At 36.8% G+C, this 72,089-nt stretch overlaps 5 protein-coding genes across 7 annotated transcripts; 3 read left to right on the top strand and 2 right to left on the bottom strand.

The window, feature by feature from the left end:
- Positions 1 to 10,048: 10,048 nt before the first annotated feature.
- Positions 10,049 to 17,530, top strand: LOC107831276 (auxin response factor 19). Its single transcript, XM_016659030.2, has 13 exons — positions 10,049 to 10,850; positions 11,960 to 12,072; positions 12,161 to 12,256; positions 12,516 to 12,572; positions 12,684 to 12,839; positions 12,917 to 13,001; positions 13,282 to 13,372; positions 13,448 to 13,612; positions 13,713 to 13,908; positions 14,344 to 14,482; positions 14,663 to 16,422; positions 16,562 to 16,752; positions 16,838 to 17,530. The coding sequence occupies exons 1-13, from the start codon at positions 10,808 to 10,810 to the stop codon at positions 17,016 to 17,018; spliced, it is 3,273 nt and encodes a 1,090-aa protein (XP_016514516.2). The 5' UTR covers positions 10,049 to 10,807; the 3' UTR covers positions 17,019 to 17,530.
- LOC107831277 (20 kDa chaperonin, chloroplastic-like) lies at positions 17,494 to 20,237 on the bottom strand. Of its 3 annotated transcripts, none has more exons than XM_016659032.2 (6): positions 20,045 to 20,237; positions 19,759 to 19,935; positions 18,527 to 18,706; positions 18,288 to 18,443; positions 18,058 to 18,135; positions 17,494 to 17,926 (listed from the first exon to the last, which is right to left on the bottom strand). In XM_016659032.2, exons 2-6 carry the CDS (start codon positions 19,927 to 19,929, stop codon positions 17,753 to 17,755), a joined length of 759 nt encoding a protein of 252 aa, XP_016514518.1. In that variant the 5' UTR covers positions 19,930 to 19,935; positions 20,045 to 20,237; the 3' UTR covers positions 17,494 to 17,752. The 3 variants fall into 3 exon arrangements, with proteins under 3 accessions (XP_016514518.1, XP_016514519.1, NP_001313184.1); XM_016659033.2 differs by having other exon boundaries at positions 19,759 to 19,940; positions 20,045 to 20,222; NM_001326255.1 differs by lacking the exon at positions 20,045 to 20,237 and having other exon boundaries at positions 17,753 to 17,926; positions 19,759 to 19,929.
- Positions 20,238 to 25,318: 5,081 nt separating this feature from the next.
- LOC107831275 (uncharacterized) lies at positions 25,319 to 30,644 on the top strand. The gene is made up of 9 exons (XM_016659029.2): positions 25,319 to 25,505; positions 25,596 to 25,705; positions 26,880 to 26,998; positions 27,099 to 27,196; positions 28,941 to 29,028; positions 29,139 to 29,273; positions 29,522 to 29,630; positions 30,081 to 30,238; positions 30,340 to 30,644. Exons 1-9 carry the CDS (start codon positions 25,444 to 25,446, stop codon positions 30,382 to 30,384), a joined length of 924 nt encoding a protein of 307 aa, XP_016514515.1. The 5' UTR covers positions 25,319 to 25,443; the 3' UTR covers positions 30,385 to 30,644.
- Positions 30,645 to 32,679: 2,035 nt separating this feature from the next.
- On the top strand, positions 32,680 to 33,195 carry LOC107831280 (ethylene-responsive transcription factor ERF016-like). Its single transcript, XM_016659037.2, has one exon. The coding sequence runs from the start codon at positions 32,680 to 32,682 to the stop codon at positions 33,193 to 33,195; it is 516 nt and encodes a 171-aa protein (XP_016514523.1).
- Positions 33,196 to 44,495: 11,300 nt separating this feature from the next.
- Positions 44,496 to 49,872, bottom strand: LOC107806241 (beta-galactosidase 15-like). The gene is made up of 15 exons (XM_016630367.2): positions 49,684 to 49,872; positions 48,920 to 49,128; positions 48,756 to 48,822; positions 48,419 to 48,655; positions 47,703 to 47,791; positions 47,503 to 47,608; positions 47,287 to 47,374; positions 47,050 to 47,168; positions 46,786 to 46,947; positions 46,262 to 46,443; positions 46,055 to 46,158; positions 45,838 to 45,947; positions 45,505 to 45,735; positions 45,008 to 45,222; positions 44,496 to 44,915 (listed from the first exon to the last, which is right to left on the bottom strand). Exons 1-15 carry the CDS (start codon positions 49,843 to 49,845, stop codon positions 44,531 to 44,533), a joined length of 2,466 nt encoding a protein of 821 aa, XP_016485853.1. The 5' UTR covers positions 49,846 to 49,872; the 3' UTR covers positions 44,496 to 44,530.
- Between the last annotated feature and the right edge of the window lie 22,217 nt (positions 49,873 to 72,089).

Raw genomic sequence — 72,089 nt, forward strand, 5'->3', positions numbered from 1 at the left:
TACATAAAGTAACTTCTGTTTTCTTACATTAACAAAGTTAATATAGTACGTTACACTACTTGTCCCATCACAAGTAGTACTTCAAAAAAAATGAAAAGAAATTACCCTCGTGCAATGTCTCTCAGAGCAGAAACTCAGTGGAATAGTGATTAAACAAAAGGTAGTAAAAAGAACTATTAGTCCGTACCGGCAATGACTCATAACAATCATACTTCGAAATCTGAGAGAGTTTTCATTTAAAATATACTTTCTAGCTAGCTTTTACTGGTCTTCTTTTGCTCTCTTGTGGGGCCGTCGCCAACCAACATATCAATATAGGAAAAACCCCATCAAATTAATTTTCCTGAGAAATAATAAAATGACAGCCACACGATTATATATATATATACACACACTTCATTACTTCCACATTCAGGGATAGAGTTACAAGGCGACCCGTAGATTTGGCCGAACTTAATAGCTTTAGTTTAAATTTTATGTTTATATTAATAAGTTCACTAAATACATACAGAAATTAAATTAAGAAATCAGTTTGTTTATCCTTAAAATCGGATAAAGTTAAACTTATAAATGATTTTAAGGATATATAATTTCACCTAGCACCAGTTGATAAATATGATGATTAATAGTAAAAATTAATAGCAAAATAAAGCAAACCAGTATTGAAATGCAATTCAACCCTCGAGCTAGGTCGCCCTCGACCCGAGTGAGTGAGAATAGAATTACCAAATAAACTGATGAACATGAGAGTATAAGAGAAAAAGAGTATTATATTACTTTGATATGCTAGAATGAGATGGTTACAAATGATTAGAACCCCCTTTATATAGTAGATGAATTCCACTTATGGTACAATTCTAATTACATAAGGAAATTCTATGATTGCTAAACAATCGTACTTGATTTGATCCGTTCCGGAATTTCCGCCATGATTCTCGATTAGTCACGGATATCTCGTCTTTCCGTTATTATGCTATCTTCAGTCTTGCTAGATGTCTATCCCGTTGGGTCTCGATCATTTTCGGTCTCGATCTTGACAGGTACTTCGAATCCGAAGTTAGTACCTTATTCTCATGTCTCTGTCTGATATACTACGGGGCCGATCCTTAATCCATCCCCCTGGTATCGATTAATCAGTCAAATTGGGTGGGCTCGGTTTTAACCGTATACACAGTTAGTATTACTTTATGCTTGCTATTCTAGAATTTAAAACCCTTAAGGTTGGAGTCAGCATTTGAAGCTTATAGATTTAAAATTTTAATTATTTTGTTGGTTCTAAATTAATATTTTATATATTTTTTATTTTATACTAAAGCTACTGCACGTAACCTAAACTCTAGCTCCTCCGCCGTTCATAATTAAATTAAAAAAGAGCAATAGAAAAATGTTTTGTATATAGGGAGTATAAGGAAAAAACTTCCCCACATTCTGGTCGGAGTTAGGAAGTTGTTGAACAGACAAAAGCTGCAGTTCTTCACATGGGTTTTCCTCAAAGATACAAGAACATGAAGTAAGCTGAACCAATCCTTAGCAGTTTTCAGATCTTTCAATATTCTTTATTGTCATTTCTTTTGAATTTTATTCTCCTTATAAATTTGCATAGAAAGAAGAAGGAGGAGGAGAAAAATATTCATGGCTCAATATTCACTTGTGAATAGAAATATATATATATATATCACTTTTCAATAAAATTTCCTTTGTGATACATGAATATATCCCCGTAAAACTTGAAAAAGACATGCACATTTTAAGGGTTTTTTGTTAGTGGGGTGAGCTGTCTTGATAATTTTATAACTAAGTAGTTCAAAAGTTGTTCCAGGTATCTAGCATAAGAATGTGACTCTCATATTATCAACAAACCTAAGTTATTCCACGCTTCATCCGAGGTGGACCAAGGATTTAAAAGTGGCGAAGATACTATCGAATAAAAATTTAAACAAATGTTGGATGTGAGTCGAATCCAGATAGTGCACTAAAAATTAAGTTGTGCCCCAATCCCCCCAACTCACTTTTCATCCACCCCAAATCGACCAATATTGTTATATAAACTTTGAGTCTTAGTCGGGATGTATAGGTGAGTCAACCTACGAGCACGGAAGAGCATGGTACCGTTACACCTCTCTAAGTAAAGATAAGATTCTTAGCCCTGTAGATGACTCCATCTAAAATACAATATCCAATCAAAATATATATTTGTACAAATATATTTCAAAATTACCGAAAGCTAGTAACCCCATTTTAAGGATGGGTCCGCCTCTGCTCTTCACACTCCCCTCAAAACAACCCGCATTGTAAAAAAAAACAAGACAAATATATCTATAAGGAAGACGGATTGTTGGCTTAAGCACACCGACGCTTGGAACTGGACATTTTGAGCAGCTTAATTACTTAATATATAAAAAGAACATTAACTCAAATAGCTTCTCATCAAATCGCTTAAATTAAAAATATATAAATAATTAATGTATAATCTATATATATAGTTAAATAAAATAAAAGTAAATTTAAAGGGCTATTTACTTAAAGATCCCAAAGGTCACAAGGTAGAAGATTGTAGCATATTAGTACGACAACCAATTTTCTCGACGAATTGATACACTAAACAATACCTACGGCAAGCAATTAATTAAGGAGATAACGACGACCCACATATTACTATGAAAACTTATATAACTACAAAGAATAGGACAACTTGCTTGAGGACCGTACGATTTGGATATAATGATAGAGAAGAAATTTTATATACACTCAAACCTCTCTATAACAGTCTCGCTTGTTCCGAATATTTTTTAATGTTATAGTGAAATGTTGTTATAGAGAACATATATTAGTATAACATAACATGAAAGTTGGTTTCGAAAAAACTTGACTTTTATAATAAAGTATTGTTATATAGGAATGTTGTAGAGATGTCTAACTGCATTTATGTTATATTTTTCCGAAGAATAACGATTAAGTGTCCAAAACCTTAAGTTTTCTTCAAACACTAAAAGAAAGTTACGTTTTCTTCAGTATTAAAATACAAGTTGGTGACCTAATATGGTATTCCGTAAGTATGACTATAAAGTCTCTTAATTTTATATAGTTATTGCCATGTGAAAAAAAATTAAATTCCGGTTTTTGCGGCTTAGTAGATTAATTAACTTAAGCTAATCTGCCTGATTTCTTACTCTTACCAATTTCTGAATTGTAGACATCAAATACATTGTATTTGACCTAATTAAAAATTTGCTTCGAACGTACAATAAAATAATCTTTTGTTCTTTCTTGCCTTAGTATTGACCAAAAAAATCTTTTGTTCTTTCTTATCACAATTTTGACAAAATGTTGCTCATTTTTCAACAAATTTGTCCAAAAATTCATTTTCGGTCAATTGTTCTATTATTTTGAAATTGAATTAGGGAGATAAATAAGAATACTATTTTGTTATAAAGGAAATATACGTCGAGAGAGAAGTGATCATGAGTCGCAATGTTGTTAATATGATATTAATGTGAAAAGAGGCAAGAGAAAATAGAATGGAGCAGCTTGGTGCACAAGGTATCTCGCGATCACGCAGGGTTCGGGGAAGGACAACACCTCAAAGGGTGTGATATAGACAACATTACCCTAATGCAAGTATTAGCGGCTGCTTCCACGGTTCGAACTCGTGATCTATAGGTCATACGAAGACAACTTAACAGTTGCTCTGTCACGACCCTAAACCCAACCCGGTCGTGATGGCACCTCTCGTGAAGACAAGGCCAGCCGACTCACTTCCAATTCTCTTTAAGCGATTAAAATAATAACTACTAAGTCTTTAATTAGAAATAAAATCCCAAAATAATCATTTAACAGTATAATTTACGGAAATAAAAGCCAACACAGCCCGACATCGGGGTGTCACCAGTCATGGGCATCTAAAATAATACTACTAGTCTGAAAGCCTACTCCACTACTAAATAACTGAATCAGAAAAGAAATAAGATAGAGGGAGGTTGCACTGGGCTGCGAATCGCCAAGCAGCTACCTAGTAAACCTCCGAAGATCTGCCGGAACTGTCAACCCTCAGTAGCAGGACCTGTAGCGCCGAATCTGCACACAGAGGTGCAGGGAGTAAAGTGAATACTTCCAACTCAGTGAGTAATAAGAATAAATGAAGACTGAACGATATAGAATCACGTTAAACACAACATTTAGCTATCAGAGGCATAACAAAATCAGTAACACAATTTAATAATGAAATCTCATAAAAACACCTTTTTAAGCAGTCAACAATAGATAGGAAAAACAACTAGGAGTGGTAAACACATAAGAACTGCCCCTCGGGTTCAACAACATCAAATCAGCCCCTCGGGCAATATCACAGAACAATACCAGCCCCTCGGGCTATATCTTATGTCACAATGGGTACCCGCGCTCGCTGGGGGTGTGCGGACTCCTGGAGGGGCCCCTTACGGCCCAAGTGCAATATCAAGCCATCTCGTGGCATCATAAACAGGCTCTCAGCCTCATATCAATATGAAGTCACCTCGTGGCGTACAATCTCAGGCCCTCGAGCTCATTATCATAATTAGTGTATCACTGTTGCGGCGTGCAGCCCGACCCAAAAGTATCTTCACAATACAAGCTCTCGGCCTTACTTAGTCAGAATCTCATAAGCTCTTCGGGCAATAGTAAAAATATGCAGCTTAGCTCAAAATATCTTTAAAACATCATTTAAGGTTTCTAAAACAGATTAACATAGCTGAGTATTGAGAACATTGAAAGATCTGGCATGACTGAGCACAAGTATGAAATCAAACAGTGAGGAAAATATCATTAACGATCCCCTAAGGGTTCAAACATTTGGCACGAAGCCCAAATATGGATTTAGCCCAAAGTATAATAATATCAAACAATTAGCTACCAAATATACAGAAAAATAGTCATTTGGGATGGACTAAGTCACAATCCCCAACGGTGCACGACCCCACACTCGTCATCTAGCGTGTGCGTCACCTCAACACAGTCGAACGTTGTATAATCCGGGGTTTTATATCCTCAGAACAACATTTAAAATCATTACTCACCTCGAATTAGCCCGAAAAGCTACTTTGCAACACGCTTTCCTCTCGAACCAACTTTTAAGTGCTCAAAATCTACCAAGTTTAGATTTTTATCATCAAATTATGCTAAACGAATGAATTCCAATTGAAAAATATCGATTTTAAGCACAAAACCCAAAATCAGTCAAAAACCGAACCCCCCGTCCCGTGTCCTGGAACTGGAAAAACTTTATACCAAAATGTTCTTCATCATCTCACGAGTCCGTACATATAAAGAACTCGAAAATCGGAGTTCGTTTGACCCCTCAAATCATCCTTAGAAGGTCTCATAATCTCAAGCCCTAACTCCACCTTTTTCTACTGATTTTCATGAATTAAACACTGATATTTTGTTCCTTAATCACAAATAATCGAGTTTTAGAGTCCAAAATCCTTACCTCAATGAAGAACAAGGATTTCCTTTCTTCAAAATCGCCTCAAAGCTATTTTCCCGTTCAAAAATGGTGTAAAAGGGTTTAATGGTCGCGGAGGGTATATTTAAATATTGTTCACGCATTTTACTGTTCACACGAGTTACTGTTCACCAGAGTATTGTTCACCCGAGTTACTGTTCATGCTGCTGTGAAAAAATGCAGCAGCTTTTCTTCTAGTCTAAATTGATCTGTTAACCTTTCGAGATGCACCCGAGGCCCTCAGAAATCTCAACAAATATACCAACACGTCCCATAACATCATTCGAACTTAGTCGAGCCTTTGAAACACCAAAAACAACATCAAAACATCAAAATCACATCAAATTCAAGCCTATGAACTTTGAAATTCCTAAATTCCACCAACGACGCCGAAACTATCCAAAATAACCCCGATTGACCTGAAATTTTGCAGACATATCCAAAATGATATTACGAACCTGTTCCAACTGTCGGAATTCCATTCCGACCCCGATAGCCTATTTTCCATTGCCGACCGGAAATTGCCAAAAACTAATTTTCGCCAATTCAAGCCTAATTCTACACCGGACATCACAAAAATATTCCGGACACACTCCTAAGTTACAAATCACCTAACGAAGCTATCCGAGCCATAAAATCCGCATTCCGAGGTCGTTTACCAATAAGTCAACTCTCTGTCGATTTTTCTAACTTTAAAGCTACTTTTAGAGACTAAGTGTCTCAAACCTTACCAAAACCATTCCGGATTCGATCCGACCAACCCGATACCACATAACACGGATAAACAAAACATAAAGAAGCACAAATGGGGGAAAACGAAATGGTAACTCATGAGACGACTGGCCGGGTCGTCACATGCTCAAAGGCTCCCTTCCTAGAAAAGAGAATATAAAGAAGAGAAAAATGTGATTTTTTTATAATTATTTATACATACATATTTATGAAAATTTTTGACGAAGCGCACTACTAAAAAATCGTGGAAAACCGAGCGCAACTAGGGTCTGTACTGTGCAGGATATTATTCTACCACTAGACCATTGATGTATTTTATTTTAAGACTGTCTTTTTTTATACTCTTTAATTGTATTTTCGCACGAAAATAACCGACCGATGTCGGTCGGTTTTATTAAAAAATAAAATTACCGACCGAATTCGGTCGTTTTTTTAATTGACAGGCCGAATTAACCAACCGATTCTGGTCGGTTTTTTCAATATTAATTTTAATTTATTTTAAATGCAAAACCAACCAAAATTGGTCGATTTTTTTTAAAATAAATTTCGCGAGACTCAAAAATAGTTTCTCGCATTTTTGCGTCTTTGGTCGGGTTCGTAAAAAAATATCTTGAAAAAATCGACGCGGTCGGTTTTTACCGAATTTTTAGTCGTGGCGGTGTCACGTGACACCGCTTGAGAGAAGGTGCCTACATTGCGCTCTTGAGTGTAATCTCACGAGTCGAGTTTAGGGAAAATACAATGTATGTAAATTTTACCCCTATCTTATACAGGTATATCAATTGTTTCTGATAGATCTTCTTCAGCTGAAGAGAAGCAAAACGAGAGCATTTCTAAGAGAAAAGAGAACATAGAAAAGCAAAAAATTGTGATGAGGGGCATCATTACGAGAGAACATCGACCTAAAATGCACATGAGTACACAAAATTCTCTTGGAAGTAGGACCAAATTATTAGTATATCACGAATACCAGATCCAAAACTATCGTTATAAGTGCATTAAATATTAAAAAGCAACATTTACCCGTATACTTTTGAAATAATATTCTCCAAACATTAGGAAAATTGCACCATATTGTTTAGGTATTACTTACAATATTAATTAGTTTGGCATAGCCATTAGGGTTTATCTACGAAAATAGTAAGTGAAAAAGCGTCATTGTCATTTTATTTATTGATAATAGGAAATAAAACTTGATTTTCGAAACCTTAGAGATAAAAATTCGCCGTTTCTGTAATATAGAAATAAATTTATCCATTTTCGTCATCTTAAAAAGACGTAAAACATATAATATATTTTGATTAATTTATTTCATCAATATTTTGGATGTTACTAATTGTGCCTTTTACTAACCCTGTATTGAGAGAACATTAATTTATCAATTGTTAATCACTAATTTACATTTTAGGAACATGAGATGGAAAATTATCGAGTTTTAGTCCAATAACTACTAAGGGAAAACTATCCCAAATAGTTTAACATTTCTAATGATCATTAATGGATCTTAGACAAATATCATCACAGTAAAATGGACGTCATTATACCAATTGATTCCTATTCACATGAATCAATGAATCTAAGACAATGATCACAACTAAATAAAGTAACTAATGACCAATAATTACTCGTATAATCCAAGAAAAAGGCTTGGTATATACCAAAAATATTTACCTAACTTCTTATCCATTGTTAACCTTTGATTAGGAACAGTAGAGCTTTTATTGCTTGGTATATTGAAGAAAAGAACAAACATCAATAATTGAGTTTTGAGGTTACGATAATTGGATCTAAGTTAAACTTTGCACTAGTCACAAATAGCAATAAACTTCGATAGTACTTATGTCAATACACGAATATTAGATAAATATTTTCGCACTTTGAATTTTTTTGACTTCTAATTAATATTCTAAATTCATCGAATCACACTTGATATAAACAGAGGAAAAAAATGTGCCCAGGAAAAAGGAAATGCAAAAGTGTGATCTGAAAATTAATGAAGTGGATAAAAATTAATAAAAGATCAACCGAGATAAAATAAAAATGAGAGAATACTTATATATTTTTAACCGTTTCAAAAATAATAGTCGATAATATATATATATATGTGTGTGTGTTTGTGTGTGACATGTTCGAACCGTAGAAGCAGCTGCTAATGCTTGCATTAAGGTATGTTGTATACATTATACTCCTTGGGGGTGCGGCCCGTTGGGATAAAACGACCCAAATATACTCTTAAGATGTAAAAATTGTACGGGGCGTCCTATTATTTAATCTATACCCATTTTTTAAAAAAGTTTTAACTTATACCCACTTTTAAACAACTTCATCCCCCTTTCTCCTCCTCCTTCTTCTCCTTCGTTTTCTTCTTCTTCTTTCTTCTTCTGTCGTTGGTGTTGCTATGAAACTTCAGTTCATGGGATGTTACGTAAGTTAGTAGACAATAATTTGTGAATATTTCCACGTACGGGAAGTTTAAGGTCACACTTAGTGATTCTTTTCATGATAATTCTGTTCTTTTCACGTTTATTGTTTCCAAAATTTATGATTTAGATACTGTTGGCAATCTGATTATTTTATAATAGTAATACTCTATAAAAGAATAAGGTGATTTATTTATCTAGTATGTTAGAAAGCTTTTTCAAAAACTTTAGCTTATATAGGGCTGAAGTTTTTACAAATGAACTAAATAACTTCAGCATCTTCTGCTGAAGTTTTTGAAAAAGCTTAATGGCAAAACTAATGAATCCAGGACAAAAAAACTTCAGCTTATTTAGTGCTGAAATTTTTACAAATGAACTAAATAACTTTAGCATCTTCTGCTGAAGTTTTTGAAAAAGTTTTATACAAAACTAATGAATCCAGGACAAAAAAACTTCAGCTTATTTAGTACTGAAGTTTTTACAAATGAACTAAATAACTTCAGTATCTTCTGCTGAAGTTTTTGAAAAAGCTTAATGACAAAACTAATGAATCCAGGACAAAAACACTTCAGCTTATTTAGTGCTAAATTTTTTAGAAATGAATTAAATAACTTCAGCATCACAAAACTTCAGCTACTAGAATGCTTAAGTTCAGTAATTACAAATAAAAATTTCAGCAAATAGAGAACAAAATTCAGCACTAGAATGCTTAAGTTCAGCAATTACAAACAAAAACTTCAGCATACTTGGTTCAGCAATTTTTGCTACTTCAGGCTCGTTTACTAGAATGTTGAAGTTTGTGTGATTGTCTTTGCTACTTCAGACCCGTATGCTGAAATTACGCGAAAAAGTGGGTATGCTTGTATTTTTTTTTGCAAAGCGGGTACAAGTTAAAACGTGACCCAAAAGCGGATATAGATGCAAATGCCCCTCTTAAGATGGTGTGATATTCTACTTTCGGCCAAGCCCACATGATTTTTCTCAAAAGCTCTCGTACCATTAAAAAGTAAATTATTTTTCTTTTCTAGTTTACATGTGGAATTTTGTTCACACACTTCAAACACGGCTCTTCCACGAACTCTGCACGGAATAGTTTGTATATCAAATTGTCCTTTATATATTATATACAAATTAATAATATGCATATTTTAAATACTTTTTGACTTGCAAATGTAATTAGTATCAACCAACCGACCAATCCTATATTTTACCCAAAAATTTAAGTACACTTATGACTCAACATGGCCAAACAATTTTATTTATTTTTTGTTTACAAGAAAAGAGAGATTATATAGGAATCTAAGAGGATGTAGTGTAGTAATTCAGAATATAATGAAAATAATGTCATGTAAGAGCAAAACATGGCTTGTAATTTCACACATTATTTAACCTTTGTCCAGTTCATCTATGTCGGCTTGTTCTCTACTACTACTACTCCTTTCAACGTAAACTCTATTTTTTGACACTAACATACGTATCATATAACAGACGCATTACGCTATAACTTTATTCCATATTTTTTTTCATTATCAATACTTAATTATATTATAATCTTGCATATAGAATAGTATAAAGATGTTATTGTAGTACATATACAGTAGCAATATAAAGCAGCTCCGTTATTATTGGCGTCTGATTTTCCGGCGAGTTCTATGATTCTTGGGGTAGCGTATAACTTATTGACCACACCTATTGTCTCCACTTTATTCTCTCTTCCTTCCCATTTTTGGAAATATTTTTTTGCATTCTTGATTTTCCGGCGAGTTTTAGCTTGGTGGTTCTAGTTTTAGTTACTTCCTCTACCGGCTGAAGTGGTAATCAGTAATCACTGAATTCAGAGATATAATTCATCTTTGTGGGGTGCAGTGTTAGTTGAAAAGAGGCAGTTGTTTTTGTGGGGTGTAGTTTGATTCCGGCAACCGGAAAATGCTGACGTATTCATGATAATGGAAATTGAAGAATATTTGCATTTTAGGGAATTCTGCTGGTTTTGGATATTATAAAATATTGTATTGCAATTATGGAGCTAGCATAATGGTGGAATTATAAGTTCTTTGCAGCTGGAATTTTGTGTTAGGGGAATTATTTATTTTTTTTGTTTTTTTTTTGAGAGAGAGAGAGAGTAGTGGGAAAGATAAATAAATTGTGAAGAAATTCAAGTGGAAATTTTGCTGAAATGAAGGCACCATCAAACGGATATATTGCAAATTCAGGAGAAGGTGTTTTTACTATAGCCTAACTGATTCTTTTGCATTTCTATCTTTTGCCTTGTTATTTATTTTCTTCAATCTGTGTCTTAATAAGTGAAATTTTCTGTTATAGTTGAGTTTTGATTCGAAGGGGAGCCTTGGACCAACGTTAAAGTTGTTTCCGTGTGACCTGTAGGCACGGGTTTGAGCCGTGGAAGTAGCCACAAATGCTTGCATTAGGGTAGGCTGCCTCCATCAAACACCCCTTGGGTGCGGCCCTTCCCCACACCCTGCGTGAACGCAAGATGCCTTGTGCACCGGGTTGCTCTTTAGTTGAGCTTTGATTTGTTAGGTTTGACAAGTCCTAGCATGGGCATTCGCATGAGCAAGTTAATTGGTTCTAGCTCAATTTAGAAATGCCTAAACTACTCCTGGAATCTTTGTGTTTACTCCATTTTGGAGGAGAAAGAATACATTTTGATTTTTGTGCACCATTCTCTGTCAATTAAGATTTGAGTAGGTTCTGCTTTTGCTAACAAGCCAGTATAAGGAAGGGAAAGCACAGAGTTGAAAATATGGGTACCACTGAGAATAGGAATGAAATTAATACTGCAAAGTTTGTTTGATATTCTGTGTTCATGATGCTTTAATTGGATACACTTGCCATAAGTTCATATTGTCACATGGTTTTCTTTGAGAAAGGAAATTGAAAAAGTTGTTCTATTCATGGATTACCAGATCAAGAAACTACCGCTTCTTTTTAATCATTGATCCTTGCATGTCATTGACATGCCTAAACTCACCAGTGTTGGTTAGTTTTTGATTGCCATTTGGTATACAAACATTAGAGGGTCACACGATGTTCGCTTCGTTTCCTGGTATTGCTGAATTTTTATAATTATTTGGCTTGCGGAACTCCTAATCTTCATAATTATTTCACTATAATAATCCTTCAGTTGGGGGTAAAAGGAGAAACAGAAGAACATTTCCTCTTTTTGGTTGCATGAATGACTGCATAATTTCACGCATAAAGGAGCTTAGTTTCTAGCATATCGAAGCTTCATATGTATGTTTTGTATAAAGTTTAACTTGAATTTAGTAAAAATGCATACCTGAAATTTTTTATCATAATGCAACAGGAGATAGAAAGGTCATGAATTCAGAGTTATGGCACGCTTGTGCTGGCCCATTGGTTTCGTTGCCTCCCATTGGAAGCCTTGTGGTATATTTTCCTCAAGGTCATAGTGAGCAAGTATGTTTCTTTTGAAGTTGAATCGGAGTATTATTTCCCTAGATATTGTCCGATGATGAAACCTTACTTCGATATCAAAACCTTACAGGTGGCAGCGTCAATGCAAAAGGAGACAGATGGAATACCAAGTTATCCTAATCTTCCTTCCAAGTTGATCTGCATGTTACACAATGTCACTTTACATGTACGACATCTTCCTCTATCCACACGTTGGCTGGGAATTGTCTTTCCATTTCCACATATGTTTCTTACAATTAATGATTTAATATGGATGTCTTCCCATACCATCCTTTCGTGAGTTTCATCAGTGTTTGTTTGGATCCACAATCTCAAATTGATGTTGCATGTGAATTAAGTAGAAAAACATAGTTCTATTAAGGAAAATCAAAGAGTAGTGGAGTTTCCCTTATTCTAACGTGGTATACTTGTGACGTTTTTGTTAGGCTGACCCTGAAACTGATGAGGTTTATGCTCAGATGACTCTTCAACCTGTAAACAAAGTGAGTCCTTTATGCTGTTTGCAATTTCAGCTGTCATCTTTTGGTGAACGTATTTTTTACCTCCTCAGCAGGAAGTTGTATGATACGAAATTTTGCTTTTTGTTCCTGCAGTATGACCAGGAGGCTTTAATTTTATCGGATATGGGCCTTAAGCAGAACAGGCAACCTGCTGAGTTCTTCTGTAAAACTCTCACAGCTAGTGATACAAGTACACATGGTGGATTTTCTGTTCCTCGTCGAGCGGCTGAGAAGATATTTCCTCCACTGGTTTGTTTATCTTCACAAAGTATCTTCAAGAAAAAGAGATCCGCTTTTATGCATCTGACGGGAAGTTTCTTTTATAGGATTTTTCAATGCAACCTCCTGCTCAGGAGTTAATGGCTAGAGATTTGCATGACCAAGCTTGGACTTTTAGGCATATATATCGAGGTACATTTTAAGATCTTTTACTCTCTTATGTTGGAAGTTGAATTTGAATATTCTATGTAGAATTACTAATGGGGTATAACACTTTGAGTTGCTATACTAGTAGTTGACATTTAAGGTTTTTCTCAAAGGATACAGTTCCATTTTGGAGTGCTAAATTAAGTGTTTCGAATAATTATCCTTTTTCTTTATAGATTAGCGATATTTGTCTTTAAATCCAACTTAACTTGAGAAAAATGCGATTCCAATAAGTGCTCACTGAAATTAATTTGCATGATTTCAGGTCAACCAAAAAGACACCTTTTGACAACTGGTTGGAGTGTCTTTATCTCCTCTAAAAGGCTATGTGCCGGTGATTCTGTCCTTTTCATAAGGTAATGGTGAAAATTAGTTGGTAATTTTTATATATGATAGTCATCTTGTTGCTAAACTGGGAAAATTTGATGTAGAGATGAAAAGTCACAGCTTCTCTTGGGTATAAAACGAGCGAATAGACAGCAGCCTGCTCTCTCCTCATCTGTTATATCTAGTGACAGCATGCACATTGGGATCCTTGCTGCTGCAGCTCATGCTGCTGCAAACAACAGCCCGTTTAGTATCTTTTACAATCCGAGGTACTATTTCAACCCTTCTGTAATAGAAAATATTACGTGTTTGGACTTAAATGTTGAATAATACACAAATTGTTTTTCTTGCTCCTTTTGTTCTTGACAGGGCAAGCCCTTCTGAATTTGTGATTCCTCTGGCCAAGTATAATAAAGCTATGTACGCACAAGTTTCACTAGGCATGCGATTTCGGATGATGTTTGAGACGGAGGAGTCTGGAGTCCGTAGGTATATGGGTACAATAACTGGTGTTTGTGATCTGGACCCCATACGATGGAAGAGCTCTCAGTGGCGTAATCTTCAGGTACTCAGTCATCTAGGCTTTGTCCCCAAGAATTTGCCTATAATCTTGATATATAGAACTTAGTGGTCATAGTAGAGCTCTTCCCACTGCATGAAAGTATATTTCTCAGTCATACCAAATACAACTACATATATTAGGCAATGTCATTCATTATCGGTTGCTCCTTCTGATTAGGAGTGCTTACTTGCACTTTGGTTCATGACTTTATGGTGGTAATGTCTTTAGAAGCATTGTGTTTTCCTTTTTCTTGTGTGAGTGTGTATGGTTTTCTTGTTAAAAAATCATTTTAACCATTTACAGATGTTTCCTTGGTCATTAGATATCCTGCTAGCTCTTTCATTGAACTTTACTTATAGTTCCGAAGGATTTCTTGATGGTATGTGATCAACTTCATTTGCATGGATCCAATCCTTATTTCTTTATTTAATTTGTTAGGTGGGATGGGATGAATCAACTGCCGGGGAACGTCCAAGCAGAGTTTCAATTTGGGATATTGAGCCTGTCGTAACTCCTTTTTATATCTGTCCACCTCCATTTTTCAGGCCCAAGTTTCCTAAACAGCCAAGTTTTCCTGGTAAGCTACTTGACATTTAGCTTTCTCTTTTAATGTTTCAAAGGTTAAAAAGAACTAAAACAAAGAGCCTATTTGAAGGTTCACTGTAGTCCATCTCCCTCATCTCAACCTGCACAAGAAGGAAATTAGCTAACTGTTAACTTCCTTGCTATAATCCTCAACGGGCTAGTGCTTTTGCAGGTGATGAGTCTGATATTGAAAATGCATTAAAGAGGGGGATGCCTTGGATCAGCGATGAGTTCGGTCTAAAAGATGCTCCAAGTTCAATATTCCCTGGACTAAGCTTGGTACAATGGATGAGTATGCAACAGAACAATCATAATCCTGTTGCCCAATCCAGACTTCCCAATGTCTTACACAGTAATATTGGCACGGATGACCATTCTAAGTTGTTGAGCTTTCAGTCACCTACACCAGGTCTCCAGTTCAACAAACCAAATCAACTAAATCAGCAATTTGGTCAAATCCAGCAGCCACCATTAGCATGGCCCCAACAACAGCAGCAATCGTTACAGTCTCCCGCGAGTGTACAGCAGCAGCACACGCCGCAGCAGCACACGCTGCAGCAACAGCAACACTCGCTGCAGCAGCAGCCACAGCAACACTCGCGGCAGCAGCTGCCACATCAACACATGTTGCAGCAGCAGCAGCTACAACCACAGCCACAGCTTCACCAGCAAGCGCAGCAGCAGCAACGTGGACCCCAGCAGCAACAATTGACCGTGAATACACCACCAGTAAATAATTGTGTATCCCCTAACCAGATACCAAACCAAAGTTTTCCACAAGCTTCGATATATGCTCAGCAGCAACAGTTGTTATCAGCCAGTAACCAATCACAGCAAAATGTTCCTGTCAATAAAAATCCATTTCTTTCAACATCCTCGGCACAAGACTTCCCATTTCAGCAACAAGCGGAACAGCAGTCTAACCTCTTGCAAAAGTCCCAGCAGCAGCAGCAGATAATACCGCAGCAGGCTCCACTACAATTGTTGCAACAAAGTTTGATGCAGAGGCCACAAGTACAGACATCGTCACAGCAGAGCCTTACTGAGCAGCAGCTGCAACTACAGCTTCTTAATAAACTGCAGCAGCAACAGCAGCAACAAGCACAGCAATTATCTCATGTAAGCTCTACTCTGGAGCCACGTATGCCCCAGCAACAACAGAACCGGCAACCACAAGAGCTCCAGTTTGGTCATCAGCAATTGAGTTCCAACATCATGACCACAGCCACACATCTACAGTCACCTCAACATGCTTTCAACCAACTCGAAGGCCAGAACAAATCTCCGATAACAATCAGAGCACTTTCTGGTGCTACAGATGGTGATGCTCCTTCATGTTCAACCTCTCCTTCTACAAATAATTTCCAAGTTTCACCACAAAACTTCTTGACTAGGAACCAAGGGCAAGCCATACTAGTGGATGAGTCGGTAGTTGATCCATCTCAAGAGCAAAACAAATCCGAATTTCGAATGAAACATGAGCTACCCTTCTCAAAAAGTTCGGAGCAGTCTAAATACAAAGGTAATGGTACTGAGAACTTAGAGGCAGCATCATCGACAACATCATATGGGTTGGATTCTAGTGGCTTCAACTTTTCATTGCCTGCATTATGTGCGGAAGGCGATGTTCAATCACATTCTAGGAACAATCTTCCTTCTGCAGCAAATATAGATGGATTGACCCCCGATGCTTTGCTGTCAAGGGATTATGATTCCGGAAAGGATATGCAAAACCTATTCTCTCCTTTTGGAAATACCCCTAGGGACATAGAAACAGAGTTGTCTGCTGCTGGGATCAATTCTCAACAATTTGGGGTTCCAAACATGTCATACCAGCCAAGATGTTCCAACGATCTCGCTGTTAATGATAATGGTGTTCTAAATAATAATTCGTGGACGAATCAGACTCAGCGCATGAGAACGTATACAAAGGTCTGCCGCACACATGCTTTGCTCTCTTTTTATCACTCTTTATGTGTCTTCTCTTATTTCAAGTTTCATATGATGGCGTAGTACTGTTATATCTCATTCCCGTTATGTATGTTTTTAATATTGTTTTGCGATCATGAAGGTTCAAAAACGTGGCTCTGTGGGAAGAACTATAGATGTGACTCGTTACAAAGGCTACGATGAACTAAGACATGATCTAGCACGTATGTTCGGGATTGAAGGACAGCTGGAAGACCCTCAAAGAACTGAATGGAAGCTTGTGTATGTAGACAATGAGAATGATATACTGCTTGTTGGTGACGATCCTTGGGAGTAAGTGTTGACTTCTAGAAAGTTGTATTATGATTCTTGAAGTATTACTTTTCCAAGATATTCATGTTTTGCTCATTTTTCTCAGGGAATTCGTGAGCTGTGTTCAGAGCGTCAAAATCTTGTCTTCTGCTGAAGTGCAGCAAATGAGTTTGGATGGTGATTTAGGTAATGTGCCAGTACCAAACCAAGCTAGCAGTGGCACTGACAGTGGTAATGCATGGAGGGGACACTATGATGACAACTCAGCTGCATCATTTAATCGATGAAGGCGTTCCCGTTTCATGACCTAACTTTGCAATGCATTTTCAACACAATTCCCTTGAAGCTGCTAGCAATTCAGATCACCAGAATGCAGCTGGTAGGAGCAACTCATGTCAAGTTTTTTATTCGTGACGTGAATACACATACCCCTTCGAGATATGGCAGTCCGTGCATGTCTTCGTGGCACAGTTGATGTTAGATTAGTACCATTACTACTTTGTGGAGTGTTTTAATCAGATTTACTGAGATCAGGATCCGTTTCTTAATTCTTATTCGAAGGTCCGAAAATCTGTTAGTGAATTTAGGAGAGCAGGTTTCCAATGTTGAATTATTTGTTTCTAGATCAGGTTGATGTAAATTAGCCTAGTAATTTAGGCTTGAAAAACTACAGGAAGAAAAATTCCTGTTGTACTAAATGTAACAGAAAGTGTATAGCTTTGACGGATGTGGGAAACAATGTCTAATGATGGCTCCAAGAACTTATAAAGAAAATCCATCACGAAAAATTCAGTTCCAATCTTCATAATCTGCAGCTTTCAATCACTTTTTAACGTACAAAACATACAAAATACCCAAAAGGGTAAAAATTCCTCAAATCAAGAAAAGATGTGCGTTCAGAAAATTGATTCTACACTTGACATTAATCATTAATTTGCAGTGTTTGCCGAAATGTGAATGCAGCTTCCTCTTCCTAAACCTTAGTGAAATTTTGGCACGGAATAATTGACTCGATATCCAACTAAGATAGCACGGCCATTACATCAGATGCCCTGAGTGTAATGTAATCGGATCCATCAGCACCTTTGAATTCACTACCTGCATATTTGGAGTAGAGAACTGTATTTCCAGGGGATACTGAAAGTGGTTTCCTGTTCCCTTCCTCGTCCAAAGGACCAGGCCCAACAGCTATAATCTGTAATTTCAAACACATAGTATAAGGTTTAGAACATCTCAACCAATATAGGGGGAATAGACTAGGGATGCAAATTAGAGGCAATATTGATTCTTGACAGCCAGAGTACTAGTCAATCTTCTATCTCTTACCGCGCCAATTGAAGGCTTCTCCTTTGCTGCCTCAGTCAACAGTAAGCCTCCTGCGGTTTTTTCTTCAGCCTCGGCAACCTGACAGCAAATGCAACCACCAGTTAACGCTCGTTCAGTCAATTATACTCGGGTAAATCAAAGGAAAATTAAAGAAGAAATAGGCAACCAGCTGACTGTGAAACATCAGATATCTTGCAGACAAGGAATGAATGAAGGATAAGAGTGCAAACCTTGATTAGGACTCTGTCATTTAATGGCTGCAAATCCTTGATATCATCTGTCTCAAGAACACCAACAATATCATCCTCTTTCAGAATGAGGTGCTTTGATCCATCGAACTCCACCTCTGTTCCAGCGTACTTTGAGTAGACGACTTGGGCACCCGTCTATACACAATAGATCTTTTCAGTCGAACTTGATTTTCATGGATTTATCCTAGCTTGATTATATTATCTGAATATAATATTACCTTCACGCTAATGTCCACTTTAGTCTTGCCAGCTGAACGACCCTCCCCAACAGCAACCACCTCACCTCCTTGAGGTTTTGACTGCGCTGTTACTGGAAGTAGGATACCACCTACAGTCTTCTCCTCCGCGGTCTTAATCTTTACCAATACTCTATCGCCCAACGGCTTAAGCGTTGTGTACTGCAAGAATAACAGCAAGAAAATAAATATCATGAAATTTTTCCTGCTAAAATTGGAATAATTTTATTGCATGACCAGTTAGTTAGCAGAGAGTAGAGACAAATCACCACATTTACAAACCAAACATCATAACTCAACAAATAGTCCTAAATAAGAAAACAAGTAAATATCCTTCACATAATGTCTCTTTAACATATATAAGAGCAGAATATGAGTGTAAGGTTACCCACAAAGGAAGCGGAACTTTGAAGCCACGGTAAAGTTCGCTCTACATGACCTATAGGCCACGAGTTCGAGCCGTGGAATCAGCTGTTGATGCTTCCGGGTAGGCTTCCTACATCACACCGCTTGGGGTGCGGCCCTTCCCCAGACCTTGGGTGAACGCAGGATGCTTCATGCACCGAGATGCCTCTTTAAGGTTACTCACAAGCTAACCTCATTAGGCCTCAATATCTAGGTCTGGCATCAGCATTGACATAAAAATATCTGAAGCCAGGATGTACCAGCTGATAAAACTTAATTCTCAGTGAAGTCATATTTGGATTCCAAAATTATACTTGACTGAAGTCTAACAGTTATAAATCAAGAAACATCAAAACCAAAACTAGCAACTATAACACTATTGTTTCCTCAATTCTGCCAAGGAAACCATATTTTCCCAGCAAGCCCAAGTCACAAACTTACAACACAATTGAAGCCACAAAACAGAATGAAAAGGTCAATTTACCCAATCCAACAAAAAGACAATACTTATCCAATCCATTTCTAGTTGAAGTTATTTGTTTCAGCTAACTCTTGCAAAATACTGAACGAAGACTTGATCTTTCTTTTAAAGAAACAAAAAACTAACTAACCAACACCTGATAATTGCACTAAATTAATCATAAACAAGAAAACCAATGTTCATACTGCAAGCGAAAACGTTCATCAACACAATACGGGAAGCAGCGTAAATACATAAGAAACCAAATCTCCCTAGTCATTCAGCTATCCCAGATAAAAAAAATGATGGAACTGAAAAAAAGTAAAAAAATAAAAAAGAAATAATGTACCTTAGGAGCTACAGTAGTGGCAGCCTTAACAACAAGACTACGAAAAGACCTGCTATTCTGCTTCAATGGGGCAAAAGATGCAACCTTTACACTACCAGTTGACCTAAGCCCTTCAAAGGATACAAAACCCTTTGCACAAATGGATGATGCCGTTAGCTGAGTGGTCGCCATTTCTTCCTACACTTAATCAAATTAAACCCCAAAAAATTAAAATGGTTATTATCCTCAAAAAGAGGAAAGTTAACGTCAAAAAGAATATATTTGGAACAATGATAACAAACAATACCTGAATTAGGAGTCAAAAAGAAGGCTTCTTTTTCTTCTCAACTGGGGTAGTGAGAGTAAGTAAGTTAGGTTGTTCAAAAAATATAGTGTGTGTTTGGTAAGAAGAGGATAACAAAACCCTAGAAGGTTCAAGAGAAAGGGGTTTTCTGCCAAAGATAAGATGTTTCTAGAATTTTTCTTTTGTTTGTTTGTTTGTTCGTTGGAACATATTACCCTCTTCGATTGGGCTCGGGTTAGACCCTTTCATATGGACCAGTCTGACAATTTTTCCAGCCTCTCAAATATGAATGAAGCCCAATTAGTTCTTCGCCCCTAGCCAAGATTTATTGGAAACAACCTCATTACCTTCGGATAGAGTAAGGTATCTTCTACAGACTCTATTTGTAAGATTTTACTGAATTTTTATTGTTGTTATGGTTGTTGTTGTTGCCTTTCAAGGTTCAAATACTACAAATGACGTCGAATTAACCTTTTCAAAACCGTTGTTTATATTTTGATCACATTAAAAAAAAAAGTTGAAAAAATAGCTTCACATTGCAATTTTAAAGCACGCTCGCCAGAATTTTGAAGCTCTAGAAATTCTGACGATCACCAAAATTTTCAACGCCAGAATTTTAGAGCACTAGAAATTTTGTTTGTCCTATTTCCAGCTAGATTTTAAAAAAAATCTGGTGATCCATCAAAATTTATAGCAAAATCCTGAAGATCAGCATAATTGTTGAAAATTTTTGCCTAACGTGTTTTAGAGTTCTGGTGACCAGGGAAACTCTTGTCCGACGTATCTTAAAATTTTGGAAAAAAACTATAGGTGTTAATTGGGCCGGGCTGACCCATTTTCAACCTGGTTCAGCCCGTTATTGTTGCTTATTGTGCGGGCTGAGACGGGTTGGTCAAGGGGCGGGTTTTGGACGAACAAGTTTTGAATAATGGTGTACCGTACCCGCTAAGTCCGCGACCCGTTAACGAGTTGTTAACGGGTTGCAACCCGTTATCAGCCCGGATACCGTTGAGATTTTTTTATTATTATTATTTGGACCGTTGCCAACGGTCAAATTGAGAAATGACCGTTGGGGAATGGCCAGATTTTGCAGAAATGGCCATTTCGACCTCCCCCATTAAAAATATAGCTCTCTCATCCCTAATAATTGAAAATTTACATTTTTAACCTTTTAAAACCTATAAATAGCCCCCCTTCTTCTTCATTTTTTCTCACAATTCACCCTCTTACTACTCTAATTCTCTCTTGATATTATTGTTCTTAAATTCTCAAATCTCAAATTCTCAATTATTTATTATTTCAAGTTTCATCAATTATTTAGTTTAGACATTACAAAATTATTATTATCAAATATCAAGTATTCAAGTGAAGTGTGGTATCAAGTACTATCAAGTATCAACTATCAAGTTTTGGTCTATCAATTGAAGTTTAATTTTTGATATCAAAATTAGTGCGGCACTCGGAATCCCGATACACTCGTTCCATCTCTTTCTCTTATTTGGTGTACACTTATTTTATTATTTAGAATTATTAATTTAATTTCTTTATTTAATTTACATAATGGATTTACTTAAAGCAGCCAAAAAAGCGTGCACTAGTAGAGATGGTAGTAAGAAAACTTCCAAAAGATCAAGAGGTGGTAGGGCTGTGCACGGATCGGATCGGATTTAGCATATTTCGGATTTGAATTTCGGATTTTGGATTCTAGAAAATGCAATCCAAATCCGATCCGAATTATATCGGATCGGATCGGATTTTAAAGTTTGGATCAGATCGGATATCGGATTGTATTATTATGCCTCAAAGTTAAACTAATATGTATATTTTCTTTGTAAAAGAGACAATACATTAAGAAAAATTCATGTTTATGCAATTATGAGAGTACTATGGTGCCAATATAGCTAAATCTAACAATTATAAAGGTAATAACTTGGAGGTTGTTGTAAATTAAAGTGTAGTATTTATACATGTCCTAATAATTTCAGATTTCGGATTGGATTGGATTAAAATATACCAATCCGAAATTTTAATAAACACAATCCGAAATCCGAAATCCAAAATTGAATGGATCGGTTCGGATTTCGAATATCCGATCCGAATGAACAGTCCTAAGAGGTGGTGTTGGTTCTTATAGTAGATTTACACATATTTATGGAAGTTCACCTGAAAATTTAAATGTAGATTATGAGAATGCAAGTAAAATTTGGTATAGATGATATTTTAGATGATATTTAATCACCCGATAATCTTGAAACACCACCACCTACACCCAGTAATGCTAGTCAAACTCAAAATATTAGGGGTGGAACAAGTAGGCCTCCTCTCCCTATTAAGAAGAATCGACGATTAAGAAGTAAGTGTTGAATGTTTTTTGAAAGACTAGAAGATCAAAAAAAATTATGTAAAATGTAAAATTTGTAATGAACATTATAAATATGAGCCCGGTAAGGGAGGGGGAACGAGTCAACTTCGTAGGCATATAGAAGAGAAAACCCTCTTGATTGGGGAGTAGATGAGGAATCTGAGCAATAAAAACTTAACCCGAGTATTGGGGGGTTATTTGGTAAATACGATATTAAGAAAGATCGAGAAGAATTAGCTAAAATGATTGTTTTAGGTTGTTTACCTTTTAGTTTTACTTCTTCACCGTGTCTTGTTACTTATATTCAAAGAATTTATAACCCTATGTTTAAAGGTATTCCTAGAAGTACTTGTAGAGCTGATATCTTTAGGCTTTTTGGACAATATCTGACATATATATGTTATTTGTTCGCAAGTCTTCCTTGTAGAGTTTCTCTTACTTCTGATATTGGTCGTGTTATAAACGGAAATGATTATTTGACTGTTACATGTCATTGGATAAATGATAATTTTTTTATGCAAAAACATATTATTGCTTTTAAATACGATGAAGATCAAAGTCATACTAGTGCATTTATAAGTAATACTATCCATGAAATTTGCAGAAAAAGTTTTGTGTGTGTCATTTGCTAATACTTCTAACAACAATGCTGCTATTACAATATTAAAATTGCATCTACACCCACCACTTTCTGAAATATTTCATGTTAGATGTGCATGTCAGATTTATAACTTGATTGTGAAGAGTGGCCTTGAATTATTTAAAGATGAATTTACTTTAGTTAGGAGAGTTGTTGGTGTAATTCAAGGAAATAATAGAAGTGTTAGATTAAATGCATTCAAGGAAAAATGTGTACACTATGGACTAAAACCAAGACTCATGCCTGAAGAAATAGTTACTAGGTGAAATTATACTTATTTATTCTTAAGATGTTGTTATAAATATAGAATGTCTATAACTGAAGTTGCTAGTTCTCATTGTACCGATCCTAGTTGTTTGTTAACATCTAGAACTTGGGATGTCATTCATGATGTTGTATAATTTTTACAAAAAATTCACGTGCCTACACTTTAGTTTTCTGGAGCTTATTATCATACTATTGCAAATGGTTTAGTTCATATTGCTGAAATTTCTCTTTTACTACATAATTTGAAGAAGAAAGAAGGATATGCTTCTGTTGTTAAATCTATGCTAGATAAGTTTAAAAAATATTTCTACCCAATTCCCCATATTTACTTAATTGGTACTATTTTAAACCCTACTATCAAAATGATAAAGTGTCGCCAATTAATTAGAGCTTTATATACTTATATGGATATTGAACCAATTGAAACTCTTGATATTGACACTTGTATTTCTGATCTACACACACATTTACAAACTTTATATAATTATTATGCTAACGTTGTTGATGCTTCTTCGGTTGTAGATGCAAATATTCCTTCAAGTAATCCTTCAACATCTGGAACAACTATGGATGATGATGATGGTGTTCAAGATTATCTGATTTGGTCTACACTAGGAGAGCATCACCAAACCAGTAGCAAGAATATTGATGAACTAAATTTCTACTTGCAAAAGTCACCAGAGCCCCTCACACTACCGCTGGATTGGTGGAAAAGCAACTCAAATCAATTTCCTGTTCTTTCGGTCATGACTTGAGACGTGCTAAATGTGTCGATTTCAATAGTCGCATTAGAGAGCGCATTTAGCCAAGCAAGACAGCAGCTAGGAGATACCCGTCATTCATTGGACAACAACGCTTTGGAGATTCTAGTGTGCTTCAGAGATTGGATAAGATCAGAACGGCGAAATCAAGGGCGTGCCGAGGTAGACGAAGAGGAGGACCAAGAAATTGGAGATATAATGGTTTATGGTTCCGATTCAACCAATGCCGAAAAAGAACCTTGTGTTGACATGGAAGAACTTATAAAAATGATGCAAAATATGTGATGTACTATTTCTTATTTTTTTATAGTTATTGTAAACTTTTAATTTGCAAGTTCAAAAATCAAAAAATCAGAAAAAGAACTTGCAAATTAATTTGAAGTATTAAAAATATAAAATGAAAGCCTTCGGAGTTTGTTCCTTACATATTGCCTATTGATCTTGTTAAATAATATTTTTTGTAGCCACTTACTTTGTAATTTCAATTTTATAATTTTAAAATACAAATTTCAAATTTAAAACTTTAAACTTCAAAGTTTAATTCTAAGCCTTAAGCAAATACTTAAGTATCAATAACATTGAAAAAGAAAAATAAAATTTAATCTTTAAAAAAATATAGTAGCCCGGCCCGCCCGAACCTTGACGGGCCCTAAATAACCCGAAAAAGTTAAACCCGTCCCCAACCCGATACGAAAATGGACGATTTGGTTTTTTTCCCGTTCAATCCGTCCCAACCCACCCGATAAACAGGTATAAAAAAAACTATATGGCTTTGATCTAGTGGTGAGAGAACAACACGTGATGGTTGGGTTAGAAACACGTCATGGTATCGAACTCTCCCCTATACAAGTATATGGTATTAAGTGAAAATGATAAAAGGGTGAGTTCATTATTCATCAATTTTTTAATTTTGCGACACTTGCCTCAGGAAGTTATTAGTTTATAAAAATGAGATATAAAAAAACTTGCTTTATGATGTATGGATCAATTAAATGTGACAATAAAGAATAACTAATTTAAAGAATTTGAGTTAAAATTAGAAAGTAAGATAGTGAGAAATTGAAAAAAAAAATTATAGAAAGAAATAAAACTGATAAAAAGGTAAATATTTATCTAATTTAATGAAAGAAAAAAATTATCATATTAACTCACCTAATCATAATTTATCATAATTTTACCAAATTAAAAGAATATTAAATCTTTTATTAATAATTACATAAATATAAATTATATCATAATATAGTAGCACTTCATATTTTGGGGCTAAGGCAAGAGCTTCCCCACCTTACCCTAGAAGCCGCCATTGTTTTAAGTTACTTTCTGCAGTTAAGTTGTAAAGAGGCGCCCAAATTAGGTTAAGGAGTGAGAAAAGATGCAGCATGATGAGGTCATATGGCAAGTTATCAGACACAAGCATTGCAGTTTCATGGCTAAGTCAGATTTTTTTCTTAATTTGATTCTCACCATTTGTTTAACATATGGTCTTTATTTGATTTATTTTTTCTTCTTTTGCAATATTGACAGAATTGAGACAGGGATATTTTGCCGAAATCCATATAATGTAACTGGGATTTGCAACCGCAGCTCATGTCCTCTGGCTAATAGTCGGTACGCCACCATTCGGGATCATGATGGTATTTATGCACAGCTTATTTCTTGTCAGTTTTGAAATGATATACAAGAGGCTATAGTTTTTTTTTCCTTCATTTTTTTTAAATATAAGGAAATAGTTGTAATTTCGCTTTGGTTTGGTTTCCTTAATATCTTGTTGTTGTTATTACTTGTTGCCAATGCTTCTTTTTCATCTACTCTCTAGCCGATGGTCTATCGTAAGCAACCTCTCTGTCCTCCCTGCAGTGGCGGAACTAGGATTTTACCAAGGAGTGTCAAAATATATATAAAAAAAAGTAATTATACACGAAATTAAGGAGGTTCAACGCATAGTATATATACATAAAAAGTCTTTTTTACGTATTTACACTGCGGCTAAGGATGCATGTGGCTCCGCCACCCCTCACAAGGTAGGGGTAAGGTGTGCGTATACACTATCCTCCCATACCCCACTTGTGGGGAACTCACTGGTTTATTGTTGTAAGGACTAAAGAAATGGTTGTAATCGTGATCCTAGGGCATACAAGATGTATGAGTTAATGGTTTGGCTGGTTGCAATTGGAAAATTGTTTTATTTATGATCATTAATGAATAATTTGGCTGCAATGGAAAAAGGGATTTTTACCTATCGGTTTGTCTTACTTGTACCCTTTCATTCCTAGATAGTATTTTATACTAGTATTAAATGTTAGGTTCTAGTCAAAGATGTTTCTTTGGTTGTGATGTGCCTGTCTTGTTTACCCCTTTTCGTCTGGCTAAGTGACTTAGGGGAATCACCATATACTTGGATTATATTGATTTATCTTTCCTGCGCTGAGGGCATATCGGAAACAGCCTCTCTATCTTTTCAAGGTAGGGGTAAGGTCTGCGTACACACTACCCTCCCCAAGCCTCACTTGTGGGAACTTACTGGTTTTTTTTTGTTGTTGTTGTTGATATTGTATTTTCGTCTGGGTTTTTAGCTATGAATCATGAGGGCAATTTTAACTTTTTCTTGATGGGATAAGCTAATATGATCATCCTAACTGTTCTGATATTCATAGTAAGCTGTCTAAAGAATCTACAATCTGGTTTCATTGGAGGGTTCACCAAAAGTGCTTGTTTCTGGTTTTGTAGTTTTTATTAATTACTGAATTTTTTTGTAGGAGTAATTAGAATTTTCTTTTGGATCCTCTGATTTGTTTTTGTGCTATGCAGGAGTGTTCTATTTGTACATGAAAACAATAGAAAGGGCTCACATGCCAAACAAACTTTGGGAAAGAGTTAAATTGCCAAGAAATTACGAACAGGCTCTTGCAATCATTGATAAACATTTGGTAATGCAACAACTTTTTTTTCACTTGCCGCTGTATGCTTGTTGTTCTTCAAGGCAATAACTTCCCTCCCGCCTCCTTCCCTCTCTCTTAACTACCACAGATGTACTGGCCAAAGTTTCTTGTGCACAAAGCAAAACAAAGATTAACAAAAATGACTCAGATGCGAATAAGAATGAGGAAGCTTGCTTTGAAAACAAGGTTCGGACCTCCCTTCTCAGAAATTTGGTTTACAGTTAAATTCTCTCCTAAACAATTAAATGTATATATGCTTGGTGATTTGTTGTCTCAAGCTTACTTTTTAATCTTACTCTTTTACGGTCTTGAGCATTATTATAGAGGAAATTTAAGGTGCATGCTTGAAAGTTATAGATTCTTGTTTGTTTTATCAATCTGGCTCTTCATCCCATTTCACCTTTTCTCACCCTGGCTTCCAGAAGAACGAATACAAACAAGTAATCTCCTGGTTTGTTAATGAGGCAAAGGTTGAGCTGACTGTTAGATGTGGTCCAAGTAGACTTCTAGTTAGATGAACATTTAGGCGTGGTAAGTTCAAATTTTAAAATTTGTCCATTCAGGAGAGAAAGGGGGTGTGCTGTTCCATATGAACCTCTGTTTATCACCTCTTTAGTGGCTATACCAATGGACTGAGATATTGGATAACATACACCCAATGTATGCCGAATCATAATTGTCCCATCTTATCCAGTTAGAATATTTTAGCTGCAGCTTTTACCCACGATGAATGTACTAGGTTTTAATTTAGTCTCTGGCATATGCAGCTAATTGAGTCCTCTATGTAAACCCCCTTTTCCCACGATCCGCAACTACTGCCTTCGTATAGCCCCCTCTAACCCGTTTCTTCCGTCTTTCCTACCACTGCAACTTCCTAAACTGTTCTTGTGGTATCCTTAGTTCTCTTAACCTGACATGCCTTCCCCATCCACTCGGTCACTGCATCTCTACGCAACCCCCCACCCCACCCACCCACCCACCCTCACCATTATTTCTTATAAAATCCCTCCTCCACTGTCCTAACTAGTTCATGGTCTTCACCCTTGCCCTCGTTGACCCAAAAACCTGCCTCCCCTCTATCCCATAGCCCTACAACTGTTAGAATACCTCATGGTGGTGGAATTGTTTCTGGAATCAGGGTGGAGGGATTTTTCTAAATAGGCATACTCTCCCCCTAATTGGAACCTTAATACAGGAAGCCCAAAATTGACGGGCAATGAGCTCAATTACCATTTCAGATCATAAGTCTTGTGTCAAGGATGCAGTGCCACACAGACTTTTTTAAATATAGGGCATAAAATTGCAGATCAAATATGGAAGTATCACGCATAATTTTCTTGGAATTGCATAGTTATTGCTATTTGCAGGGACTCCTCTCTCATTTGACTTGAATTAGATAGTTCAAATAGCCTTCCTCCATCATAATATCCGTGGTCATTGCTGCTGCAAAGGCGCGGGCATTCTTTTATTCCTTTCCAGTCTAGATTATGTACATAATTATTTTTTGAAAGCAGCAGTGTCCTGTCCAGATTATGTACAACATAATTGCCATAGCTGTAATGATACTATATTCTTTCGGTTAGTAGTTGATATAATAATGAACTTTCTAACAGCAGCATAGTTTCAAACTTCTCTAGGAGGGGATCAATCTCCCATGGCAATTAGGTGAGATGGTATTGGAGAATATTCCATTTTATCCTAATTCAAGCTAGTACGTAGAAAGCTTGCTTTACCCCAAAAAATATAATGGTAACAGTTGTGTTTGAGCTCAAGAACAATCCTAAATTGTCCTCCCAACTTTTTCGAGAAGGGACTTGTTTGCTTCCATATTTTGGTACCTCCCCTTGAGGAAATAAATTTTTGCTTATGGATGTTTGACTGAAAGCATTTTCCTGCACTTGCTATATGCTTTAATTTGTTGTGTCTCCAGGGAGAAGATAATGACCACACCTAGGAAAGAAACGAAAAGAGAATCTCGCCGACAGGAAAAGGCTGAAAAAGCAGCTCTTCTCGATAAAGTGAGTTTAAGCTTGTAATTCTTTCCTTTGTTCGGGGTAGCATTTTTTCCCTTAATTTGGTAGGTCATCTGGCTATTTCCTTTACAAGACATGCTATTTGTACTCTGCAGAGCATTGAGAAGGAACTGCTGGAACGCCTTTCTAAAGGAGTGTATGGTGATATATACAATTATCCTGAGCGGAAGTATCTAGAGATTCTTGGTAGGGAAGAAATGCAGGTGGCTAGTGAAGAAGAAGATGAGGAGGTCTTCATCAAAACCCCTGTTATGTTGTCTCTGAAATATTCTCATTTTACTAGTTTCCCTTTCTTCTCTTGGTTGCTTCCTCCTCCCCCCTTGTTTTTTGGGGTTTGGGTGGGTTGGGGGGTTTGGGTCGGCTTGTAGCCTGGGACTACCCTCCTCTGGCAAAGCCTTCCAAGTAAATTGGTTAACTTTGGCTGATACATTTAGATGAGCCATTTATTCATTCTGCTGTTAATGATTGAAATAAGCAGGAGCATGAAGTGGAATATGTTGAAGGCTATGATGAGCTTGAGGAGGAAGATGATATGGAAGATTTTGATGGTCTTGGAATTAGAGACAGCGGCTTGGATGATGATACTGGTAAAGTTCTTTATGGATGTTCTCTCCGTTGCTCATCCTATTCCCCCCTTCCCAGTGTTTCATTTGTGTAATAAATTACTGGCCACATCATCCTTTGGGTGAGGACGCAATGCACATATTTAACTCAGAATTAACAGTCCCCCCTAGGTTTACCTAAACACCAGGAATAAATGAGTTTGCATTTGTATTCTCGTAATGTTTAGTTGGCGTTCAGACTAATATTAGGCCGAAGTTGAAAAAAGAGAGCATTTTAAGTGTAAAAGAGTACTATTTGGAACAAATTGAAGTAGAAGTTGCAAATTTATACCAGTCACATCCTTTTGGTGTATTGGTGCTGATACAGTCATTTTCTCTCTGGCTGAAGCACTTATTCATGTCCATTGTGGCGAGGAAGTGTCTTTCAAAGCCATAATTGTGAACTAATTGTAAATCCGTGTGACCATGTGGCAGTTGGAATGGACGACGAGGATGATGATGATGATGAAGATGACGAGGCTGTTGCAGTTCATCAGAAGAGGGGTAGAAAAGATTCTGTTTTAGCTAGAAGAAGAGCAGAGAAAGATGAGCCAAGTGCAAATTCAAAGAAAAAGGCGAAAGTTCTTGTGGAGGTAAAAAAAAATTATATGCATAATTAGTTTCCTCTAATGCGTTCTGCTTTTACACACTTCAATCTTTGTTATAACCCATCTTTTGACTATATCTCCTATAGGTTGAACATGAGGGTACGGGTGAAAGACGGACAGCAGTACAATGAGAGATTGTATGTATTCCGTAATTTTACAATTATCAAAATGCTTGCTTAAGTGGCTGCGAAATTCTCAAATTATGCGCCAGACTCCGTTAGCTAGAATGAAATGGACATGTAAGCAAAAGGATCTTACTAATTTTGATCTTGTAATAGCAAATTTTGTAGTCATTGTTAGTGTTCGAGTGGAATTGTGTGCTAAGAGTAGCGTTATTGACCTTAAGTTGTATTTCTTCTCTGTGGTACTCATATTATAACGTTTGTCACAACAACATACCCAGTATAATCTCACAAGTAAGGTCTGGAGAGGGTAGTGTGTACGCATACCTTACCCCTACCCTGTGAAGGTAAGGAGGTTGTTTCCGAAGACCCTCAGCTCATATTACAACGTTTGTAAGATCTATTTGTATCTGCTGCCACAGGTGTTAATGGTAACCACATTGCAGGCAAGCAATCTAATTCCTTAATGTGAAATGATACTTTCTAAAGTTATATTAATTTTTAAATATTTAGTTTCATTAGAATTTCACACTATTGTTTTGTATGCATTTGACAAGTAGATATTACTAGTTCTACACTAGGGCCAATTTCTGATGATAGTATAAAAGCCCGAACAGATAATTTGAAGCCTATATCGTGAAAACAGAAATAATTACAAATGAAACCATACTATATTTGTAAATATTTTTAACTCAGCTGTAGGATCTTGAAAACCTCAAACTGTTTAGCAGGGTAATAAAATACCCTTATCAGTATTTTCAAATTTCACTGAAAACCTCAAACCTCAGCTGTAGTTTCAAATTCTCTAACAAGTGAATTTACAAGACATTACATGTAATTCATCTAGTCACACATGAGCTTATCAGTTTTTAGGACGGTTTTCGTCAAGTATTTAACAAATAAAATAAGAAGTGCAACACGAGAATTTTAATAGCGGGCTTGAAATTTCATTTTACTAAACTAAGGTAATGACAGGTGTGAGATGAAAATAAGTCTACCTCAATTGCAGTAGAAATCAGAGCATTGCGCTTAACACCAGCAACTTATTTGGATGTTATTATATATATAGTTTCATAACGTATCGTATAATATTTTGTTGTATCATATCGTATAATATTTTATTGTGTCGTATTGTTTGTTATTGTTTCATGATGTCATGCATTATAATATGGAGAATAAACTTGTAATTTTATAAAGAAAAAGTAAGGTACGAGATAAAATTATTATATAAAAAGGTAAGGAATGATAAAATAGAATTATCTAATAATAAAGAAGGCAGGTATCAAAGAATCGGTCATTCCATAAAATGAGACTTTTTGTCGTTACGTAATACTGAATTAAATAATACGATATAATAAAATTTAAATAACAATTAAAATATTATTTAAAATAACAATACAATACAATACAACAAGTAATAACCATTCAAATAAACTATAATTAGGGACATTCGCTGAGATAGCAGTCTATCAAATTCTCAGAGTCACGGATGAAGGCTAATTGATAGAGCTTTAGATGATAACTAGATTAATGAAAATATATGTATCTTAGATTTGCAAATCGAATAGAGTAATCGTAAAAAAACTAGGTTGTATGCTTATTAATAGTCCGTTTGGGTGAAGCTTCTAAAATTAGCTTATTTTGAGAAGCGTTTTTCTCAAAAATATTTTTCAAAAAAGTGTTTTTGGTGAGAAGCAATCTGTGTTTAGTAAAAAAAAAAGAAAAACTTGGCCAAACAAATTATAAGTGAGCCTAGTTCTTTCATTAATATTGTGAAAGTAGAGCAGTTATTTCCGAAAAACCTACAAAGAGTATAATTAAAAATAGGGGCGGAAGGAGGGTGTTATCTACGAGTTCAGACGAACCCAGTAACTTTTTGCTTAGACGTTGTAGTTGTACTGAAAAATCTATTAAATATGTATAAACACTTAATTGCGAACCCATTAACTAACGAGTTATTGGTTCAATTATAACCGCAGAACCCATAAACTTTAAATCCTAGCTCCGTATCTCATTAAAATTCGGTGGTTTCCGCGGAACCCATAAATTTGGCATATGCATATCGCCGAAATTTTGCAGCTCATCTCCACGTGTCAATCATTCTCTTAAAACCAAGCGCCACGATCGGCACACATGTTTCCGTCCAAGAAACATTACTCAAAAATAGTCAAAATTCACAACCTTACGTGTCCTTCATTTTCTCAACCCACGTTTACCCTCCCCTAAATATAAAAGACTCAACATGCCTCAACGCGGAAAATAGAATCAATTCTCTCTAAAAAATAAAATCACAATTTTGCTAAAATGGTGAGACCTAAAGGAAATAAAGAGAAAAAAGATAACGGGGATCGTTACAAAGGTGTAAGGATGAGGAAATGGGGAAAATGGGTAGCAGAAGTACGGCAACCAAAGAGCCGTGACAGAATATGGTTAGGATCTTACGATACGGCGGAGGAAGCGGCGAGAGCTTACGATGCGGCGGTCGTTTGCTTACGTGGACCATCGGCGACGATTAATTTTCCAAATGATCCTCCACTTATTCCGTCGTCAGCGCCTAATTGTGATCAGCCGCAATTGTCGCCGTCGCAAATTCAAGTGGCGGCGTCGAGACATGCGCGTAGGGTTTGTGAATCAGCTGTTGTAGATTCTAGATTACCAGCTGTGGAAACTGTGTTTTTTAGAGATAATAATAATTCAGAGTTTGGTTGTTCTTCTTATGTGGATTGCTATAATTTGGCTACCACGGATAAAACAAGTACCGGAGATGGTGAAGTTTTGCATGATGATTTATTTGATAGTGCTAGAATGTGGACTTTCTGAATTAAAAAAAGAAAAAAGAGTATTTCGGTGCACAAAGTATCTCGCGTTTATGTTGGGTTCGGAAAAAAGCCGCACCTCACCTCGGGCTCACCTCGGGAGCTGTGATATACAGTTTGGCTGTTTTGCTGGCTTGAATCCATGACTGTTTCCGTAGCTCGAACACTATAGTTAGACAACTATTAGTGTACTTTCTGATTAGTAGTAGGATTAATTAAGCACCTTCTCATCAACTTTTAGTTCCAACTTTTACTAAATTTGTTGCTTATTAGGTTTATGGGTACTCTGTTGTCTACTGGACTAGATAAATTCATTTTACCTTGCAAAATCTAAGTAAAATATTTTGCGAGGTCTTGGCAAGCTACCACTCTCTCTGTTCTCAAATTTATGTGAACGACTGGACACATATTTTAAAAAAATAATTTTTTTTTAAATTTGTGATCCTGAGTTAAAAAAGGCTCACAGTATTTATGTGGTTATAATTTTTTTATAATTTTTTTTATTAATGATAGAATTGTAAGTTTAAGTATTTATGTGGTTATAATTTTTTTATAATTTTTTTTATTAATGATAGAATTGTAAGTTTAAGTTAAATTGTTTTCAAATTTAGAAAGGTTTAATTGGAGCAGAGGGAGTACTTTGTATCACTTGTAATTGTCTCCACTTGTTTACCTTTAAATTCCTTTTAATTTTCCGATGTCTCATCTTATTTTCAGTTATATAATGGCATTGTTTGTTTCTTTTTGTGTTATGAAATATAACTCAAAGTAATAATATTGAATAAGGAAATAAAGTAATTTAATAAAACATGAGTAAGAAATGGAGATAGAGAGAAGGAAGATATTTTCTTCTTCAATTGTGTGTATTTTTCTATCTATTACAAGACCTTTATATAGGCATAAAAAGTGAAGAAAATATGTCATGGAATATGTTATTGAATATACAAAATATGTCATTAAACATTTGAGATGAAAATTATGGAATAAGAGTAAACATTCACCATAGTGTGATATTTATCATAACGCTCCCCCTTGGATGTCCAAAGATAATGTGTCTCGTTAAAACCTTACTAGGAAAAAATCCTATGAGAATTTTTTTTAGTGAAGGTAAAAGAGTACACATGTTTAGAAATATGCCTTTTGGTTGCCTCGTTAAAAACCTTGCAAGGAAAACCCAGTGGGACAAAATTTTGTAAGGGAAAAAAAGTACAACGCATATTAACTCCCCCTGATGAGAGCATCAATTCACATCCTTGATCATTCACATCCCAATCTTGTACACTAATTTCTCGAAGGTTGACGTCGGTAGAGATTTGGTGAACAAATCAGCCATATTATCACTTGAAAAAATCTGTTGCATATTGATATCACCATTTTTGAAGATCATGTATGGAAAATAACTTTGGTGAAATGTGATTTGTCCTAACTCCTTTTATGAATCCTCTCTTCAATTGGACTATGCATGTTGTATTGTCTTCATACAAAATTGTGGGTAATTTGTAACACTTCAAATCACATTTTTCTTGAATAAGATGTATTATAGACATCAATCATACACATTCTCGACTTTCTTCATAAATAACAATTATCTCAGCATGATTAGATGAAGTATCCACGATTGATTGCATAGTCGATTGCCAAGATATGGCAGTGCCTCCACATGTAACACATATCATGTTTGAGATCAAGCTTTGTGTGTGTTAGATAAATACCCCGTATCAGCATAACTAACAAGATTGGGATTGCAATCATTGCCATAAAATAAGCCCACATCGGTAGTCCTTTTTAGATAACACAATATGTTTTTGATTTCATTCAATTGTCTCCTTGTAGGAGCAGAGCTATATCTTGCTAAAACATTAACTGAAAAAGTTATGTCACGCCTTGTAGTGTTAGCAAGATACATTAGTGCATCAATTGCACTAAGATATGGTACTTTAGGATCAAGAAGTTCTTTATTATTTTTATGAGGTCAGAATGAATATTTATTTATATCGAATGATCACACAACCATCGGGGTACTCAATGGATGTACTTTATCCATATAGAATCGCTTTAAAATATTTTCAGTGTATGTTAATTGATGGACAAAAATTTCATCTTTCATATACTCAATTTGTAAACCAAGATGAAATTTTGTCTTTCTAAGATCTTTCATTTCAAATTCTTTCTTTAAACAGTCTACTGTTTTATGAAGCTCCCCGAGAGTTCTAATGATATTTGAATCATCAACATACACGGCGATTATAACAAATTCAAATCCGGATCCTTTTACAAGGACAAAATTGAATTATTCTTGTACCCTTCTTTCAACAAGTATTTTTTCGGGCGATTATACCACATGCGCCCTGATTGTTTCAATTCGTATAAGGATTATTAAAGCTTTATTTAACAAATTTCTTGGGAACCATAATATGCTTTAGAACAATTTAAATCCGTCAATGATTTCCATTATACGCATATCAAGTTTTTCATATATTGCCAGATTAAAACTTGAAATGACTATATCCATCATAAGAGAATATGTCTCCATATAATCAATGTGAGGATATTTACTAATTTTCTTTGCCACAAGTCGTCTTTATGTCTATCAACTTGAACTTTTCGCACAAGAACACATTTATACCTCAATTGACTTTATACTTTCAGGTGTTGGACTATCCGTCCAACTTCACATTTTAAAGTGAAGTCAATTTCATTGAGTATTTTTTATTTGGCCAATCTTTTTTTCCGTCCAAATTTCATGACAGATTTGAGCTCAATATCCTCGTCAATATTAATAATATTGAGCGCTACATTATATTAACAATATCGTCGACGATCATTTTATGTCGGTTCCATTATTACCCAATAAAGACATAACTTATTGAGATCTCTTTATCTCATTATTTTCAGGTACCTGAGCCTCTCCTATGAGGTCTTGTGAAGTGTTATGTCGTGGTGCTCTTCTAGAGCACTTGCCTTCTTAGTATGAACATTTTGAATATTTGCCCCTCTCCTTCTTCAAGGAGTTTTATCTTTGGAACCGATTGGTCTGTTACGCTTCATGCGTGCCATAGACTCTGTCCCTCATGGACTTTATTCTATTTGGAGCATTAGCAGCTGAAATATGACATTTAGCTTTGGGTCAACAAATGCGTCTGACAATAATTTGCAAATGAATTGTCACTTGAACTTAAGTTTATCTTTTCTTGTACGAGGATCTATATGCATTCATAATAATTCATTTCACGTATCACTTTCTCAGCTGCCCATTTTCTCCCCCTAATGTTGGGATCACCAACACATTTCCCAACCATCTTTGGGAACTCATCTTTGTGCATTTTGGTGGCATAATTAAATCATATAGCACATCCATATTTCTATATAGAAATTATTTGGTTCCTGACCCTGAACCGATTGTGATAGGGAGAAATTTTTATAACTTGGCTAGATGCGTACAAGTGCTGCTGTATATTAAATAATACATCTCATACCAAATTTTATTTTTGGGAGTTTTGTTCTCATAACCAATGATTTAGCTATAATTGGAGGCATACAATTTCTGCTAAACCAACTTGGATTTAAACCAGTATTATTAAGATAAATCATCATAATTTATATTCTGGAATTGTGCTCTAATAACTTGAGCAAGCAATCTTGCAAAAATCAAACTGCAAGTTGATAACAAATGCACATGTGACCATAGAATAGATGCATCTATTAAAATCATATAATAGTAAACGGTCCACATGCCAGGTGATTGGGACCATATATATATCACCTTTTATTCCTTCCAGAAATCAAGGGATTCAATCCCAACCTTTAACTGGTATATCATGAGAATAAGCAGCGCAAGAGAATTCTTGAAGAACCGAGATGGTCAACCGGTCATGCCAATTAATATTTGTTTTAGTAAACCTCTAGTTTACTTGTGGCATATGATTCCAGCATCATGCTTATAATTGTGTAGTACAAATAGAAAGAAGATCGGGTAACCTTTCATATTTACCCGGTATGATTATAGAAATATGAAGATATTCAATCATTCTTTCATTTATAGTCTCAATATGCCAACCACTTTGACTTATACATTTGAAACTCAAAAAGTTTCTTTTGAGACTTTACAATATCAATGTCATGAATAATTTTATTCATCCGGACAGTAACAAATTAATTTTTCCGGAGCTCTTAATAACTTTTGTACTACAAGATCTTTTGCCACACCATTCATATGATAAATGATTCCTTCACGAACAAAAATATATCATAATAAATTGTCATGGTCAAAATCATCATAAGCAACGTCATTTCTTGCTTTAATTTTGCCTTTAATAACTTTTTATAAGGCATGACAAAATAATTTTTGGCGTACCACATGTACGCGTCCAATGACATATTCATGTAACCACACAATAATATTTATTCTCTTTATTTCACTCAAACCTTCCTCAAAGGTGAGTTGTGTGGTATTCATTCAATCCTACCTTGCATGTCTTTATTCATTACTTTTATCACATATTACCACATTCACCTTTAGGAATGGGTCTGCATTCTTAATGCTTATCACAAGTCACATTCTCTTCAAGGAATGGATCATAATCAGCGATGTGCTTCATACCAATTTGATGGTAAACATTGCCTTCACATTTTGAAGGACTATTTTGAGAACCTTTATTATTCTCCTTTTATAATCATTGTGATGATTATTATTATTTGGAACGCTCACGTTCATTGTTCAACCACTTGTCTTCATTTAGACTTATTATGCACTGCTACCACATTCACTTCAAGCATGGAGCTAATCAAGTGGGACAATCTTCATGCCTTTTCATGAAAATATATTATTTTTCTTTAGTCATCATTATATCATCAATATGGTACACTGGGGCTCAAATCCAATGTCTTACCAATATAAAGGCATGTTAGGCCATAATAAATTTAGACTCAAACCCAACTCTTATCATTATGGAGCATCAGGACTTGATCCTGATGTCTTACCCTCAATCAATGGCATAATAGGCTAAACAATATTGAGATTCATTCTCAAGCCTTAATTTCAATCACATGCCAATAAAGTTGTACACAACTAATATGCAACTTAACAAATCAAATTTATTTTCTTAAATAAGTGTACAAATCTAAAATCAACATAAAGCTTTATCAATTATTTGTAACATCTATATGAAATATAACTGTTTGTAGTCAGAATATTTCTTCTAAATTCTATTAGAGTTTAAATGGATCATAAAATCATTGTCATAATATTTATTGAGCCTCTCTCAAAAATATTATTGTTTTCGGGTATACCCTACCTATTGGATTTGATTTAACGCCATGACTTTTCTTCACTCAATTCAACCAAGCAATTAGTGAATAAATTTATCAAAAGTACACCATATAGGTAACAACATATATATATATATATATATATATATATATATATATATATATATATATATATATATATATATATATATATATATATATAGTACTAATACATAAATCAACATTTATATTACCTGAAAAGTGACATTATAGGTAACAACTTACTAGTTGTAGATTGCGCATCATTCATATAAAATACTTGAAAATTTACATGTGGTCTTTGATGCAATAAGTCTACTTCAAGATGAAAGTGATATGACCAGAACATTAAGGAAAATGATGTATCAAATAAAATAATAGTATTATTAGTTACCATGCACTTTTGTGGAAACTAAGTATTATGCTCTCTAGAAAAATAAAAAGATATAGTCATCGCCCTCATTTATGATATTTCCAAATTTTTTTTTGATATGAATGCCTTTTATTGTCAAAGTTAATAATTCTCATTTATGTCCTGATCATTAAGATGGTTTTCTTTTATATATCAGTTGAGGACCGCTTCCAATTGATAACAATTATCATAAATAAAGGGGGAAAATCACCATCCAAGGTGACATCAAAGTCTAGCCAAATTCTCAGCAATAATCAACAACTCAAAGAAACAAAGGAGTAGTAAATATGCATTGCATACTCTTTATACGTTCACAATCTTGTTGCTATTAGGCATATATAATTTTATTTTGATCAAGACAGGAATCTAACAATCCAAATAATTCATACCACTAGGCTTATAAATGAAAAGTATAATTGTTGTGATGCGGGCAAAGTTAATATTTCAACGTTAGGATGAATTACAAAAATTTGGCTAAACATGGTATGATCAGTAATCACTACAACATTATGCATTTATAGCTACGAATTCTCAGCTACGAATATAAAATTTGTGGCTATTAATAGCCATAAAAATTAGAGTTTCGTGGCTATTCACAAATTGCTAAAATTTCTTAGCTACAAAAATTAAATTGGCAAAGCTAATTCCTCATTTTTGCTATAATTAATTTATGTCGTGGCAATAACTGCCTAAATAGCTACAAATTTATTGCTACACTAAAATTTTGTAGCTAATTATTAGTTTTTGCCACATATTTGAACTACTGTAGCAATAATAATCTTTTAGCCATGACAAATTATGTCAAATAAAATATTGAATATTTTTGCTTCAAGTTATAAAAAGCATGGCAATAGTGGGGTCAATAGCTACGATGGAATATCATGGCAAAATAATATAGCCACGAATTTATATAGCTACAATAAGTATTGTAGCTAATTCTAATTTTTTGCTATGCATTTGATATCACAGTAGCTATTGTAATATTTTAGCCACAATATATTTGTTTGCACATATTTTATAGCTAAAAGAATAGTCTTGCTTCAATTTTCAAATCTCGTAGCAATTGTTGGGACATAATAGCTACATTTATTTGTCATAGTAGCTACATGTATTACAGATTCGTGTTGAAACCGTGATGTGCTAAATTTATATACAACATGGAATCTACATGGTCCAAAGATGCTGAAAACAATTCATACATAATTACAAAGGTGGCTTACTGTGGGAGTAAAACAATGCCACCATTGAAGAATTAACATCAATATATATAGTTGCTCATGCGTGCTATACATATTTTAATCTTAAACTAGTAATCTTTTAGTTGTGTTTCTACCAAAAAATCTGGTGTGTCGTGTTGCTCTTTTCCTTGGAAGAAATCTTAAAAAACCATGTCTTGGGTGCTCAAACTTGCGATGCGACACTCTTCTTATCTTACCTGTAATAGCTGGAAAAGAAAAGGCTAAGTGGCCTCAACCTTAAAGGAGTATCATAAGCCAACCACCTAAAGAGTACTCCCTTTAGCTTAGTGTGAGAAAAACATTATTTCAAGTAAGACAGAAAATTAGTTTTTACTTTTTCACAACATACAACTGGAATCTCCACACAAAATAATGTCCTTATAGTAGTTTGATAAATGCCAATAACCTACTACAAAAACTGTGTTTACATTAGGAATATAATAACACACATATTAGTAATCTTAAACTAATAATACACTACTCTAAAATCTGGAAAGTAAAAATGTCTGCTCTGGGTTTAAATTGATGATTTTGAAATTCTGATTGAAACCACCCCAGAAAAGGAACTAGAGTTAACAGAAGCAATCCCATCACAATCTCATAACATCCATCCCATATATTGCCTTGTTAGTCCCTTTATAAGGCATAACATGAATTGAAAATTCGTACTAAATTTCAGTTGTCCATGCCTGGATTCTCATTAAACAAAGAAGCATAAAATTTAACATACTATAATTGGGACGACAAGCAACAAAGCTCAGACCATTAACGGCATTGCCATGAGCACGACTAAAGCTCAAGTATTGAAATTCACAGCTGATCAAATAAGAAAAAGTATCAACATTAATTGAGTGTAACCAAATATGCATCTAAAACTTCTAAATATTTATAGTAACAAATCTTCATCATCGGTTTCAGGGTCTGATTCGATGTCTTCAATAATATTATCAGCTAAGGTAACATCAGTCTGATTCGAGTACACAGAACAAGACAAATAGATCAAAACGTTCCTTGCCACCATATATTGGGGCCAAAAGTTATGCAAGACTAAGATACGAAATGGTATGAACACTATAATAATATTTTTAGAACGAATTTAGAAGAATTATATTCATATATTTTATTCTATTATTGATACCGATTATTTTTTTGCAGGAGCAAAAAAATGGAAAATCTCCTTCCCGTGTTGAAGTTTTTATGGAATCTCGCAAGAGAAAAAAAGGAAAACAAGTTGATGCTTTTCAACAAGATGTTATTGTAATGTTGATATATTCTCTTTTCTTTTTATCTCCTTTTTAAAGTATACATTGGTACACATATGTAATTGATTTGCATTATTTGATTGTAGGTTCAATTCGACCAATTTAAAAAGTAGCAAAAAGAAGGAGAAATTTCTTTAAATGATGATGATATCTTCGAAAAAGTTCTTGGGGCTGAAAAAAATGGATATCTTCGTGCATATGGACCCGGAAAAAATATCAGTGAATATTTTGGTGGTAGACCAACAAAAGTACAGCTTATAAAACAACTAGAATTGACCAGAAAAGAAGCAAATGAGCGTGTGAAAGAAGTTAAAAGGGAAGCTAAGGAACAAATTAAAGAAATCAAGAAAGATATGAATGAACAACTAGCACAGATGAGTACACAATGGGAAGAAAAATTACGAATGATACTTGCAACACAAGGTCTACAACAAAATGATGCAATCTAACGGTATGTAACTTAGACTTTTATTAGTATCTTTTTATATTAATAAATTAGTATATATGCGATTCTTTAAGGTAGTATTCATATTAAAAATAAAATTTAATTGTTTTATATAAAAATGCTTCATTGTATCATTTAGTTATTTACTTTTTTTCTATTGTTATTGCAGCTTGTGGAGGACTTATAAAAGCATCAAGGTCACCAGGCACATGAATAATGTTTTTCCTCTTGTCAAAGCTTATTGATATGTTTCAAACGATGTTTTAATATTTGAATTGATATTGTTGAACCTTTGTTAAATCTTTTTACTAATAAATTGCATTTATTACGTAATTGAAGAAGATTTATGCTACATTTGCCTATATGTTTCATTGCCAAAATTTGATTGTTTTCCTAAATAGGCTTTATATGAAATATTGTGGCTAATAATGGTTGTGGAAATTTTTTTAATTAGTAGCAATGAAATTTTTAAATTTGTAGCTACACACACACATATTTCCATATAATAAGAACATGGCTATACATTTTTTCATAGCAAATGAAGAAAATTTATTGCTACAATTTTATGCTTCATGGCAAAATAAAATGGAATCTTAGCTATGGAATTTTGAATTCGTAGCTAAACATATACTCCTACAATTGCCACGCATCAAGAACATGACTATTTATTTTTACTTTCCGTAGCAAATGAATAAAATCTTTTACTATAGTTCTATATATTTCATGGCTAAAAGTATGGAATTTTAGCTACAATATGAAAAGGTTTATGGCAAATGCTTCAATTCATAGCTAGGAATTTTTAAGTTGTAGCTAAAGATGAGTACTATTGCCACGAGACTAGGCTATAGAAATAGCCACAAAATTTGAGTTTGCATAGCAAATAAATTTAGTCTTTTTGCTACGATACAAAATTTCGTAACTACAATATGAAGATTGCTACAAATTTTCTTTGTCGTGGCAAAGGAATAAAATCATTTGCTATAAGTATATTTTTCGTAGCAAAAAGCTTCTACAATCATAGCTACAACACACAAAATTTCTGTAGCAATAAGTATTATTCCTTAGCCACAGACCATGTAAAGTCTGTAGCTAACTTTTAGCTACGCTACATTTTGCTACGAATGCTACGGAAAAAAATATTGTGGTTAAAGTGTTTTGCCACGAAAATTTTCATATTTAGCTACAATATTTTTCATAGCTACAGATGTGTAATGTTGTAGTGAATAGTTTTCACACAAAATCTTGTATATAACCAAAGAGTTAACAACCCAAATTGAAACATATTACCTAGTTATTGCAATTGGCAGCAACACAAACTTTTTTAACTTCGATGAGAAAATCAAATTCAATTATAAGGGTTAAAATTGGTGAGAGACTCGTGCTGATAACGTGTTATGAAATATTACTCAAAATAACAATATGGAACAATGAAATAAAAGCAATTTAGTAAAACATGAACAAGAAATGGAGATAGAGAGAAGGAAGATATTTTCTTCTTCAATTGTGTGTATTTTCCTATCTATTACAAGGCCTTTATATAGACATAAAAAGTGAAGAAAATATATCATGGAATATGTCATTAAACATACAAAATATGTCATTGAATATGTCATTAAGCATTTGAGATGAAGATCATGGAAGAAGAGTAGACATCCACCATAATGTGATATTTATCATAACATTTTGGCAATTTTTAGGTGTTTATAAAGGACAATTATTATAGACTAGGTATGCTTCAGATGTTATTTATTCGATCGCAAATATTTTTAGAATACCTCTAACTGGGGAAATAATCAACTTTAAATAACTTATTGTCAAAACCCTTTTTAAATTAAATATGAATCTATCTTATTGTCATTTGTCACCTCATAGATTGAATATATGTGTAAAGAGAAAACCTTTGTCAAACACCTTGAATTAGTAAATATATAGTTAATCCTTGTGTTGTTGATTTTGTATAGGAGTAAAATTTGAAACTGAACGTCCAAACAAAAGTTTAGGGGCAAAATGTGAAAATATAAGTCTAAACCAAGTTTTCACAACAATTGTTACTTCGTGTGAAACACTTGAAAGTTACTTCCTGTCTCAATTTATGTGCTTGATTCGAAGCATAAGGTTCAAAGTTCTTAGTTTTGGTTATGAAATTAGATTTAAACTTTTTAAGTTTTTAAAATAAAATAAAATATTACAAACAAACTATTATAAGTTATAAATAATTTATATTTTCAAAATATTATAAAATATTTAAGAAATTCTCGGTCAAATATCTACTTCAATTTGTAGATTTCTCAAATAGTATTTTATGGACACATACATTAAAATAGAGAGAGTAGTAGATAGTTAATTCTTCTGGAGTTGATTTTGTATAGGAGAAAATTGAAAGTCCAAACAAATATTTAGGCGCAAAGTGAAAATAGAAGTCTAAACCAAGTTTTCACAACATTTGCTACTTGTCCCAAAGAAACAAATAAAGCATGAACACCATGTCAAATAAAATAAAATGTATAAAGAAAAACGTGGAGGATAAAATTTAAGCTAAATTTCATTACTCTTAAAAAAGAGTTAATTACGCATAAGAATACAATAAATGAAAACGAAAACGAACTATGTAACAGAAAATTCAAACTAATCTACTTGCAACAAAACCATAATGTAGCAACATTATCAACAATTACTATAATTGTTTAAACTTAAATCTAACATACAGCCTCAACAATAAGTCTCTTGGCATTATTTCCACAATTTGTCGATCCAAACACTCCTTCAGATGCTAGCACTGAACATTTCTCTTTTCCAACACATTCTTTTTCAATAATAGAAACAGCATTATCCTCACTTGAACAGCTACCTTTGTCAAAAGAGCCACAAATTCCTTCTGTTTCACCAAAATTAGCATAACGAATTGCAGTAATAGCTTTACCATTACATGATAATTCCATAGTTTTATTCTCATATGCACTTCCACAAGCTGTTCCAACTTGAACTGTTTGGAAATTTACAAGTGATGGATTTCCACCAAATTCTTCAAACAAAACCAATGTATTTTCGTCGCTTTTCAAGAACGAACGAGGAACATGGTACCTATAACAAATGGTAAGTAACGTATTATTATTATATCGTCAGTGCATGGAATTTAATTTCTGATTATATAAAAAGATAAGTAAAAAAATTACCATCTTTGAGTAGGTTCACCACAACCAGAAGCACATTTGTCAGGACCATATTTACCACGATAATCACATAAATCAGTAGAGCAACCTTCCTCTTCTGCTAAATAACTTGGCCAATAACGACCTATACTTTCACCATTAATCCATGCATGTCCCTTGCCCAAACCTTGAAAGTCTACAACAACTGGATCATTTCCTAGTGGAGCTTTGAATGTTGTCTAATCCTCCCCAAAAAAAAAAAAAAGTTTTTCAATAAAATTAGATATACAACATCAGTCAAGCCTCTCTATATGGCTAGGAAAAGTAAACAATGAATATGACCAGTTATTTGTATAAAAATCCCTTCATTTTTGGCTGATACAGAGAAAATTATTGTTATAGAAATTACATAATATAAGATAAAATGTTATTATTGAAAAATGATTGTTATAGAGAGGTTTGACCGTATATATAAAAAAAAATGAGAAAGAGGTAGAGATAAGATTCTATATGTATGTTACCTTGTACCATGTCATCATTCTATTGATTTGAACTTCTTGAGAGAACCATTGTCCATTCTCAAACTTAGGGTTTCCAGAAAACAGCTTATTGTTAATACCATTCAAATCTACCTTATAAGACCATTTGTGTGAAGACAAATCCTTAATCACACTCTCATCGCCATTCTTTCCAATTATTTCAACTGGACCAGGAATTCCACTTTGTACTGTATCAAAGTGAGCTCCATAATTCTGTTAATTTACCAAAAAAAAAATATATATATATAGTGAACATTAAAAAATAAAAACATTAATTTTTGTTAAGAATATAATACAAAAAGAAACTGTATATACCTGTAATCCAATAGTAGCACTAAGCAATGATATATGATTCCTGCCTGGATTCAATTTAACTTGCTTCTCAAAAACATAGTTGAATATTCCATATGTTGCCCATTGAGAACCTATATAATTTATTTTCATAAAATCAATAGTAAGACTTACCAAAGATCCCAAAAAAAAAAATAAAAAAAATAAAAAAAATAAATAAATAAACTTCTTGATTTCTTACCAAGATATTGGCCATTGACATAAGCATGAAGAATGTGGCCACTGCCATTAACTCGAAGGGTCATATTATCACTCCAGATTGGATCATTCTTGCCAATATAGACACTATTTCATATTTTCAGTATAGCATGTTAGAATGCCGATATAGAAGAACAATTTAGACAGATGGAGTAGCTAATATATAATTAAAATGTGCATAGAAACTTACTTAGTCATGTACCACATGTAGTCACTAACATCATTAGCAACTTTTTGATCAACCAATTCATGAGCAGAAGATCGTCCTCTTCCAAGAACCACAGCTTCATCTACCTTCTCAGGCCTCCATGACCATTGGAGAGAAGCTGGCTCATTTGATTTCTTCACCATTACAGAAGTTTGTGTATTGACCTATACCCAAAAACAAAACAAAAAAATTAATGATAAAAAAATCAAAATAATTTAATTAGCAAGATGTCACCTAATAAATTGGAATGTACTAGAGGTTCTTCTTTGGTGATCTTTATACAAATAGACGGTCAATTTTATTGTTTACTTTCGTAACCAGTATACAGTCAAACCTCTCTATAACAGTCTCATTTATTTTGGTTGTTTAGAGCAAACTTCTGTTATAGAAAACATATATTATAACATAGCATAAACATTGGTTCCATAAAAACTCTTTTATAATGAATAATCGTTATATAGCGGTGCTGTTATGATTGTACATAGCAAATAAACTGATTATATTACCTTGGCTGTGTTGTAAACTTCAGTCTTGCAATCTGGTAGAATACTAACGGACCAAGCTGGGACATTGTATTGAACACCTTTATAATTGATGGTTGCATCTGTGGTCTCATTTGCATTGCTAAAGAAGCAACTTGATTGTCCGTCCAAAGCATAAATAGTGACCTAAATCGCATTTAATTTTAAAAAAATTATTAAGAAAAATATTGTAACTTTTTAATCTACAAATAGGAAAATTTGATAACTTGATCTTATCAATATATATACCGCAACAGAATTTCCAAGATCAGAGTTGGTAATATTTCCACTGGTAAGAGTTTTCTCCATTGAATGTAACACATCATGAAGTTCCTTCAGATGACCATATTTTGGCTGTGCCAAATTTCCTTCAAGATATAAACACAATGCAATTAATTTAACAACGCATTAATATTTTTTTTTAAAAAAGGCAGCAGAAACCCGCGTTTACGCAATATCTTGTATTAGAGAAATTAAATAACTTACCAAACTCGTCAAGTGGTGCATCGTAATCATATGTAGTAGTAATATATGGACCACCAGATGTTCTCCCAAAATTTGTCCCACCATGGTACTGAAATATTAGTTTTAAAACAAATTAACTATTGCTATTGTAACAAATCGAATTAATGCAAAACATAAAAAAACTAATATATTATGAAAAAGTAAATGAACGAAGAAAATATTAAATAGAAGATTAACCATATAATAGTTTTGGAATGTGCCACCAGTTTGGAAAAATCGTGCAACAGCATAAGCAACATCCTCAGCTGTTCTTAAAGGATCTTTGCCACCCCAATTCTTGAACCTTTACAAACATAGACAATTGTGAATATTAATACATTATTAAATTAACAAACAACTTAAAAAATAACCAAAATCAATCCATAAAATAAACTTACCATCCAGTCCAATTTTCAGTCCACATCTTTGGGGTATTCGGATTGCTTGGTGTAAAATCATCGCAGTACCAACCATTGCATGTATTTATCTAGAAACAAACATTATTTTATTACATCAATACATTAAAAAGAAAACAGGAAGATACCAACCAGGTGCAAGAAGTATATTGCGTCCACGCAGGATTCAGGGAGGGGCCAAACCCTAATGAGGTCCAGAGAGGGGCCAAACCCTAATGGGGTCTAGGGAGGAGCCGAAACCTAATGGGGTTTGACGTAGACAATCTACCATGATGCAACCATCAATGACTAATTCCATAATATGAACCCGTCAACTATAGTGAGAAAAGCATCTCGTGTTCACACAAGATCCATGGAAGGACCAAAACCTAATGGGACAACCTACCGTGATGCAAACATTAATGGCTGATCCACAATATGAACTCGTGAAGTATAGAGAGAAAAGCATCTCGCGTTCAAGCAAGGTTCAGGAAGGGTCGGACCCCAAAAAGGTTTGACACAGACAGTCTACCCTGATGCAAGCACCAATAGATGATTCCACAATTCAAACCCGTGAACTATAAAGAGAATTTCGCGTTCACGCAAGGTCCAGGGAATGGCCGAATCCCAATGGGATTTGACATAAACAATTTACATTGATGCAAGTATTAATAGCCGATTCCACAATTCAAACTCGTAAATTATAGGGAAAAAATTACCATGGATTGGGGAACATCAGGTTGTTGGCACATGATCCAAGGAACACCAATATCAAGTGATTGAGCAAAATTAGCACACCAATCAACATAAGCTTTTCCAGCATCTCCATAAGATGTTTGTACGTTTCCATATTCATTCTCAATTTGTGCTAAAATAATTGGACCTCCTTGAGATGCAAATAGCTTCTCTTGTTTCACCATATCAACTATTAACTGAGTAAAATTTTGCATCTCATTCTGTAACAACACCACAACATTTATTTTATGTTAGATATATTCAGGCCATAACCAAAATTTTACATGTAGTAATTTAGTTTAATAATACTCATAACTTTACCATATAAACTTGGTTGGCTGTGCGGAGCTCAACTCCAGGCATATTGTGTAACCATACTGGAAATCCTCTGAATAAATATATACAGATTTATTATAAGTCGATTAAAGAAAATAGTAAATTAAAAAGAAATTACGTACTATCTTATATTAAGAAGAATTTATTACCCATAATTCCATTCAGCACAAACATAAGGTCCAATACGAAGAACGGCATAAAGTCCTTCATCTTGAATTGTTTTCAAAAATCTTATGAGATCTAGATTTCCAGAAAAATCATATTGGCGACGAAGTGGCTCGTGTGCATTCCAAAATACATAGGTTTCAATCGCATCTAATCCACCTTGTTTTGCTTTCTTTATCAAATCTGGCCACATCTACCAAAACCAAACAACATAACATTAAGTTTAAGCGCCAATAATAACAACAACAACAACAACCAAAAAATAAATTAAAAAAAATCAGTGAAATCCCACAAGCGAGATCCTAGGAGGGTAGTATCCCACAAGCGAGATCCTAGGAGGGTAGTATGTATGAAAACCTTACCGCTACCCTAGGGAGATGCGGATGTACATATGTAACACCAAGTTCAACTGAACCAATACTTGCGACGCAAAGTTATATATAAAAATTCACTAAAATTGTAACATATAGTAGGTTTGAACCCATAACTTTAAAAATACAATGAGTTCATGGCAAAAATTCTTTAAATTGAACCCAATCATGTATCCATCTCTGAGGCTAGGAAGGCAGAAAGGATGTTTCCATAGACTCTCGGCTCATAAAACCAAGTTTAAACAAACTTCATAAATAAATAAAAAGTTATAAAGCAAAAACAAACATGCAATCATATATAATAGCCATACAATGATACAATTATATAAATTAGAAAAAAGCTAACGTAATGAAATAGTAAGAAACTAAGGTTTTACTTGAGCAGTGCTCCTAGGGTAATGAATGGAGCCAGATAAAAGAACTCTTCTTTCACCATTAATGGTGATAGCTCGTCCGTCGTGAGAAACTTGATAAGCATGAATGGAACTAATAACGAACAACAAAAAGAGAAAGAAAACACAACTCTTGAAAGAAGCCATAGCGGCAAGAGAAGTGATTTTGAGAAGAAAAACTAAACACTGATTTATGTGTTCTTAGACAGGTATATATAAGAGGTTAAGAAGTTAGAATTTTAGTTGAACTCAAATTTCATTGAAAACCAATGTATATTAGAAAAGGTTGGATTTTAAGAATCTTTTTTTTAATCCTTATCCTAAGTAAAAAGATATTGCTACGTAGTTTAGATAAAACTGGAAACAATTTGAAAGGTATTTTAAAAAATTTAAGCCAAATTGATTTTGGATAAGACAAGTTAAGGAAACAATATTATACCAAACCTCTAAGTTACTATATATATCATGAGAATAAGGAAAGATTATCCTTAATTAATCCTTTTCTCCTTCGAACCTTCCCCTATTAGGACTCTAATTGCTCATTTTTGTAATCTTATCTACTTTCTTGTACTTATCGCAAGTACTTTATACATAGAGAGAAATTAGGATTAACCAGATTTATAATTGTTTAAAAATTAGCCGAAATTTAACTACTTTTCATGCGAAAATAAAATCTAAACAAAACACCTTAGTTAAAATTCGAAAAATTCCTGTATAATGCATGTGCTGGAATTTGAATTTTTTAAATATAAAATTCTAGCATAATGTGATGAAATTCAAAATGTGATGGAATTCCAATATAATATGCTCGAGTTTTATATGCAAGAGTATAATAATCAAGCATATTATGTGGATTATTTTCTTGGTTTAGTTAGATATTTTTGCCCAAATTTTATCTTCGCAATAAATAGTGACTATTTTTAAATTACTTTACAAATACTGATTATTTTTTAATTATCAATCTAAAAAAGGATTTTTTTTTTCTTTCCTATATAATATTTGAAACTTATTATCAAAATTGTCCAAATTTTATATATTATCCGCCCTAAACAAATTTTTCTTACAATTTATATACAATCTATTATTAGTGTCTTAGATGAAGGGATTCTTTGCTTGGGAAAATGCGTAGCTGAAGGGAACGAAGTCCAAATTGTCCTTCCATCTAAATAAGACTCCTTCCAATTGTGTGTTATCTATTTTAAGCCATAATTAGTGCAACTCTTCTCTCTCTTTGCCATAATTATCTATTTTAAGAAAAGAATAATGTATGGTAGAATAACATGCAAATTAAAAATAAATTTCATGCAAATTGAATATAAAATTTGATATATCTACAATAACATACATACAAAAAATAAATTTCATACAACTAATTATACATTATATAATTTATTCACAACTTTTATATATCATTCTTACCTAGTTAAATACAATTACAACATCATACAACTTAAGAACAATTTTCATACAAATTTTGTACAATATGTCTTTTGTACGTATTTTGTATATGATTTGTATATATTTTATATGTGGTGTGTTCTTTTATTTCTTCTTCGAATTTCAATTTGAAAATTCACCCAAATCAAATTTAATACCCAGTACCCTCAAAATCGAAATATAAACTCCATAGAATATTCCTAATCATTTGCAATAACACTCAATCCAAACAAAAACATATTTTTTGAAAATTCGAATTCAAATTCAAAGCTTCAAACTTTTTAATGATTGTCAATGGTGGAGTGTCAAATACCTTCAAAATTTATTTATTGACAATATTCGAACAATCCAGCCAAATAATTAATATAGATCTGTCGCTAGCCCACCATTGGAACATCAACAAGAAACGGGGAAGTCCAGAAAAGCTCAAAATTCTAGCCATGGCAAAATTCAAATCGATAAACATTTAATCCCTTTCTTCGCCATTGTTAATGAAAATAATGAGCTTTAGAAGAAAAAACCTTATAGAATTGGTGTAGAAAGATGGTTGATTTCAAAGGGAGAAAGAGGAAAATCCTTTAGAAAGATTAGGGTTTGTCTGGGTAAGTAGGGAATTGTGAGAATTTTTTGGTACTAAATTAAAAGGCTACAGTTAAAGGATACTCATGTAAAACTAATTAATATATAATTGGTAAAATTGTATATGTATAACACCCCGTAAAATTTTGAAGTATTTTAAGACCATTAAGAAGATTGGAAGAAGCTAATTATATTAATTCGGGTACGAACATGACTAATAATTTGAATGATATCAACTGATCATGATAATATATGTATGAGGTGTATTAAAAATATTTTATGGTCTAAGAAGAGCCCTAAGGCTAAGTAAAATTGAAATTATATGATGGGATAAAGTTTCAAGTGAGTTCGCACAAGACCTAACTTCAAACGAGAATAAATCTCAATATATGAAGAGTATATGGTTTATAACGTAACATATCAACTGAAAGGTCTATGTGTCTAGTTTCTAATTCTGCAAACCATTTTTCATTTGGGGATTTCTACATGAAGTTATGACCGTTTTACTAAAGGATGACAGAACAACTAGGCGAGTCTTGTGTGACCTACACAACATAGCAGCATAGTCTACACACCATTACGTAGGCAAATCTAGAAGCTTCCAATTGAAGAGGAATGGAAGGCCACCCTGCGTAGCTACGTAGGGGGATACACCCCCATCAGACCCATCTTTAAAGTGTAGAAGTAAAGGGTTTAGAGAGAGAAATGATTAGTTCTTCAACTTGAAATGGATTTCTAGAGAGAAGGAGGAGCTCTTCCACTATGGATACTAACACGACCCAAAATTCATTAAGGGTCGTGATGGCGCGGGACACCGTTGCCAGGCAAACCAACACTAAATACTTAATCTGAGTCTCATTTTAATATTTTTGAAACCATAGTTTTCCTTCAATTACATAGTAGAAGATGGAAAATTACAAAGTAAATAATAATGTTTCTAACAATTTCAACGTAAACAACCCATAATTACCCCCAAAATTCGGTGTCACAAATGCATGAACATCAACTAGGAAAAATAAAATAAATACAACATATGTCCGAAAGACACATTTGGACAGGTAGAAAAATACAAATACTTTGAAAGAGACTCTGCTGGCTGCGGATCGTAACATAAGATGCAACTCACTTAAGTTCCTGTATCAACCGCGCCACTGCGCCCACAAGGCCACTAGTATATATGTGCTTGTACAACAAAATGTACAACAAGTGTAGTATAAGTACATAAATAACACGTACCCAGTAAGTATCCAGTCTAACCTCGAAGAAGTAGTAATGAAGGGTCGACTCCGACACTTACCACGAGCTATAAATAAAATGCCAATGATATAATTTGACACAAATTAAATAGAATGGCTATAAGCTCAATATTATGAAGGAAGTAAGCAATTTTTTTGTAATTTAAGAAAATTCTCCAAATTTATTTATCATCATTTTACAATTTATCTCAGGCCAATGAGGCAATATCATTTATTATAAATTTCAAAGCAATCAATTCAATCATGTGCAAATCATGCCGAGGTCGTACGACCTGATCCAACATAAATATTTAAACTATGTGCTCCCGAGGGTCGAATGTCGCGAACCATAAATGCATCTATTTAATCTGCCGAGGTGAATGGCCCGCTACCATGTGAGTAGTGAAACTTTATCCCGCTCGTGGAATATAATTGCGATGTGATTACACATAAATTTTTTAAGTTATTATAATATTCCTCAATTTCATTTCAAAAATACGAAGTTCAAATGAAAAATTTTTAAAATCTTAATTTCCTCATTTTCAGTTCTTTTCAAAACAATTAATATGCAACCTCAATCTTGCTTCTTATCAATGAAAACAATAACCACAAATCAAATAACAATATCGACAAGGCATGATATAAACCTAAAACTACCTGGACATAGGCATAACTAGCAGTTACGTACGGACTCTCGTCACCTCGTGCGTATGTAGCCCCCACAATTAGAAGCACATATTAATTTAGTTCACCTATGGGGTTAATTCCATATTACAAGGTTAGAAAGGAGACTTACCTCGCTCCGAAGTTCCATAACCGGCTCCCAAGCCTTTCCAACAACTCAAACCGATGCCCACCGCTCCAAAACTAGTCAATAAATGTGCAAACCCATAAAAACATACTCTAATACTAACAACAATTCAATGTAAACTGTGACGACCTGACCGGTCATCTTAAAAATTAATGCCCTGATCCCCTATTAACTGCTTTTCTTGTATTTATTTTTGTTATTTTGATTTTCCGAGATATTCGGTTTTGAGTTTCGGAGAGTTTTGGGACACTTAGTCCCTAAATGAGAGCTTAAGTGTTGGAAATTTGACCGTAGTCGGAACAATGTGAAGACAGCCTCGAAATGAAATTCCGATAGTTTCGTTAGCTCTGTTGGGTGATTTTGGGCCTAGGGGCGTGTTCATATTGTGTTTTGGAGGTCCGTAGCTAATTTAGGCTTGAAATGCCAAAAGGTCGAATTTTGAAGTTTCTGATTTGATAGTGAGATTTTGGTCCGATGGTCGGAATGGAATTCCGGAAGTTGGAGTAGCTCCGTAGTATTGAATGTGACGCGTGTGCCAAATTTCAGGTCATTCGGACGAGGTTTGATAGACTTTTTTATCAAAAGCATATTTTTAGAGTTTTGGAGTTCTTAGGCTTGAATTCGTGGTTGATTTGTCGTTTCGATGTTGTTTTAGGTGTTTTAAGAATTGGTATAAGTTTGGACAGGGGTATTGGACTTGTTTGTCCTTTCGGTTGAGGCCCCGGGGGCCTCGAGATGATTTCGGGTGGTTAACGGGAAGTTGAAAAGTTGGAAATTGCAGCTGAAGTCTTTGGGCTGCTGTCATAACCGCATCTGCAGTTGGTAGGCCGTAGATGTAACTACCGCAGATGCGGAGTTGAGCCGCAGAAATTTCACGACCCCAATACCCGGTCGTAATGATGCCTATCATATTACTAGGCAAGCAAACTCAGACCATTAACTACAACAATTTTTTTTATAAAACCATTTTCTAACACATGGTTAAATACCAAAATTTCCATAATAAGCGTTTAAAACATAATTACATATGCGGAAGTCAAATAAACATGAAAACTACACATCCCCAAATATCCGGTGTCACTAGTCTAGAGCCTCTACTACATAACTGACTGTTTGATGCAACATAAGTCTAGAAAATGCGGAAAGAACAAGATAAGAAGGAGAAAACAGGGCCGCGGACGCCATGCAACTACCTTGAAATCTTCGGCAATCTCTGGATCAGCTGAGGACCCTCACTCTGCCGCTCGGGCATCTGGATCTGCACACAAGGTGCAAGGAGTAACGCGGGTACACAAATTCAGTAAGTAACTAAAGTAAATAAGGTCTGAAAGCAGTAACGAGCAGTTAAAAATCATATAACTGAATAAACAACAGGATAACAAATCCATTTCACAGTTTAAAACTAGTTTCGTTGTAAAATTATCAACTTCGGTTTAAACACTTGAAAGCATATACTTAGCAATTTTCCAACAGAGGCTATTTTTAAAAGAAGAGTAAAATCAGTGAAAATGTCATAACTGGGCCCCTCGGGCAAGGTATCACTCAGAACATGGCCTCTCGGGTAGCCTCTCAGTCACTCGTGACTCACTCCTGTCGCTCAGTACTCACTCTCGGCACTCAGGCTCCTTTATATTTCATAATAATAGAAATCATAGTAACCACTGCGGCGTGCAGCCCGATCCATAGTTTATAGTCGACTACGCTCACTGGGGGTGTACTGGCTCCGGAGGGGCTCCTACAACCCAAACGTCATATCGCTGCGGTGCACAACCCGATCCAATATATATATATATCACTGCGGCGTACAACTCGATCCAATATACATGTCGCTGCGATGTGCAACTCGATCCATATAAGTATCGTTGCGGCGTGCAACCTGATCCATAATATATACATATAATATTCTTACTATTAGGTTCTCAACCTCTCTCAGTCATTAACCTCAGAGCCTCTCGGGCACAACAATAGAAATTAGGGAACTCAGCCCAAACAATCGTCACAATTAGAAGTAGGGTGATAAAACTAGTTTTAAACATTTAAACATGTAAAACATGACTAAGGATATGCTTTCAATAAGTAAAGTGAGGAAAAACAGTAAAAGTGCCCCTAAGGGTCTCAACAGGTCGGTACAAGGCCTCAAACATGGCATACAACCCATAATATAGTATAAATGACTAAAGTACGAAATAATATAAGATTCCAAATCATATACGCGACTTAATAGTCGCTACGGAACGGGCCAAGTCACAATCCCTACCGGTGCACGCCCACATGCTCGTCACCTAGCATGTACGTCACCGCATTTATCAAAACAAGTCAAATACCGGGGTTTGTACCCTCACTTCTAGATTTACAATGGTTACTTACCTCAAATCGGTGAAAATACTACTCCGCGATGCCTTTGCCCCTCGAATCAGCCTCCACTCGCGTCGAATCTATCCAAAATCAGAATCACGGCGTCAAAATATGTAAGGGAACGAAGCCCAAGCAAAAACAATCAAATAATACTAAAAATCCCGAAATTGCCAAAACCCGACCCTGGGCCCACGTCTCGGAATTCGATAATTTTTACATCAATAGATTCCTCATCTCCCCACAAGTTCATACATATCAAAAGTTCTGAAATCCGGCCTCAAATGCTCCTTCAAATCCTCAAGCAAAGATCTATGTTTCAAAGCCCCAGTTTCCCCAATTTCACCCTTAATTTCCATAATTTCTAGCCCTAATCCGTGAAATAATGGCATAGGAACGCGTTTTTGGTCCAAATTCCTTACCTCAATGAAGTTCCCTTGAAATTCCTCTTTCAATTCGTTCAAAAAGCTCCAAAGCCGAAGTCAAAAATGGTGAAATAACTCAAATTCGCAAAGGCCACAATTTATACCTTCTGCCAAGACATTTTCGCATCTGCGGCACAATACCCACTTCTGCAGTACCGCATATGCGGCCATATTACCGCTTCTGCAGTTCTTCACTTAACGGACCAAAATCGCACCTGCGCTCAACATTCCGCACCTGCGGCTTCGCAGTTGCGGTCCCACAACCGCATCTGTGGTTCCTGACAACTCCTCAATAGTCCACTTCTGCGGCTCCTCTTCTGCATGTGCGGTGTCGCACCTGTGGTCCCCAATCCGCAGGTGCAGAAATACCAGAAGCAGCAAGGTTCAGCAGCTGCAACAAGTCTCAAACCTTTTCGTCAACCATCCGAAATCACCCCGAGGCCCCCAGAACCTCAACCAAAGGCACCAACATATCCCAAAACCTTATTCAAACTTGTACCAATCTTCCAAACACCTCAAACAACATCAAATCAATCAAAACACATCGGATTCAAGCCTAATTTTCCAAAAATTTCTAAATTTCGCTTTTAATAAAAAACCCAACCAAACCACGTCCGAATGACCTGAAATTTTGCACACACATCCCAAATGACACAACGGAACTACTGCAACTCTTAGAATTCTATTCCGACCCATATATCACAATCTCTCCTACCAATCGGAAATCGACAAAATATCAACTTCGTCAATTCAAGCCTAAATCTAATCCGAACCTCCAAAACTCATTCCGATCACGCTTCCAAGTCGTAAATTTCCTATCGAAGCTAATCAAACCATCATAACTCACATCCGAGCCCTCTAACACGTAAGTCAACATCCACTTAACGTTTCCAACTTAACCTCTAACTCAGTCTCCTAGGTAGCCTCCTCCACGGGCCGACCTCTCCACTGCACTTTCACTGAAGCTATATCCTTTGACCTCAACTTTTGAACCTAACGACCCAAAATAGCTACTGGCTCCACATCATAGGTCAAATCATCATCCAATCGGACCTTTCTGAAATCCAGAACATGAGATGGATCCCCAATATACTTCCGGAGCATAGAAACATGAAATACCAGATGTACACTCGACAAGCTGGGTGGCAAAACAAGCTCATAAGCCACTTCCCCAATCCTCCAAAGCACCTCAAAAGGCCCAATGAAGTGAGGACTCAATTTCCCTTTCTTCCCAAATATCATAACACCTTTCATGGGTGAAACCTTCAATAGAACCTTCTCGTCAACCATGGAGGACACATCCCGAACCTTTCTATCAGCATATCTCTTTTGCCTTGATTGTGCTGTACGAAGCCTCTCCTGAATCAGCTTCACCTTTTCTAAGGCATCCTGCACCAAGTCTGTCCCCAATAGCCTAGCCTCACCGGGCTCGAACCAACCAACTGGAGATCTACACCGCCTCCCATACAAAGCCTCATATGGAGCCATCTGAATACTTGACTGGTAGCTGTTGTTATAAACAAACTCTGCATGCGGTAGAAACTGATCCCATGACCCTGTTAAATCAATGACATAAGCACGCAACATATCCTCCAATATCTGAATAGTACGCTCGGACTGCCCGTCCGTCTGAGGGTGAAAAGCTGTGCTCAACTCAACCTGAGTACCCAACTCTCGCTGCACAGACCTCCAAAATTGCGAAGTAAACTGAGTGCCCCTATCTAAAATAATAGAAACTGGGACACCATGCAAACGAACAATCTCCCAGATATAGATTTCTACCAACCGCTCTGAAGAATAGGTAGTACATACAGGAATAAAGTGCGCGGACTTGGTCAGCCGATCCACAATCACCCAAATAGAATCAAACTTCCTCAAAGTCCGTGGAAGTCCAACTACAAAGTCCATAGTTATCCTCTCCCACTTCCACTCTGGAATATATATCCACTGAAGCAAGCCACCTGGTCTCTGATGCTCGTATTTCACCTGCTGATAATTGAGACACCGAGCTACAAATCCCATAATGTCTTTCTTCATTCTTCTCCACCAATAATGCTATCTCAGATCCTGATTTATCTTCGGGGCACCCGGATGAATGGAATATCACGAGCTATGGGCCTCCTCCAAAATCAACTCCCGATGCCCATCCACATTGGGCATGCAAATCCGACCCTACATCCTCAACACCCCATCATCACCTATAGTCACATCTCTGGCATCATCATGCTGAACTCTGTCCTTAAGTACAAGCAAATGCGAATCATCATACTGGTGTTTCCTCATATAAGGAAGACCGAGAAACTACGCAAGCCAATACCAGACTAGGCTCTGAAAAATCTAACCTCACGAACCGATTGGCCAAGGCCTAAACATCAACTGCAAGAGGTCTCTCCCCAACCAGAATATATGCCAAACTCCCCATACTCACCGTCTTTCAGCTCAAAGCATTGACCACCACATTGGCCTTCCCCGGATGGTACAATATAGTGATATCATAATCCTTAAGCAACTCCAACTACCTCCGCTGCCTCAAATTGAGATCCTTCTACTTGAACAAGTGCTGGAGGCTACGATGATCAGTAAACACCTCACAAGACACACCATACAAGTAATGCCTCCAAATTTTCAACACGTGAACTATGACAGCCAACTTCAAATCATGAACGGGGTAGTTCTTCTCATGGGTCTTCAACTGATGAGAAGCATAAGAAATAACTCTACCCTCCTGCATCAATACACAACCAATGCCAACTCTCGAAGCATCACAATACACGGTATATGAACCTGAAGCCGATGGCAAAACTAACACTGGAGCTGTGGTTAAAGCTGTCTTGAGCTTTTGAAAGCTCTCCTCACACTCGTCCGACCATACAAATGAAGCACCCTTCTGAGTTAACTTGGCCAAGGGCGATGCGATAGATGAGAACCCCTGAACAAACCAGCGATAATAGCCTACCAAACCAAGAAAGCTACGAATCTCTGTGGCTGAAGACGGTCTGGGCCAACTCTGAACCGTCTCTATTTTGTTTGGATCAACCTGAATACCCTCGCTGGACACCACGTGCCCCAATAAAGCCACTGAACTGAGCCAAAACTCACACTTGGAGAATTTTGCATAAAGCTTCTCCTCCCTCAATCTCTGCAACACAACTCTCAAATGCTCTGCGTGCTCTTCCTGACTGTGCGAATACACTAGAATATCATCGATGAAGACTATGACAAACGAATCGAGATAAGGTCGGAACACGCTATTTATCAAATGCATGAACGCTGCTGGGGCATTGGTCAGCCCAAAAGACATCACCAAGAACTTATAATGACCATATCGGGTCCTGGAAGCTATCTTAAGAATATCTGATCCCTGATCTTCAACTGTTGATAACCCGAGCAGAGATCAATCTTGGAGAACATTCTCGCTCCCTGAAGCTGGTCGAATAAATTATCAATGTGAGGCAAGGGATACTTTTTCTTAATTGTTACTTTGTTCAATTGCCTATAATCAATGCACATCCTCATAGTTCCATCATTCTTCTTTACAAATAAAACCGGCGCACCCCAAGGTGACACACTATGCCGAATGAACCCCTTATCTACGAGTTCTTGAAGCTGCTCCTTTAATTCCTTCAACTCCGCTGGTGCCATACGATACGACATAATAGAAATAGGCTGAGTGCCCAGCACCAGGTCAATACCAAAATCAACATCCCTGTCCGGTAGCATGCCCGACAGGTCTGCAGGAAACATATCGGAAAAATCCCTCACAACTAGGATTGAATCAATACTGGGAGTCTCAGCTCTGACATCCCTCACAAAAGCTAGATACGAAAGACATCCTTTCCCAACCATATGCTAGGCCTTCAAGAATGAGATCACTCTACTGGGAACATAATCAATCAAAATTTGCCGCTCAATCCGTGGCACGCCCGGTATGGCCAATGTGAGTGTCTTGGCATGACAGTCCAGAATAGTACAATACGGAGATAACTAGTCCATGCCCAAAATGATATCGAAATCCACCATACACAATAATAAAAGATCCACTCCGGTCTCCAGACTCCTAATAGTCACCATACATGACTGGTACACACGGTCTACAACAATAGTATCACCCACTGGAGTAGATACATGAACATGTGAAACAAGAGACTCACGAGACGTATCTAGATAACGAGCAAAGTATGATGACACATAAGAAAAGGTGGAACCGGGATCAAATAGTACAGAGGCATCTTTATGGTAGACTGAAACAATACCTAAAATCACGACATCTAAAGCAACAACATCTGGTCTACCCAGAAGAGCATATAAATGAGCCTGACCACCACCTGATCGACCTCTCTCTCTAGGGTGACCCCTAACTAACTGACCTTCACCCCTAGCTGGCTGGGCAGGTGGTGAAGTAACTAGAGCAGAAGTCGAGGGCTGACCCCTCTACTGAGACTGACCATCATAAAGACGAGGACACTGCCTCCTCATATGCCCATACTCTCCACACTCATAACAACTCCCCGGTGCTGGAGATGGGGACTGAAGGGAACCCCTGGCACCGGAGTGACCAGTAGAAGGACCTGGCATGGAAGAACCCTGCACTGATGGAGCATGGGATGAACTCTGGGCTGGAAGGGCACTGAGTGATGAGTGGCCCTGATGAGAACTGTGAGAACCATGACCCGTTGATACCCCACAATAACCTGGGCGAGCTGAATGAGCCTGTCTGAATGGGCGACCTCTACCTTGCTAGAACTGGCCCCTCGAAGGAGAACCACTAAAGATACCAGATCCTCGAGGCCTCTTGGCCTCCCTCTCTTCTCACTCCTGGCAGCGAACCGTCTCAATCTCACGGGCGATGTCAACAACCTCCTCGAAAGTAGCACCTGTCACCCTCTCCCTAGTTATGAGAATCCAAAGCTGATATGTAAGACCATCAACAAACCTCATAATCCTCTCTCGATCTGTGGGAACCAACCAAACTGCATGACGGGCTAACTCGAAGAACCACATCTCATACTGCGTCACAGTCATCTCCCCCTGACGCAACTGATCAAACTGGCCTACGCCTCTCATACGCCTCCCACCAAGTGAAGGCAACCCTATAAAACTGAAAGGTGGTAAAAGCCACACCACTGGTCTCTAGAATACCCGTTGTACGAAGCATCCTCTGGCACTTATCCAAGAACCCCTGGGTATCCTCGCCCTTTGAACCACTAAAAGTTAGAGGCTTGAGCCTACCAAACCTCTCAAGTCGGCGCTGCTCGTCATCCAGCATAACTGGTACCAAAAACTCTTGAGCTGGTGCAACCGGCTAGCTGGAGGTGCCCCCGGTGTCTGGAGTCCCTACACAACCTGCTCAAGTGTGCGAGCAACGGGAGTCTAGGTGCCTCCCCTGTCCTGAGAAGTAGTTGCAGCCGTAGTAACTGAAACCGCCTGAGCCAAACCGGTACACACTGATAAGATCTGAGCTAAAGCCTCCTGAAGGCCTAGAATCACAATGAGCATAGCTGGTGCCTGAATTGGTGTTGCTGTAGCATCCACAACTGGGACCTGATCCTGAACTGGGGCAGCTGGTGGATCTACAGGTGCCACCCTAGCTGCTCTGCCCCTACCACGGCCTCGGCCGCATCCCCGGCCTCTGGTGGCCCCAACTGGTGGTATTGGTGGTCGTCCACCCTACCCGGTAGCACGTGTCCTCACCATCTGTGAGAGAATGGAATAACAGAAGTTTAGTATTCAGATCAACAAATTCGCACGACAAAAATTTCAGGAATATGAAGATTTTCCTAAAGGTTCTACAGCCTCTCAAGGATAAATACAGACGTCTCCGTACCGATCCGCGAGACTCTATTAAACTGGCTCATGACTCGCGAGACCTATATAATCTAAGATCTGATACTAACTTGTCACGACCCCAAATACCCGGTCGTGATGGCGCCTATCACATTACTAGGCAAGCCAACCCAAACTACAACAATTTCTTTTTATAAAACCATTTTCTGACACAGGTTTAAATACCAAAATTTCCATAATAAGCGTTTAAAACACAATTACATATGTGAAAGTCAAATAAACATGAAAACTACACAGCCCCAAATATCTGGTGTCACGAGTCTAGAGCCTCTACTACATAACTGACTGTCTGATGCAACATAAGTCTAGAAAATGCGGAAAGAACAAGATAAGAAGGAGAAAATAGGGCTGCGGATGCCATGCAGCTACCTTGAAATCTCCGGCAACCTCTGGATCAGCTGAGAAACCTCACTCTGCCGCTCGGGCACCTGGATCTGCACACGAAGTGCAGGGAGTAACGTGAGTATGCCAACTCAGTAAGTAAATAAAGTAAATAAGGTCTGCAAGTAGTGACGAACAGTTAAAAATCATATTATTGAATAAAAAATAGGATAACAAATCCATTTCACGGTTTAAAACCAGTTTCGTCGTAAAATTATCAACTTCAGTTTAAACACTTGAAATCATATACTTAGCAATTTTCCAATAGAGGCTATTTTTAAAAGAAGAGTGAAATCAGTGAAAATGTCATAACTGGGCCCCTCGGGCAAGGTATCACTCAGAACATGGCCTCTCGGGCAGCCTCGCAGTCACTCGTGACTCACTCTCGTCGCTCAGTACTCACTCTCAACACTCAGGCTCATTAATATCTCATAATAATAGAAATTATAGTAACCGCTGCGGCGTGCAACCCTATTCGTAATTTATAGTCGACTATGCTCACTGGGGGTGTATAGACTCCGGAGGGACTCCTACAACCCAAGCGTCAATCGCTGCAGCGCGCAGCCCGATCCAATATATATATCGCTGCGACATGTAGCCCGATCCAATATATATATTGCTACGGCGTGCAGCCCGATCCATATAAGTATCGCTGCGGCATGCATCCCGATCCATAATATATACATATAATATCCTCACTATTAGATTCTCAACCTCTCTCAATCATTAACCTCACAGCCTCTCGGGCACAACAATAGAAATTAGGGAACTCAGCCTAAACAGTCCTCACAATTAGAAGTAGGGTGATAAAACTAGTTTTAAACATTTAAATAGGTAAAACATGACTGAGGATATGCTTTCAACAAGTAAAGTGAGGAAAAACAGTAAAAATGCCCCTAAGGGTCTCAACAGGTCGTCACAAGGCCCCAAACATGGCAAACCCATGATACAGTATAAATGACTAAAGTACGAAATAATATAAGATTGTAAATCATATACGCGGCTTAATAGTAGCTACGGGGCGGACCAAGTCACAATCCCTACCGGTGCACGCCTACACGCTCGTCACCTAGTATGTGCGTCACCGAATTTTTCAAAACAAGTCAAATACCGGGGTTTGTACCCTCAGTTCCAGATTTACAATGGTTATTTACCTCAAACCGGTGAAAATGCTACTCCGCGATGCCTTTGCCCCTTGAATCAGCCTCCACTCGCATTGAATCTATCAAAAATCAGAATCACGACGTCAAAATATGCGAAGGGAACGAAGCCCAAGCGAAAACAATCATATAATACCAAAACTCCCAAAATTGCCAAAACCCAACCTCGGGCTCACGTCTCAGAATTTGGTAATTTTTACATCAATATATTCCTCATCTCCCCACGAGTTCATACATATCTAAAGTTCGGAAATCCGACCTCAAATGGTCCTTCAAATCCTCAAGCAAAGGTCTAAGTTTCAAAGTTTTCCCAATTTTCACCCTTAATTTCCATAATTTCTAGCCCTAATCCGTGAAATAATGGCATAGGAATGAGTTTTTGGTCCAAATTCCTTACCTCAATGAAGTTCCCTTGAAATACCTCTTTCAAATCGTCCAAAAATCTCCAAAGCCAAAGTAAAAAATGGTGAAATAACTCAAATTCGCGAAGGCCACAATTTATACCTTCTGCCCAGACATTTTCGCATCTGCAACACAATACCCGCTTCTGTGGCACCGCATATGCGGCCACATAACCACTTCTGCGGTTCTTCACTTAACGGACCAAAATCGCACCTGCACTCAACATTCCACACCTGCGGTTTCGCAGGTGCGGTCCCATAACTGCATCTGCGGTTTCTTACAACTCCTCAATAATCCGCTTCTGCGGCTCCTCTTCTACATATGCGGCGTCGCACCTACGGTCCCCAATCTGTAGGTGTGGAAATACCAGAAGCAGCAAGGTTCAGCAGCTGCAAAAAGTCTCAAACCTTTCCATCAACCATCCGAAATCACCCCGAGGCCCACAAGACCTCAACCAAAGGCACCAACATGTCCCAAAACCTTATTTAAACTTGTAACAATCTTCCAAACACCTCAAACAACATTAAATCAATCAAAACACATCGAATTCAAGCCTAATTTTCTAAAAATATCTAAATTTCGCTTTTGATAAAAAACCCAACCAAACCACGTCCGAATGACCTGAAATTTTGCACACACATCCCAAATGACACAACAGAACTATTGCAACTCTTGGAATTCCATTCCGACCCCTATATCTCAATCTCGCCTACCAACCGAAAATTGCCAAAATATCAACTTTGCCAATTCAAGCCTAAATCTACTCCGAACCTCCAAAACTCGCTTTGATCACCCTCTTAAGTCATAAATTACCTCCCGAAGATAACCGAACCATCAGAACTCACCTCCGAGCCCTCGAACATATAAGTCAACATCTGGTTGACTTTTCCAACTTAACCTTCCTCAAAAGAGACTAAGTGTTTCAAACTTACCAAAATTATTCCGAATTCGATCCGACCAGCTCGATACCACATAACACGGATATACAAAGCATAAAGAAACGAAAATGGGGGAAAATGGAGCAGTTACTCATGAGACGACTGGACGGGTCGTGATAAGAAGCGGCTAAGAGGAATTTGAGCAAGGACCGCAGAAGCGATAGGATTACCGCACTTGCAGGACCGCAGGTGCGACACCTGGGTCGCAGGTGCGGAGATGGAACTTTAAGTGAGAACCGCAGAAGTGGTTCCCCAACCGCAGAAGCGGTATCGCAGATGCGATGGGTGGACCGCAGATGCGGGATTGTTGGGCAGAACATATAAATAATTGCATTTGCGAATTAGAGCTATTTTTCACCTCTTTTCAAACGGGAAGAAGTCTTGGGGGAGCATTTTCAAGAGAGATTTTTAGATGAGTTCATTAGGGTAAGGTCTTTGGTCCCTAAACTCGTTATTGGAGTGATTTTGTATCATTATAAGCATGAAAAATTAAGGAAAATCAGTGGTAATTTGGGGGTTAGGGCTTGATTAATTAGAGACATTTGAGAGATGATTTGAGGGACCATTTGAGGTCCGATTTTGGTACTTTTGGTATGACTAAACTCGTGAGAGTGAGAATTCTGGAAAAGTAAATTTTACTTGATTCCAAGATGTGCGTGCCGAGGGGCATTTTGGTCATTTTTCATAATTTAACGTATTAGCTTAGAATTTAATTGTAGAATTAGTTACTTGAAGTGTTATTTACATTATGCAATTGAATTGAATAGATTTGGGCCATTTGGAGTCGAGTACTTATGGCAAGAACATGGTTTCGAGTTGATTTTGAGCCGGTTCGAGGTAAGTGGCTTGCCTAACCTTGTGTGGGGGACCTTTCCCTTAGGATTTGGTATTATTGTTAATTGAAATAATTTGTACGTGAGGTGACGAGTGCATACTTGTGCTAATTGTTGAAAATTCGGTTTTCATTAAGTAATTACTAGTATGTTTCCTTCTCTATTTATATTACTTGCACTTTAAGCCTGTGGTTAGCGTAGAAAAGCATGTCTAAGTGATTTAATTTCTTTATTTGCTCAAACTGCTTTACCTGAATTCTGTGCAGCATGCTAGACTAGAATTACTTGTTTGACTTAATATGAAATTGACATTTGCTGAATATTTTCCTGTTGTTGTTGTGTATTTACATTGGGACTACAGATATGAGATTTCGGTAGATCCCCTTGCTTAGTTATATGGAACTACGGGACTGAACCCAGTAGAGTCCCCTAGTACTGGGTATTTATATTTGGGACTACGGATCGGGATTTTGGTAGATCCCCACACACTAATAGTTGGACTACGGGACGGGATCCCGGGAGATCCTTCGGATATATATGATGGACTACGGGATGGTATCTCGGGAGATCCATTGGATATATGTAATTGGGATTACAGGACGGTATCTTGGAAGGTACCCTGGTTGTTATCTCTGTGTTGAGTTGTATTTTCCTTTTCGTGATTATTTTGTCTCTGTTCTAGTTGTTGTTGTTCTTTCTATTCTATGTTATTTCTTATTGTTTCACTTAATTATACTGTCTTATTCTATATTGTTATACCTTATTTTTTATTTAACCTCAGTAGGGCCCTGACCTTCCTCGTCGCTACCCGACTAAGGTTAGGCTTGACACTAATTGAGTACTGTTGTGGTGTACTCATGCCCTTTCTGCGCATGTTTTTCATGTGCAGATCCAGGTACTTTGACTCAGTCCTATCACCCTTGAGGCGAGGCGACTGTTCCAGAGACTTCGAGGTATATCTGCCGCGTCCGCAGACCGAGGAGTCCCTTTCCATTCTATCTTGTAGTGATAGACCTTCTATTTTCTTCTGTTGAGGTAGACATTCCGGAGTTAGATTGTTTTTATTATATTTGTAGCTTGTGATTCATGGGTTTTCGGGTTTTGGGAAAGTGTATTGGTTTTAAGAGTTAATATTGTATATGCCGAGCGGTACTTTTAAACGTTGTTTTATTACTCTATTTCTATTTTAAATTATTTTCTTCTGCAAATTTGGTTTATCTTCCACATCTTAGGCTTACCTCGATGTAGAGACTAGGTGCAGTCATGATGGTTCACGGAGGGCGAACCGGGGTCGTGACAAGTTGGTACCAAAGCCCTAGGTTCATAGGAGTCATGAATCATAAGTCGGTTTATTAGAGTCTCACTGATCGGTACATAGACGTTTGTGCTTATCTATGAGAGGCTATGTAACCGTTAGGAAAATTCCACTTCATTTGATTTCCCTATCGTGCGAGATTTTTGACATCACGAATCCTAAACCTCTATCTTCCATCCTCTCATAGATGGTGAGTACACGTGTTACCAGAGATGATCAGACACTCGCGCCCCCTGCGAGAGCCATTAGAGGTCAGGGCCGGGGTAGAGGCCAAGGACGCGCATGCGGTGCAGCTAGAGCACCCGCACGAGCTGCCACCGAGGAGCCACCAGCAGTTCAAGCCAGAGCCCAGGCATAGGATACACCTACTGCTACTACTGCTCCAGCACTTTAGGAGACATTAACATAGTTCCTGAGCATGTTTGGTACATTAGTTCAGGCGAGATTGATTCAGGTTGTACCAACTACTTCACAGATCGGGGAAGGGATCCAAACTTTCACCACCCCCACTCCAGAGCAGCGAGTTCTCATTGGTCGGTTTCCAAGTGTCATAGAGACACAGCCTGTGGTCCCAACTCAGCAGGTGGTGAGGACTTCTCGCCGAGTAGAGGACAGGTGGGTCCAGGAGAGAGAGGACATACAAGGTCAGAAGAGAGAGTATAGGGAAGTGAGGAGACCTCGTAGATTGGAGAGACCCACTGGTCTTTATTTTGGAGGAAGAGTACGACATGGTAGAGGTTTTGTGGGTCAGCCAGCTCAGTTTACATCTCAGATTTCACATAGTGTTTCAGGTGTTCAGGGGTCTTGGAGTACCCGTACCGCATAGTTCCCACTGCCACGTCCTCCCAGAGCTTGTTTTGAGTGTGGTGACATATGTCATATAGTGAAGGAGTGCCCTAGACTTGGGAGGAGTGTACCTCCACAGACTTCTCAGCCACAGCGCGCTCCGCAGAGTTCTTAGGTTATGATCACAACACCAGTTGCTACCCCACCTGCTCAGTAAGCTAAAGGGGAATGCCAGGCCAGATATTATGCCCTTCCTGCCCATACCAAGGCTGTTGCCTCTCATTCTGTCGTCACATGTATTATACTAGTTTGTTAGAAAGTTGCATCGGTTCTATTCGATCCAGGCTTCACTTACTCTTATGTGTCTTCTTATTTGGGTGTACCTCAAGATTCTTTGAGTTCCCCTGTTTATGTTTCTACTCATGTGGGAGATTCTCTTGTTGTGGACCGCATTTATCGGTCGTGTTTGGTTACTCTTAGTGGTTTTGAGACCAGAGCCAATTTATTGTTGCTCAGCATGGTAGATTTTGATATTATCTTGGGCATGGACTGGTTGTCTTCCTATTATGCTATCCTTGATTGTCATGCCAAAACTGTGACGCTGGCTATGCTAGGTGTACCGCATGTTGAGTGGAGGGGTACTTTAGATCACACTCCCAGTAGAGTTTTTTCTTTCCTTAAGGCTCAGCGTATGGTTCAGAAGGGGTATGACGCGTATCTTGCTTATGTGAGATATGTCAGTATTGATACCCCTTCAGTTGATTCAGTCCCAGTAGTACGAGATTTTCTTGATGTGTTTCCAACTGATCTTCTAGGCATGTCACCTGATAGAGATATTGATTTTGGCATTGATCTGTTGCCGGGCACTCAGCCCATTTCTATTCCTCCATATCGTATGACTCCTCTTGAGTTGAAGGAATTGAAGGATCAGTTATAGGAATTACTTGATAAGGGTTTTATTAGGCCCAGTGTATCACCTTGGGGTGCTCCTATCTTATTTGTGAAGAAAAAAGATGATTCTATGCGTATATGTATTGATTATCGCCAGTTGAACAAGGTTACAGTGAAGAACCATTATCCTTTGCATCGTATTGGTGATCTGTTTGACTAGCTTCAGGGCACACGAGTGTTTCCTAAGATTGACTTGCGCTCGGGTTACCATCAGTTGAAGATTCAGGAGCTACATATCTCGAAGACTGCTTTCAGGACTCAGTATGGTCATTACGAGTTCCTTGTTATGTCATTTGGGTTGACCAATGCCCCGGTAGCCTTTATGCATTTGATGCACAATGTGTTCTAGCCATATCTTGACTCGTTCATCATTATCTTTATTGATGATATTCTAGTGTATTCCCGGAGTCGGGAAGATCATGAGCAGCACCTGAGGACAATGCTTCAGACCTTGAGAGAAAAGAAGTTATATGCTAAGTTCTCAAAATATGAGTTTTGGTTGGATTCCATGGCATTCTTGGGTTACGTGGTTTCTAGTGAAGGAATAAAGGTGGATCCGAAGAAAGTGGAAGCAGTTCAGAGTTGGCCCAAACCATCCTCAGCGATAGAGATCCGCAGTTTTCTTCACTTGGCGGGTTACTACCGTCGCTTTGTTGAAGGGTTTTTATCGATTTTATGACCAGGCTGACCCAAAAGGGTGTTCCGTTTTAGTGGACAGAAGAGTGTGAGGTGAGCTTTCAGAAGCTCAAAACAGCTTTGACTACAACCCAGTGTTGATATTGCCTATAGGTTCGGGTCTTATACGGTTTATTGTGATGCCTCGAGGATTGGCCTTGGAGCGGTTTTGATGCAGGATGGTAGGGTGATTGCTTATGCGTCTAGATAGTTGAAGGTTTACGAGAAGAATTATCCGGTCCACGACCTTGAGTTAGCTGCCATTGTTCACGCCCTGAAGATCTGGCGTCATTATTTGTACGGTGTTCCTTGTGAGATCTATATTGATCATTGGAGCTTGCAGCACCTGTTCAAGCAAAAGGATCTAAATTTGCGCTAGAGGAGATGGTTTGAGTTGTTGAAGGACTATGATATCACTATTTTGTATCACTCGGGCAAGGCTAATGTGGTGGCCGATGCCTCAAGTCACCGGGTAGAGAGTTTGTGGAGTTTGGCTTATTTACCAGTATTAGAGAACCTATGGCGATAGATGTTTAGGCCTTAGCCAGCCAGTTTGTGAGATTGGATCTTTCAGAGCCCAGTCGGGTTCTAGCTTGCGTGGTTTCTCGGTCATCCTTATTTGATCGTATCAGGGAGCGTCAATATGATGACCCTCATTTGCTTGTCCTCAAGGACAAGATTCAGCACGGTGATGCCAAAGAGGTGACTTTCGGTGATGACATCGTATTGAGGATGTAAGGTCGAATTTGTGTATCCAATGTTGATCGGCTTCGGGAGTTGATTCTAGAGGAGGCCCACAGTTTGCGGTATTCCATCCATCTGCGTGTCGCGAAGAAGCATCAAGATTTAAGGCAGCACTATTGGTGGAGGCGGATGAAGAAGGATATAGTTGGATTTGTAGCTCAGTGCCTCAACTGTCAGCAGGTGAAGTATGAGCACCAGAGACCAGGTGGGTTGCTTTAGCAGATAGAGATTCCGGATGGAAGTAGGAGCGGATCACTATAGACTTGTAGTTAGGCTCCCACGGACTTTGAGAAAATTCGACACTATTTGGGTGATTATGGATCGGCTAACCAAGTTCGCGCACTTCATTCCTGTGTGTACTACCTATTCTTCGGAGTGCCTAGTGGAGATTTATATCCAGGAGATTATTCATCTGCATGGTATTCCAGTTTCCATCATTTCAGATAGAGGTACTCAGTTCACATCATGTTTCTGGAGGGCTGATCAGCATTAGTTGGGTACTCGGGTGGAGTTGAGTACAACATTTCACCTTCAGATGGACGAACAGTCCAAGCGCACTATTCAAATTCTTAAGGATATGCTCCGTGCGTGTGTGATTGAGTTTGGAGGGTCTTGGGATCAGTTCTTGCCATTGGCGGAGTTTGCTTACAACAACAACTATTAGTCCAGCATTCAGATAGCACCGTATGAGGCCTTATATGGTAGGCGGTGTAGGTCCCGGGTAGGTTAGTTTGAGCCGGGCGAGGCCAGATTATTGGGCACAGACTTGGTACAGGATGCTTTGGAGAAGGTTAAGGTAATTCAGGATAGACTCTGTACAACCCAGTCCAGACAGAAGATCTACGCAGGCCGAAATGTTCGTGATATTTCCTATATGGTTGGAGAGCGAGTTCTGCTTCGGTTTCACCTATGAAGGGCGTTATGAGATTTGGGAAAAAAGGAAAGTTGAGTCCGAGGTTTATTGGTCCTTTTCAGATATTGCGGCATGTTGGGGAGGTTTCTTATGAGCTTGCCTTATCTCCCAGCTTGGCAGGAGTTCATCCGGTATTTCATGTTTCGATGCTCCGGAGGTATCACGGTGATCTGTCGCACGTGTTAGATTTCAGTTCAGTCCAGTTGGACAAGGATCTATCCTATGTTGAGGAGCCAGTGGCAATATTGGACATGCAGGTTAGAAATCTAAGGTCAAAGAACATTGCATCAGTGAAGGTTCAGTGGCTGGGTAAGCCGGAGCAGGATATGTGCAGCCATTACCCTTATCTTTTCACTACTTTAGGTATGTCTCTATGCTCGTTCGAGGACGAACGAATGTTTAAGTGTAGGAGGAAGTGATGACCCGACCTATCGTCTTAAGAATTAATGCACCGATCCCTAAGTAACTACTTTCTTTGTGTTTATTTCTGCTATTTAATTTGCCGGGATGTTCGGTTTTGAGTTTCGAGAGTTTTGGGACATTTAGTCCCTAAATGAGAGCTTAAGTGTTAGAAATTTAATCGTAGCTGAAACAGTGTGAAGATGACCTC

Source organism: Nicotiana tabacum, chromosome 10 (genome assembly GCF_000715075.1).
Source record: "Nicotiana tabacum cultivar K326 chromosome 10, ASM71507v2, whole genome shotgun sequence".
In the NCBI taxonomy this organism is placed as follows: domain Eukaryota; kingdom Viridiplantae; phylum Streptophyta; class Magnoliopsida; order Solanales; family Solanaceae; genus Nicotiana; species Nicotiana tabacum.

Excerpts from the sequence above, each read along its gene's own strand:
- LOC107831276 (XM_016659030.2), top strand. The coding sequence starts at position 10,808 with ATGAAGGCACCATCAAACGGATATATTGCAAATTCAGGAGAAG. Across the intron at positions 13,373-13,447 it reads GATTCTGTCCTTTTCATAAG|AGATGAAAAGTCACAGCTTC; the intron begins GTAATGGTGAAA and ends AATTTGATGTAG. Across the intron at positions 13,613-13,712 it reads AGTATCTTTTACAATCCGAG|GGCAAGCCCTTCTGAATTTG; the intron begins GTACTATTTCAA and ends TGTTCTTGACAG.
- LOC107831277 (XM_016659032.2), bottom strand. The coding sequence starts at position 19,929 with ATGGCGACCACTCAGCTAACGGCATCATCCATTTGTGCAAAGGGTTTT. Across the intron at positions 18,707-19,758 it reads CCACTACTGTAGCTCCTAAG|TACACAACGCTTAAGCCGTT; the intron begins GTACATTATTTC and ends TTATTCTTGCAG. Across the intron at positions 18,444-18,526 it reads AAGTGGACATTAGCGTGAAG|ACGGGTGCCCAAGTCGTCTA; the intron begins GTAATATTATAT and ends TATTGTGTATAG.
- LOC107831275 (XM_016659029.2), top strand. The coding sequence starts at position 25,444 with ATGCAGCATGATGAGGTCATATGGCAAGTTATCAGACACAAGCATTGC. Across the intron at positions 25,506-25,595 it reads CATTGCAGTTTCATGGCTAA|AATTGAGACAGGGATATTTT; the intron begins GTCAGATTTTTT and ends CAATATTGACAG. Across the intron at positions 26,999-27,098 it reads CAATCATTGATAAACATTTG|ATGTACTGGCCAAAGTTTCT; the intron begins GTAATGCAACAA and ends TAACTACCACAG.
- LOC107831280 (XM_016659037.2), top strand. The coding sequence starts at position 32,680 with ATGGTGAGACCTAAAGGAAATAAAGAGAAAAAAGATAACGGGGATCGT.
- LOC107806241 (XM_016630367.2), bottom strand. The coding sequence starts at position 49,845 with ATGGCTTCTTTCAAGAGTTGTGTTTTCTTTCTCTTTTTGTTGTTCGTT. Across the intron at positions 49,129-49,683 it reads ACCCTAGGAGCACTGCTCAA|ATGTGGCCAGATTTGATAAA; the intron begins GTAAAACCTTAG and ends TGGTTTTGGTAG. Across the intron at positions 48,656-48,755 it reads CAGCCAACCAAGTTTATATG|AATGAGATGCAAAATTTTAC; the intron begins GTAAAGTTATGA and ends GTGTTGTTACAG.